Here is a 62,052-nt window from a genome sequence, read left to right as displayed (position 1 = left end):
CTTAAAACATTGTCTGGAATGACTGAACTTCTTTCTGAAATAGGTAGTATGACTCAAACAATGTTTTCTTTTTCTTTTCAGGAAACCGACATTGTTTGCTTTGACACTGGACACGATAAGTTGACAGTTATGACATTGATTCACTGTTAGGTTCCTCTTTATTGTTAACAGACAAGGAGGATTCTGTGCAAGTAACCACAGAGACTTTGTACCTAAACAAAAGTGCTGAGAGCACCACGGTGGAAGTGGATGAGCCTCCACCTGAAGTGACACTGTTAGAAAATGATGAGATTGATAGGGATGTACCTGAGGACATTGATAAGGTTGTAGAGGTTCCAGATAATGATGATCTGAGACATTTTGAGGCTTTAGAGTCCTCTCTGCCTCAGCCTGAAACTCTTGACACAAAGGGTGTGGAATCTAACACTGTACTTGAGACCACAGCTGAGAGGATCAAAGATTACCTTCAGAAAGATCAGCAGAGGACAGAGGACTCTGTGCCGTACAGTGTTGTTGAACCAGAGGAAGGTGAGATCAAAGAAACCCCCTCAGAACCTGATTCCAAAGATGATCCTGCGTTAGAAAATGCACCTGATGGTTTTTCAGAAGGCAGACCTATTCCTGATTTAAAAATCATACTTGGAATAACTTTTGATGCTGTCACTTCCAATAATGAGGACACTTGGAAGGTGACTCCATATGACGAGGAAAGTGACAAGACTGAATATCAGCAGGATGAGGAAAGTGATTATCATCTCAGGGAAACTCCATTGCTGGCTTTTTCTGAAGAAAGTTCTAATTTGGAACACGAGAACATTCCGGAATCTGATCAGACAGATGAGGAAGACAGTCTATCAGAGGTACCTCATACACAGAAACAGGACTCCAAGGACAATAACCTGTGGTCTGCATTTGGTGATACCGTTTTTAACATTGTCAGTGGTGGGAAAGAATAGCTTATGTTGCCGGTTCAGAGGAAGATGACGAGGAGGATGATGATGAAGGTGAGATTACACCAGAGGAGCCTCCCAAAATTGAAGAACCCAAGGAGTCATTTGGCTGTTCTACTTCTCTGAGCTAATCTTTGAGGAACCTGGGCACTCTAATTTCAGTGAGGATGCTGTCAAAGTACCTGATGAGGATTCTCAGACGTTGCAGTTTGAGGATGAATCTGAAGAAGGTGACATCGAACCTTCAACACCTCCTGCTGATGAGGCGAGTCCCTTTGAACACACTGAGGCTTTAGCAGAGAATCTCACAGAAGATGGACAGCCCAGTCCCTAAAACAGCTCTCACAGACAGACATGCTCTCAGACTTTGATAGTAAAAATGAACAAATCAGAGCAGAAACAAGCTGTTGAAGAACTCCCCATACAAAAAGAGGAGTCAATAGATTTCTCACAAGTAGAATACATTTAAACAGGGTGGTACAGAGCTTTTCAGACTATTTCAAGAACCATACCAGAAGGTCCCAGATCCAAGTAGAAACACAATGGTGAAAGAGAGCCATCAAGAACTCCCCATAGAGGAGGAGGATTCAATACACCTAGAGGGGGAAGAGATTGAGGAAGAGTTGCTAGAGGATGAAAATGCAGTATTATCTTCATCCAAAACTGAGCACACTGATGAAAATGACACAGAAAATCTATCTGAATTTGGGTCAGAGCAACCCAATAATTATACACAAACCGATGTTGTATCCAGTGATGTGTTGGATGTGGTCCAACACGACGAGGCTATTGACATAGAACCTGAGGTGCATGAGACTGAAAATGATGCTGAAAGCCACACACCCTCACTTAAAGATAAAGTTCTGGATCCCCTTCCAAACAAAGAGACGGAATACAGTGACAATGTGTTGAGGCTGACACTATTGCGAGACCGCTGCAAGGAGGAGGATATGGAGCGCCTCCAAAAGATTCTAGGTCCCGTGAACCTCTTTAGGTTGGAGTTCCTGTTTTTTGACCTGGAGCTGAAGGCTGCCCGGCTGTCCCAGACAAACGCCCGTGAGGACATTGAAAAGGTGCTGGAAGCCATTTTGGAAGCCTCTGAAACCCCAATCCTGGATGAGATTGAGAGGATGCTGGATGCCCATGAGAACGCTGACCAGCAGCAGGAGGCTGGTGAGTTTCTTGAGGAAGCTTCCATCTTGGACGACTTCCAGAAATTGGTGTTCACCCTGCGTCAGAAGTACTCAACGGCCAGAAACAGTGCTCCCATGGCAGTGGGCAGTCAACTACACCCTGACACAGGTAATAATGCTTTTTTTCAGTTTATGTTCATGTCAGAGTATAGGAGGATTAAAACCTTTTGTTAAATAAATATTTGGAAAGTCTCATACATTGCTAATGACATGATAATAATGCCTGGAGATTTGGTTTGCAGAATAAGCTGTTTAAGAAATGCCCAAGAAGTACAACAAAGTAAATAGTAATCTGTTGACAGAACAAATACACTTCCTGACAATGCCAGTTAGATTGCAATGCATGAACATTTACTCACTGTTTGAACCTCTCTGAACTGTTTCAAAAGATGGGGATATGTCTGAAAATACCTTGGACATGGGACTTAGCGTAGACATGGATCACCCTCCCTCAGGTAGGTGTTCATTATACTTCCCTACTTTTGAAATTGTGGTGAGATGTAAACTGTATGCATTAACCTAATTTGCTTGTGCTGTATTTCCAGGATCTCTGGAGTCACCTGCTGTCACTGATTTCCATGAAGATGAGCAGAGTGGTTCATCATTCGTATCAGTGCTAATTTTATCTGGTCGTCTCGTCACCCTGTTTTATGAGTATCTTGGAATATATGGTGTTATGGTAAGTTACTTCATGTATTTCTCTCTTGTGAATGGGCTTTCCTTCCTATTGTAATTGACTAATTGCCTGCATGTAGTGCTTAGGACTCAAGTATTCATACTTATTATATTATTGCTGGGACAATGCATGTATTATTTTTATTTGGGGGGCGGCATTTGCCATGCTGACAGCGTTACCCAACCCTTCCCCTTTTTTCAACTGGTAGTTGAGTACAGCACCGTTTCCGTTAAATTAAACGTTCCAGAACGTAAAAACGTACTGAATGCAGCCCAGGTTCAGTGATCCTTTCCCATTTTTTTGTTGACTTGTTCTAGTGAAGTGTAGACTGAAGTTAAGTGTCCACAGCCAGTGTTTTGCTTATTGAGTGGGATATAAATGATACCCCGCTCGTTTTACCAGGCTTTGTGCGTTTTGCTTAGAAAGTAATCACGTTCAGAACTCTAAAAGGAGGCTAGTAGACATGTTGTTGGCGAAGCAGAGCCAGCATTGGCAAGCTAACCTTCAAGCTTAGGTTATAGTAGCTAGAAAGATAGGTACATATTGTCCTCTCCTGGGTAAAGAGAACCACGATGAAGGATCCTCTCCAGTAGTCGACTACGTTGATCAGTTGGTGAAATGAGGATTTTCGGGTTTACGCAAACGAGTTGCATTGCAAGTCACAAGCCAAACTAACTAGATAGCCAGCTCAACTGTCAAAGTAACGTACAGTAGCGATGGATTCGGAAGAAACAACCCCTTTACCCACTTTGCCCCTGATGACAGAATCTGATCAACTGCCTGTCTTGTACTGTCTTGTACTTCGATATGTAAGTAGTTGGCTACAATGTAGCTAGCTGGCTAGTCAAGTCTTAGGCCGCCACATTTCTGGCTGGCTAGCTACATTGAAACTGAATCTTGTTGGCAACTTCATTTGCCTGTCCTCTTCCTCATTTAAAAAATGGCTCACTTTCCAGACTAGCAGTATCCGTTCTTCCTATATCTGGGTCTCAGATCGAGAGGTGCCTTCAAGTTGTTGAATTTTGCTTTGACAGCTTCCCCTTACATAACTATCACTTGAGGTTACATGCCATTAAAATCTACATGTGGCTCATGTCTAGTGATATGTTATGTAATCATCTGTTTTGTATATTGGCCATTTTACAGGGATGAAAGGCTACATGATGCAATCTTTTGCACTCTAAATCCACATAGGCCTAAGGCTTGTTAGTTAGATCCACTCTGTGGTGATTAATTTAGCCAATCCCTGAATTTCACTGAGCGACTGCGATGGAAGTTCTGTATTGTGCAAAGGTCACCATGGTTGGACAGTGGTAGGGCCCCAGTCCAATCCAATCCCCATTAATTACATAAGGTCAAGGCAAATCCTCTCTCTATTGATTTTGATCAACAACTAGGTTATAGGCTACATCTATTTCTAAACCCACCTTGATTTGATCTGAAGATATGCCTCTGCATTGACTGAGAGGGTGCTCAGTGGGATAACCATTAGCCATGCTTGTAAACAGAACACTGGAATGCCTGATGGTTTAGTTCAATGTTTTTAACATCACTTATTTTCTTCTGTCATCTCAGCCCAGCTATTACCCAACTTATTTGCTAAGCCTGACATGGTGCTGTAGTAACACTGATTGGACCTGTCTCTTCCCCAGATTGGTCACCAGCCTGCCAGAGCACTGGAAGCCAGGTCCAGACTTCTACGGCGTGTCCTGTGAACCCGTGCTGGATCACTGCAGGTGCCGGGGTCATCGGCTTCCTCTTCTGGAGGAGCATTCTATCTGTAAGTCGTTGTTGCACAGTTACTGCTTTCATAATTTCATCATCTGATTGCTTTATGTTATTCTATGATGTATTGTATGCTACCGTTGAGGAGGCTGTTTGCTGCCACTTTTCTTTTCCTTCTCACAGGTCAAAAGCAAGTCATATCTAAGTAAGTTCTTCTCTCTGGCTATTTAGGGTGCATAGTGAATCCTCATTCATATTGCTTACAGGCTGGTGTTCTTGTCATGTGTAAACCATGTCTGATTTCATACTCTTGTCATGGTTTTTATTCGCTACTGAAAAAGAAATGGTGGACAGGATGAAAAAGCTTGAACAAGAGAAGAAGGAGATACTCCAAAAGGTCGCTGAACTGCAGCAACAGGTAAGTTGCAGAGACTTTTCACTGACTAAGATCCAGACTTTTGAGTTCAATGTGAATTAAGGTACATAATGTTTTGACAGTATATTTCTACTGGGTTCCCCTCAGGGCGAAGAACTTAAAGAAAAGCAAAAGCTGTCTGAAAAATCTGCCACTTTATCTCTGGAAAAGATCCAGGAATTGGAGGTGAGTCTCTAAGAAATATTATCTTGATCACATGTCATTGTCATGCTGACAATTATTAGATCTTTTATTATTTTTTTCTTCTCCATAGTGTTTAAATTGACTACGCATTTTCTTTTTCTGTCCAATAGAATATTGTGCAAGAGATGGAGAGACAAAATGAGCGCCTGGACGAGGAAAATAACTTACACGCCATATCCTTTGACAAAGAGCGGGCCAATACTGCGAAACATGAAGATATGGTGAGTAGTATTGAGCGATTTAGCTGTAATTAAAATGTTTCAGAACAACCAATTCTCTGACGTCGGTTCAATTATTTGAATTCCATTAAGTTAGTTTATTATGTGAGCTCAATGTGCCGTTTCTCTAGAGAGAAATCAAATCAAGCACATACTTCGGGACGTTGTAGTTTTCAACAGGAAAATAAATATTCCACATAGTTTAGTGCAGAAAATGTGGTAATTGACTAAAATGACCACAATCCATTGCACCTACAGCTGCATGGACTTGCGCGGGCAGACAGAGAGAAAGGGACAGCCTGCAAATGAGAGAGAGACACCCTAGAGAGCAGTTGCTTTCGTGATGTAGACAGCATAGGCAGCTACTATTAGCCAGCTACTATCCTAAATAGGATGGCTCGTTGATGAGGACAGAGAAAGATGGTTGTCATTATGCTTATCATTATCTTTGCCCATAGATGTCCGAAATGGACAAAACCATTGAGAAGTTGAAGCGCAGCAAGAAGAAGACCCAGGATGCACTGTCGAAGGTATAGGTCATATAAGTGAACAGGCCCAATGAAAATATGTCAAATATATTAACATTGCAACAATCAAATGTAAAGTGTTTATTTCCTTTTCATTATCCTTATCATTGAATCTGTAGTCTACCATTCTGATGGATGAAGCCAAGCTCCAGCGAAGATGCCCGGATTGTCCAGGTCCAGGTTCTGGAGAAGGATATTGCCACCCTGAAGGAGGAGAACCTCTCGGTGAGTACCAATATGGAACAACGATTCACACTTTAAGCCTCATGACATTGTGTAGGACTCATTGGCCATGCAGGGCCTGCATTGCACCGTCCTGATGACCTAATTTCCTTGTTACAGCTGCACCATGCTGCCAAGTTGTGGGAGGAGAAGCACAGGGAGACAAGCGAGCAGATCAAAGTCTACCAGAAGTCCCAGAAAGACCTGGAGGATTCCCTCCTTCAGAAGGACCACAACTGTTGAGTTTTTTTTACACGTTACGATATTGTTACACACATCAATTCCTGTTCACACCTTCTCAAATGCACCCTGATGACAAAGAAACATGTCACCTGTATTATGTTCCAAAAAAATACTTCTTGACTGATTCCATGGGAAAAGTGTAATGTATCAATTGGTGGTTCTCAACCTCTCTGGCAGGTTCTATCTGACCTGCTAGGAGACCTGGAGGCCTGCGATGACCTGAAAGGTGGAGTTGTTGCTAACGGGGTAGCCTCTAACGGTAAGTCACCTGACACGGTGTCCTAATCAGAGGAGGCTGGTGGGAGGAGCTATAGGAGGACGGGCTCCTTGTAATGGCTGGAATGGAACCAAATACATGGAAACAGTGTGCTTGACGCCGTTCCATTTATGCCTTTATAGTGAGCCAGTCCTTCTATAGCTCCTCCCACCAGCCTTCTCTGATTAGGATACTGTCATGTGATTTGGTCTTATGTAGCAAAATTTGAAATTGTGTTTTTTTACATTGGATTAAAGTAGAGACTCGGAGCATCAAAATGGTATATCATACACTACAGTTGAGGAACAATGGGAAAGTAATTCTGCTTTGAAAGTTGATAAACTTGTAACCCATACTGGAGAGCTCTTCTTTGTCTATACCCATTCAGCATTGTTCACACATATTGTTAGCTAGCTAACAATATGCTTTATTTTGCAATGAGAAAACTGACTTTCTGACAAAATTAGAAACTTATATCTGAAAATGGTTTCCCTTAGTTTGAAGATGTATTCATGGAGACAGGTGTTTTATACAACAGCCTTCTATGTGTTCTATTTTTGACTGCCTCTGCATATTTGCAATCAAACCACAGAATTTTCTCCATCTCCTTAGCTATCATACTCTGCTTCCACCAGGACAGTCCACTGATTTCAAAACTTGGGTCTCCTAAAAGTGGAGAGCATCTTTCAAAAAAGCTGCGTTAGAAAGGGTTACTTACACATACTGAGAAGCTCATGTTATAGACAGAAGCGTGCTACATGGCAGACCAATCCGAACTCGTTTCATGGCGCGTCCAGCTCATCCATTATCTCAGCCAATCATGGCTAGAGGGAAGGTTCCTTCCTTTTTCCGTGGCTAAACTAACTCTGCTCATAGTTTACCATTTTTATTCGTATTTACGGATGGCATACAAGTTTGTTATTAAGGCACATGGAAGTTCACGTACCAGAAGGCATTTTGCCCCCAAAAACGCATTTTGATAGTTATACATTCAAATGCCTCTCCTGTGAAGTATTGACGCGCGACATACGCCTACTTTCCTGAAACGTGTCACTGTGTTTACAATTATTTGTTTCAGACAAGCAGACCATCATCCAAAACCGCCATAAGCAAATGATGGATGTCTCTCGGGTAAGACTGAGTTCTTTCTTGAACGGACCCAGATTTCTGTGTACCTGAAGGCAGGTAAAACTTGTGCTCAGAACCAAGAAGTGTGTCAACTCTTCCACTAACTGTTGGAAGAACTTTCCACAGGTCCAGACCACTCTGTCTGTTGTGGAGGAAGAGCGCGATCGCTTCATGACCAAGCTGCTGAACGAAGAGAAGTCCAGGAAAGAGCTGGAAGGTATGTCCCAGCAACTAGAATTTGATATGCATCACTGCCTTTTCTCTCTCAACACTATCAACTTGTTTTCACCACAGAGCAATTTCAGAAGCTGGAGCATGACATCTTGTTGGTGAAAAGTGACAAGAACCACCTGGAGAACCAGTACAAGACCCTGCAGCAGAAGAATGACATCATGACAGAGATGTACCAGCAGAAGGAGAACGCTTTGCAGCAGTAAGTGGAATCAGAAGCAGTGCAGTTCATGTGTTAATACCATAGTAGGGTTTGTTCTCCATGGTTCCACAGCATGTAAAAAAAAAACATTTCCTTGTCTTTTACTGTATTCTTTTACTGTGAGGTTTGAGGTTTTCAAATGGTCTTTAAATAGTTTGATTTAATTTGTGTGTCGCCTTACAGGAAGCTGACCAAGGAGGAGTTTGAGCGCCCCAACAAGGAAGACCGGCTGACGGAGATGGATGGCAAGGCCCTAGAGGAGGAGGTCAAGGTGTGTAGGCAGCGCGTTAAGGAGATCCAGGACGAGCTGAAATGGACCGAGAAGTTCTACAAAGCTCAGATCATTGAGCAGGAGCAGAAATCTCACGAGAACTGGGTTTGTACAATACAGACTTTATTAGTCCATTTGTTAAAGAAACAACAAATGTCTCATTTCTCAACCCCCATCGATGGCACATACATTAGGATCAGGACATTTTTTTAAAGTCTTCTGTTTGGCCAGTCATTTGTAAGGTGAGTTTAGTCCAAAACAGGAGATTTTAAATGTCTCTTCTTTCTCTCTAGGTGATTGCACGCGCCGCAGAGCGAGCTCTAATCGACGAGAAGAAGGAAACAACTAACATTCGTAACTTGTGAGTGCAACACTAATACAACAGACTCAATTGGGCTATACCAAAGCAGGGCTCACCTATTGCTCACTCAAAATGGAGACAGGCAGATCCTTTCATTTGGTTTATTTTTGGTCAATCTCACATTTACTTTTTGAATTAGTCATAATAGTAAAGTAAAAAGAGGCACATTGTGAACCAAAGGTTGCACTGCCAAGTCGAAGGGCCACAAATGCAAGTGTTTTGGTCACAGTTTTGCAATGCAGTAAGCTGTATTAGTCTAGATTTGGAGGTACAGTATTGAGAATCTAAATGCCTGTTCTCTTTTTCACCCTAGACTGACTGACATGTCCAGCAAGCTGAAGGAGCTCTGTAGGCCTCTGTTCAAGCCCACCCCTGGGATGGCTCCCATGCCTCTCCTGACGAGGTAAGAACCAATCCTCAGTTCACGTTATTTAGTACTGGCACGTCTGGGGTGCATTCAGTAAGGCAAAATTGTCAGAACATAACTTGCAGGTAGAAATGAAATGAATAGGGCTGATATGACTCTATTCTTGAGGACAGAGAATCATATTTCTATCTGAACGTTCTGTAACGTTCCTGACCATTTCTATTGTCTTGTCGGTTGGATATCATCTGTGACTGCGTTTCAAATTAGATCTTGGACTTTTTGACTGTCTGATACCTCATCTGCTGTTTGACGTCCACCCTCTGAAATGCATGTTTTCCTGGGGTTTTGATTTGAATTCCTTGTAGCTGGTCCAATGTGGAGAGACTGAGAGTGGTATTTGGCTGAGTGTTTTGTTGTTAAATGGTTTTGCTAAACAGGTGATTCGTACAGGCCCTGTAAGAATTTCACTGGTGCCCTCCCCCTGTGGGGCGAAGGAACAAGCCCTACCGTGAGTCTCCTGAACCCACGCCCCGGACAGCCTTGGCCCTGATTGGCCGAGCAGTACCATCCCTCAGCCAATCAACCATCCCCCCCTTGTTCACCCTTGTTAGCCCTGACTCCCCGCTTCTTTTTCACCTCTCCTTTTTCCCTGTCTTTACCTCCGCTGTGGTGTTTCAATAATTTCCCTTATTTTTCTTCCTACTGCTCTCATCCTGCTCCTAGTTGGTACCCATTTGACCTTTTCCTCTTCCTAATGTTTGTCTTCTAATTACGTCCTCTCTGATTTTCGAAGACATTCTTTCCTGTCTCTTTCACTGCCATCTTTTCTCCCTCTACTGCCATACCTATCTTTCTCACCTGTGCTTGCGTGTCCAGACGATCCAGAATGTTCCCATGCCTTCGTTTGCTTTCACAATTTGGAATAACCGCTCTTGCATCCCTCTTGCTCTTTCAGTACTATGGTGGTGTTTTTGTTGTGTTCAGCTGTTGTGAGATCATATGTGTGTGGCAACTCGTTAGGTTACTAAAGCTTCAGCCTTTGCTTTCCCTTGTGGGATTACTGCATTCCATACATTTGTATATATATATATATTTAAAATATACACTACCGTTCAAAAGTTTGGGGTCACTTAGAAATGTCCTTTATTTTTCAAATTGATCAGAAATACAGTGTATACATTAATGTTGTAAATGACTATTGTAGCTGGAAACGGCTTTTATTTTTTTAATGGAATATCTCCATGGGCGTACAGAGGCCCATTATCAGCAACCATCACTCCTGTGTTCCAATGGCACGTTGTTAGCTAATCCAAGTTTATCATTTTAAAAGGCTAATTGATCTTTAGAAAACCCTTTTGCAAGTATGTTAGCACAGCTGAAAACTGTCCTGATTTAAAGAAGCAATAAAATTGGCCTCCTTTTAGACTAGTTGAGTATATGGAGTATCAGCATTTGTGGGTTCGATTACAGGCTCAAAATGGCCAGAAACAAAGCACTTTCTTCTGAATCTCGTCAGTCTATTCTTGTTCTGAGAAATGAAGGCTATTCCTTGTGAGAAATTGCCAAGACACTGAATATCTCGCACAACGCTGTGTACTACTCTCTTCACAAAACAGCGCAAACTGGCTCTAACCAGAATAGAAAGAGGAGTGGGAGGCCCCGGTTCACAACTGAGCAAGAGGACAAGTACATTAGTGTCTAGTTTGAGAAACAGATGCCTCACACGTTGAGGAACTGGCAACTTCATTAAATAGTACCCGCAAAACACCAGTCTCAACGTCAACAGTGAAGAGGCGACTCCGGGATGCTGGCCTTTCAGAAGGAAAGTCTTTGTTTCTGGCCATTTTGAGCCTGTAATCGAACCACGCAGCCGTTATACTGCTCAGAAAGGAGACGCGTTCTGTCTCCTAGAGATGAACGTAATCCTAACCGACTTGCCAAAACTATAGTTTGTAAACAATACATTTGTGGAGTGGTTGAAAAACGAGTTTTAATGACTCCAACCTAACTGTATGTAAACTTCCAACTTCAACTGTATATACACATACACACAGTACCAGTCAGAAGTTTGGACACACCTACTCATTCTAGGGTTTTTCTTTATATTTACTATTTTCTACATTGTAGAATCATAGTGAAGACATCAAAACTATGAAACAACACATATTGAATCATGTAATAACCAAAAGTGTTAAAAAATCTAAATATATTTGAGATTCTTTAAAGTAGCCTCCCTTTGACTTGATGACAGCTTTGCACACTCTTGGCATTCTCTCAACCAGCTTCACCTGAAATGCTTTTCCAACAGTCTTGAAGGAGTTCCCACATGCTGTGCTCTTGTTTGCTGCTTTTCCTACACTCTGGGGTCCAACTCATCCCAAACCATCTCAATTGGGTTGAGGTCGGGTGATTGTGGAGGCCAGGCCATCTGATGCAGCACTCATCACTCTCCTTGGTCAAATAACCCTCACACAGCCTGGATGTGTGTTGGGTCATTGTCCTGTTGAAAAACAAATGATAGTCCCACTAAGCGCAAACCAGATGGGATGGCGTATCACTGCAGAATGCTGTGGTAGCCATGCTGGTTAAGTGTCCCTTGAATTCTAAATAAATCACAGACAGTGTCACCAGCAAAGCACCATCACACCACACCACCTCCATGCTCCACGGTGGGAACCACACATATGGAGATCATTCATTCACCTACTCTGCGTCTCAGAAAGACACGAAGGTTGGAACCAAAACTCTCAAATTTGTACTCTTCAGACCAAAGGACAGATTTCCGTCAGTCTCATCTCCATTGCTCTTGTTTATTGGCCCAAGCAAGTCTCTTCTTATGGGGGTCCTTTTAGTAGTGGTTTCTTTGCAGCAATTCAACCATGAAGGCCTGATTCACGTGGTCTCCTCTGAACAGTTGATGTTGAGATGTGTCTGTTACTTGAACTCTGAAGCATTTATTTGGGCTGGTAACTCTAATGAACTTATCCTCTGCAGCAGAGGTAACTCTTGGTCTTTCCTGTGGCGTTTCTCATGAGAGCCAGTTTTATCATAGAGCTTGATGGTTTTTGCGACTGCACTTAAAGAAACTTTAAAAGTTCTTGAAATTTTCCAGATTGACTGATCTTCATGTCATAAAGTAATGGACTGTCGTTTCTTTTTGCTTCTTTGAGCTGTTCTTGCCATAATATGGACTTAGCCCTATTTGGTAAAATACCATCTTCTTTATACCACCCCTACCTTGTCACAACACAACTGATTGGCTCAAACGCATTAAGAAGCAAAGAAATTCCACAAATTTAACTTTTAACAAGGCACACCTGTTAATTGAAAAGCATTCCAGGTCACTACCTCATGAAGCTGGTTGAGAGAATGCCAAAAGTGTGCAAAGCTGTCATCAAGGCAAAGGGTGGCTTCTTTGAAGAATCTCAAATATTCTGATACTGGTACTTCTAGTTCTGGAAGAATAATATCCTACCATGACATGACCAAACATTTTCCTCGGACTGCAAATAGACCAGACTTTGCTATAAATAGATGGTAGCATGAACCAGTAACGTGGTCTAGAGTCAGGTGCCTAATGACAACCAGGAGAGCCAAGGTTAGCATTCTAGAAGATTTGAGAATATTGCAGTGTTTTACGTTGATGTATCACCGTGTATTTATTGTCCGACAGGACCACGACCTCACTCTGACCCTCACGGCCGCCGTTACTCTCCGTACCACAAACACCCAGTGGCTGCTAGACCTGGTAGGGATTGTATTTTTTGTCAATGAGGGTTGATGTGGTATTATTCCCTAATCGAGCCCTTATCCTATATCTCCTCTAATCATTCTTCCCTTTGTTCCTCCACAGACACCATGGCCCCACGTACATCCTCACCAAGCAATCTGTGCAGCTCGGTAAGTTTCAGTCAATTTGAGACAATGTGCATCTCTCCCCCCTGTTCCTCCATCATGTGGGTGTGTTTGCACTAAACAGACCGCTCCACTAGAGTCACAGGCTGAGGCCCAGGCCTCCACAGAGAACCCAGAGGCAGTGAGTATTATGTTCGAGGCAGCGGTGGCAGGGATGCGGGTGTGTGTGTGAGCATGCTTACCCCAGCCGTGGATCAGTGGCTGGAGTGGCAGTCAGCTGGGTAGTGGCGTCACAGGGTTGTCAGACTTAACATTGCTGGCTGGATTCTGACATGCGTGGTTGCTTGTTTTAAGGCGCTTACAGACGGGCTGCGGTAAACTGAACATTTCTGCCTACCGTGTGTAGATGCCAGCGGTCCCGGTTTTTGTCAGCTCGGCGGTTGTGATTAAAACATTGGTTGGTTGGTTGGTTGGCGAGAAGAACTCTGCTCATTGGTCAACCATGCATATTTTGAAGCCTTGAGCGTAGAGCCAGCGTCGCCGCTCACTGGAGTGAGTACCACGAACGGCGCCACTTGCGAAACTGCTTGCGTTTTGCCGCCCTACTCCCATTGAAGTCTGAAGACCTTTGCCGCTTCCCGTGGTCCGTCTGTAAGCTCCTTTTATATTTTCCCTATATTACAACACCCTCCCTCTGACCCCCATTGAATGAATTGGTGACACTGTTCCACAAAGCCATAACTTCAGCACAACTACCTGATGGATATCTCAAATGTGTTATCATTTAAAGCTGTGTGTGTTTGAGGTTAATGCTTTGTGGAAACGGTCCTGATTCTGAATCAGTGTGTGGAACTTGGTCGTGTGATTCTTGTGGGACTGTGTAACTTGACTTATTATTGTGGGATATTGTTGTCTTTCTCACCAGTGCATAATTGTTTGTTTTGTTCTAACCTAACGAAACTGTTTGAATCAGATGAAAGGGTCTCTCATTGTTGGTGCCAGCAGCAGGGCTACAAGCACAATGGACCTATTGCTATTCTTTGTTTTAATATTTTTTGGTGTTCCTCCAGAACCCTCGACCTCAGGGTCCTGGCTCCCTGCTGGTCTCTCCCATCAGCTCCCCCCTCGACTCAAGCCTCAGACCAGTCATCAGCCATCCCTCCGGACTCTGCCACCGTCCTCTTCCCGGACCCCACCACATCCCTCCTCCCCCACCCTTCATGCCTCCCGTGTACCGACCAGACAACGGACACTCAGGCATGATGCCTCCTGGACCCCCACCGCCTAACGGACACCCGCCTGGTCCAATGATACCACCCGGACATCGACCTCAACCTCCTGGTGCTTACGGTCCCTCTTCCCCACACAACCGGTACCTTCCTCCACCTTCTCACTATGGACCGGTGCCTCCTCCATTCGGTAGGTGGTGAATTCTGGCCGCCAGCTTTTATCTCAAGTTGAGTCTTTGGTATTAGTATTTCAGTTGTGATTAGCAATGCTATTGTTATGTTGGTACTACAGTGTTATATTTGTATGTTCATTTTTCCTTCTACCCTCCTATGGCCCGACCCATAGGACCCCCACATACCTACGTGCACTATGGACCACTTGATCACTTCATCCCACTCCGACACCTGCCCCCTGGGGTGGCCCCATTCCCTCCTCATGTCGGCCCCAAAGACTTCCCTGTGCAGCCACAGGTCCCACATGTCCATGACTCTTCAGTGGGCCCCCAGCCCGGCGCTGAACCCCAGGGCCAGGGGCAAGACTACAGCTCCCAGCAGGCAACAGCTGCCCCCCATGACTCAGTCAGCTCTGCCATGGCAGAGCCTTAGACACCTGCCAACCGTTAACGACCTGGCTACATTTAATCAACCACGATTCATCTCTTTATTTTTTCCTTTTTGTTTTTAATAGGCTGAAAATAAATATCATATGATATACTTGCAAACAACAGAAGTATCTAAAAAGTTAGTGTTCCTATTAAAGCATCAGAAAATCAATGTCTTATGTTTCGTGTCTGAAATGTAATAACGACTTGAAGAGGAGTAGAACTGAGGCTTGTTACTCTGCAAGTCCTATTGTGCAATAACATTTCTATTGTATGACTGAGGATTTTAAGTTTTTGAAAGGGTATTATGTTGATTTTGTATTCATTTCACAATGTTATCATGGTTTCCTGTGGAAATTATTGAAAATAAATGGACCCCAAGCTTTTGGGTTGCTTGATCGATCATTTCAGAAGTACCATATTATCTTAACTCTTCCCCAAACTCTCTTCAGAATGAACTGAAAAGGAAAGTTGTGTAAGTTGAAAGTCAAAGATGTATTTGCTGTTCTTTGGATATTTTATTAATAAAACTGGTAAAAGGTACTGCAGTTGTCTATTGTTCATATGAAGCATATGACAACTTTTGTGATCCATTTTAGTTTGAAAGGAAATGTCTGACAGTGCATTTTGTTTTGTATGGGTAGTTGTATTACATGTGAAAAGCCAGTAATCACCCACTAACTGAACACCTGTCATATGACCTTCACATTTGTTTCTTTTTTTGTTCTTATGTTACATCAGGGATGCATCACATTTATCTATTTATTTTCAATAAAAAGAAAATAACAACAAAAAATTGCACGTGACTAAAGACTATTTGCATTAAATGTATATCATTGCATGCTTTGGTTAGAAATGTTTTACTCTCTGTAGGTCCCAGAACGTTTCTTTGTACCCACCGACAATATTTAGCGCTACCAAAACACTTGAGTGATTATTGGCATATCTGTAATGTTATGATGTACACTGTTATCGAGGCTGTCAAATGACTGTGTAGTGGGGCTCTGCTCTGCCTGTCACCAACATACTGTACACTGAAAGTGGTGCTGAGTGAATGACACAGGGAAAAGTAAGGGCATACAAGGGATTGATGAGTCTTATGCTATAGTCCAGGATTTCCCAAACTCAGTCCTTTTGCCCTAGCACTACAGTTGATTCTATTAATCAACTCATCAAGTTTAGATTATTTGAATCAGCTGTGTTGTGCTAGGGCAAAAACCAAAATGTGCACCAGGAGGGGGGGGGGGGGGGGGGGCACGACCGAGTTTGCGAAACCCTGCTCTAGTCTACAGTAACAGTGCAGGTAGAAGGAACAGGGTTTGTCATCACGTTTTTCACATTGTTCCAGGTCTGAATTGACATTGTACATTTCTACAGTATGTGACACCATAAATGGAGTTACTGAAGGTTAATCATGATGACTAAGTGGATTTTCTGTCGACACCCAACACTTGAATTTGCTCTCTTTGTACATGCTAACAATAACTGCTACAGTAATACCCATCTGTTTATTCCTGATTTAAGTGGGTAATTCTGGTAATTACTATGGGCACTCCTGCAAAGCCTTCACTAGTCTTACGCGGCAGTGGCTATGTTAGTGAGAATCAAATATGTGATTCATTATGACTAACTGATCTACGAATAATGAGTCGTTTATTTTATGATGCAAGGTCATTTGTATATCAGTCAGCAGTCACCTGCAATGTCAAACAAGCCCAGTGAAAAAAAAAAAATGAAAGCAGTGTAAATTGTCACTGATTAGTGTCTCTTAATGCCGTGAGCAAAACATCTGGGAACTCAGAAATCGCCGACTTCAGTGTGTTCAAGACAACTGGGAACTCTGAAAAAAACAAGCTCCGACTGGGAGAAATCTTTTGAGTCATCCAACTCGGAATTCCACGTCGGGAACTCTGGCACTTTCTAGAGCTCTGACATTCCAACCCGATGATCACTGACGTCATGATTTGACCAAATTTTTTTCAGAGTTCCCGGTTCTCTTGAAAGCACCATAAGTGTATTCAGTTAGTGCCATTACAAAAAAAAAATATTAATAAAATGGAGACAATGTTTTAATAGTGGTTAGCCAGTGTGGCCTTGATGGGAACAGCATTCAAAACAAAGGTCAAAGTCAACTTCAGTTACATGCAGCATCCTTTTCAACTCCCTTTATAACAGGATGACATCATAGCATCTCAGAATCCTTTCTGAATGCTAAAAAAATGCATCCTTCCTCCCATCCTTGAAGTAATCACACATCTAATGTGATAGATTAAAGCAAATATCCCAATATATTACTTTTACCTATTAAATAACGCCAGATCAGGGATAAGGATGTAAGTAAATGAACAGGGCAGTTATATATTTTCACTGTGGCAGTGTCAAATGGGCACAATGAGATCTTTTGAAATTGGCACCAGGATATGACATCATCAATAGATCGCTTGAGCACCTATGACCATGTTGATCCTCTTTCATCCCCAAAGGGAAAGGCAGAGGAAGACTAAAGACGAGGCTGGTTGTTTGACATACAGTACCAATTGCTAACTCAACTCTTCTTTTCCATTGAGCGTCATGCAGAGAGGAGAAAAAAAGTGATCGCTAATTGGCACCAGAGGGGTCAAATACTGCATTTTGTAGCTTTAAGTTTATGGTTTAGGCAGCTTGTTGGCCATTAGCCAAATTATCTTTTCTCAACAAGTTCAAATCACGTGAATGCATCCAACTGGTATTTACGACTTCACAACTGGTAAATTCCCACCTCCCACTTGGTTACGAAGCAGCATTATACAGTAGTGTGTTGTCACCGCTGTAGTTAATATGTGTCATCCAGGGCCGTCCTATCACAGAGTTGAGGTTGTGGCATTTGGGCCTGCTGGGTTTAGTATTGTTGATGTGAGTGGAGGCGGATAGGGAGGCGGTACACCAAACTTTGCTGGATGTCTGATGACTACAGTGGAATTCTGTGGCGCTTCTGCTTTCTTGATGTGCTCTACTCTGTGACCTCGGTTATTAATCTTTGTGCAACGTCTGGTGGAGGTGGAGATAGAGTGGCTTCTTGGTCAGGAGCTGGAGCTTCTTCCTCTTGAAGTCAGTAGGCTTCTTGTACCTGACATCCGATAGCATAAATAAGTGATTCATTCAAACGGTATATTCAAAGGGCAGACTGAACCAGAACCACCCCCCCCCACCCCCCAGAAAAATAGCTAAAATCTGAGATTCTCAAAATAAATAGTTATCAAATGTAATTTATTTTCATCTTAAAATAAAATAGTGAGTACATTTAAAGAAAGTTAATCTGGAAAACACAAAATGTGTCACTCACAACTCGATCACAATGGGACCAGGTTTGATCTCATCCATTTCCATGAAGGCAAAACATTTTGTGCTGGTAAACCCCTTCTTGGGCTTATAGTGCTTGAACTCAAAGAAAATAGCTGCCCCCGGAACATGAACACAATTCAGGATTAACGATTGTCTGCCCAATCCCTCTGCAAGGATTTGAACATAAACTGACACTGTATTAGCTTAATATTACATGATACTGGCTAAATAGAGGCCCCACTACTAATTCAGTAGAAATAGAACGTTTGACTACCTTTTGGTAGTCTCTCGATATGTCTCTGGATCTCAATGTCTACGCTGAAGTGAATGTATGTGTCCTCCTTTCGGGTTGCCACAGGTGTGTCTTGCACTGGGTTCAAATCAATGCCACTCAAATCTGTTGGGAAACAAAACGTTCAGATTCACTTGGGCTATTCTGCAGGAATAAATTATATTTATAAAAATGTACTGTCAAGTGTCAACTCAACAGAGATAATTATTTTAACATTTTTCTAGATTATCACTGTTTCAGACCTTACCATTTCAGATGTGAATGTAAGCAACTCATCTCAGCAATGTAAACAATGTAGCCTACATTTAGTACCTTTCACACTAACTGTCATGTAGGGATCAATGCATTGCCCAGCATCTTTCAGCCCAATCTTGTCAATCTTTATTGTGAGCAGCGACATCCTGGGCTCTGAGGGTAACCGTGGCAACAATGTACCTGTTGGAGACATGAAAGCTGTAACTTTCTAAAGATACAATAATTGCAGAAAATATTCCCACGTTCCCAGAACTAATGCAGCTGAAATCAAGATAATGGTAACGTCCCAAATGGAACCCTACTCCCTATATTATTATACCTTGATTTCAACAAGGAACACAGACTGAGACCAAGGTCTCTTTTACAGCTGGGCCCTGCGTATACATGTTTACACATACAGTTTATGTACAATGATTAAGAAACTACACAAAACAAAAAAATACAGCAGCAGATTGTTACATTTAAACATAGGTTATTCCCCTAACAGCACAAGAACTTGCATTACCCGAAGCAGTTACAATAAGAATAAAAGTTTAAAATGGGCAAGGGGGACAAGTTCACTACTATAGTGCACTACTTTTGACCAGGGCCCATATTGCACTGCATAGGGAATCGGGTGTCATTTGGGACGTAACCAGTGTCTATACTTACAGATCCTTGTTCAAGTCATTACTGTCAGCAGTATTTTACTTATATAATAATAGGCAGCAGAAGAAGTTGTAGACTGACTAACAGATAAGGCTAAGATGACATACACGTTTTGGTGAATGCTTATAAAAAAAATACATTGTAAAGTAGATTCAACAACTAAAGCTATCTAGTAGTAGTAGGATAGGGTTTTTGATAATAACAAACTGTCCATTAGTAGGCAATCATATTCATGCTACGACAAAACTATAAAAAGACAGACCCATTCAAACCCATGCCAGCCCCTTACTTCTCAACCAAACCATACCTTGCAAAACTGTGAATGGAGCAGGCAGTGAGGACAGAGTGACGAAGCCATGCAGAGAGACAGGGAACAGAGGAGACAGCAATCACAAAGGCACTCAAAACAGGGCCACAAAGCCAAAAAAATAACAATGGCAAAATTACACAGTCAACAGATTCAGAATAAAGACCAATGATTATGAATGCTCTATATACACCATAGATTACAAATAAAACACAGTATTTGTTGAGTTCTTACCTGGTACTCTGTTGGGAAAGGACTCTGGGGAGCCTGCTCCTGTAGCAGCATCCTCCTCTTCTTCCACCTCCAAGTTCTCCTCCTCCCCTGGGGCAAGGATTCTCCTGAATGTAAGATTTCATTCATTAGATTACTTGTTGAATATTTACAGGCTCAGCATGATGTTAGGAGATTAGGTCATTCAGATGGGGAAGCCATTGTTGAATTTTTAGTAATACCGTTTGCTTTACTCCATAATTTGCTCTGATTTGTTCTGATTATTGTGTACTTAAACAAAAAACTCTGTATTTACATTGGGTACGACAATAAGTGGCCTGCATTGTGATGGTTCATCGATCTTCATTTACCTCAAGGGCACTGGCTGCACATCAAAAGCAAAATCTCTGTTATACGTCAAAATACTGTTGATAACTGTTGAGAGAAAAGCACAATTAACACATTACATTGCCAAAACATTCAACTAATGATGAATAAAGCATTCAGATGTTGACGATATCATATTCTTCCTAGTATACATACTGATTTCCAGTTTCTTCAGATCTTCCAACTTGAACTCCTCCTGAGATTGTGTGCACTAAAGGATCAAAAGAAGATGGAAAATATTGAAATGTTCAAGAATTTGCTGAAGACATGAATAGATTTGAGCCAATTGTCACAGCCTTGGAACATCTGACAACTCTGACAAAATCTTCCTGTGATTCACTGACACGGTTGTGTTACAGAGTTAAATGCATATCATAGAAGATTAAGAATTAGAAATCATAAAAAAACAGAATGAGTGTAACATCATACGTTAGTCATAACACAGACACTGGATTTTCATCAATATGATAATTGGCTGGCGAGCCGGAACATGTTCACATACACATTTAATTAGATGAATACTCAAGACAAAGGAGATGAATGTGGACTACAGGAAAAGGAGGACCGAACACACCCCCATTCTCATCGACGGGGCTGTAGTGGTGCAGGTTGAGAGCTTCAAGCTCCTTGGTGTCCACATCACCAACAAACTAACATGGTCCAAGCACACCAAGATAGTCGCGAAGAGGGCACGACAAAACCTACCCCCCCTCAGGAGACTGAAAAGATTTGGCATGGGTCCTCAGATCCTGAAAAGTTTTGACAGCTGCACCATCGAGAGCATCCTGACTGGTTGCATCACTGCCTTGTAAGGCAACAGCTCGTCCTCAGACCGCAAGGCACTCCAGAGGGTAGTGCATAAGTTGCCACAAAGTTGCGTAAGTCCAAGCTTTCCTCCAGATGAAAGCTGCTTGTTCAACAGGCTGACGGGTGGGTCATTCTGGGGTACCTTTCTCTTCTTTCTTATAGAGCCGTCCAGACGTACAAACTTGAAAGCCTCCTCCCCAGAGACCAACCAGACAGACACAGAGAGGGAGATATTTACAGACACAGAGGAAGAGCGAGAGAGAGCTAGGGAGAAAAAAAAGTTGAGAGATGTCCATATACAATATTATAAATGTGTGTGTTATGTGTATGTTACCTGAGTGGGACGTGCAGAAGGGCATGAGACGAAGGAATGTGGAGTATTGGGGAAAGTAGTGGAATGTGTTAATTGTGCGGGTGCCCATGGAGCTGGGGATCAGAATTGTCCCATGCAGGAGAGGTAGGTTGAGGTTTCCAGGGTAGTGCAGATGTTGTCATATGTTGAGGCAGTGAAGAAAGGAGAGGAAGATGGGTTAAGGGGAGGAGTGGTGAAAGTAGTAGAGACATACCAGTACAGAGGGATAGGCCAAAAAGTGATATAAGTTTCAGTAAGATTGGATTTTTAGCATTTATAGCAATAGTTATCAATTGTACTACAGGGATGGATCAGGAGTCCAGTTCCTTGTGGTCTTGTGAAAGCCAGTCTCACGGGGTGTCTCTAATGAAACAACAGACATTGCTACTGGTAAATAAGAGCATCCCATGTATAGATGAAAACAATAAATCGGGCATTAACACACACTACATGGCCAAAGGTATGTGGACACCTGCTGGTCAAACATCTCATCAAAATCATGGGCATTAATAAGGAGTTGTACCCCCCTTTGCTGACATAACAGCCTCCATTTTTCTGGGAAGGCTTTCCACTTGATGTTGAAACATTGCTGCGGGGACTTGCTTCCATTCAGCCACAAGAGCATTCGTGAGGTCGGGCACTGATGTTGGGCAATTAGGCCTGGCTGGCAGTCGGCGGTCCAATTCATCCCGATGGGGTTGAGGTCAGGGCTCTGTGCTAGCCAGTCAAGTTCGTCCACATCGATCTCAACAAACCATTTCTGTATGGACTTTGTGCACAGGGGCATTGACATGCTGAAACAGGAAAGAGCCTTCCCCCAAAACTGTTGCCACAAAGTTGCAAGCACAGAATCGTCTAGAACGTCATTGTATGCTGTAAGGCTAAGATCTCTTCACTGGAACTAAGGGGCCTACCCCAAACCATGAAAAACAGCCCCAGACCATTATTCCGCCTCCACTTTACAGTTGACACTATGCATTCGGGCAGGTAGTGTTCTCCTGGCATTCGCCAAACCCAGATTCGTTCGTCGGACTGCTAAATGGTTAAAGCGTGATTCATCACTCCCGAGAATGCGTTTCCACTGCTCCAGAGTTCAATGACAGCGAGCTTTACACTACTCCAGCCGACGCTTGGAACCGCGCTCGGGGATCTTAGGCTTGTGTGTGGCTGCTCAGCCATGGAAACCCATTTCATGAAGCTTCCGACGAACAGTTCTTGTGCTGTTTGGAACTCGGTAGTGAGGGTTGCAACTGAGGATGCTTTCTACGAGCTATGCGCTTCAGCACTCGGCAGTTGTCTGGGAGCTTGTGGGCTACCACTTCGCAGCTGAGCCGTTGTTGCTCCAATATGTTTCCACTTCACAATAACAGCACTTACAGTTGGCAGCTCTAGCAGGGCAGAAACTTGACAAACTGACTTGTTGGAAAGGTGGCATCCTATGGTGGTGCCACGTTGAAAGTCACTGAGCTCTTCAGTAAGGCCATTCTACTGCCAATGGTTGTCTATGGAGATTGCATGGCTGTGTACTCGATTTTATACACTTGTCATCAACAGGTGTGGCTGAAATAGCCGAATCTACTAATTTGAAGGGGTGTCAACATACTTTTGTGTATATATAGTGTATGTAGTACTTGTCAGTAAACAGCAGCTTGAACTAGCTAACTAGCTGGTTTAGCTTACTCAAGGGTTCACATATTCTTCTACACACTCCATTTTATAAATGACCTTTAAATAAAGGAGGCGCCAGGGGAAGGTTTGGCTTCTTGATTCGTTTTCTGTTGATTGATTCATCGTCATCTGAAGACTCATTTTCACCCTGTTCTTCTCCAGGCACCCTCAGTTCTGACTCCAGATCATCCATGACTCACAGTTCTTCATATTTAAGTAATATTTGCATTCAGTTTGGGGGTCAACACATGTTCCAAGGTCAAATAAATGCCTCCAATGCAATACACTGTATATGAAATACATATTGGTTTATAGGGAGAAAACTATTCTAGGTGCCAAAGTAAAAGTGGTGTTGGGATTACTCACTAGGGTCTGTAGAATCTATATATGGTGTTATTTTATGGGGGACTGAGGTCTATGGCAACACTTTCTACTCCACCCAGTCCATAGCCCCCAGTACAATACACTATAGAGTACCACAATATGAGTCATACCCATAAAATAAATTGTTCCAATCGTTTTTTCCCTTACTGGATTATAGAAACACTTAAAATAAGGTCTGTGTTTCGTGTAAGCTTACTTTTGAGTGACGTTTTGCTAACCGTGTAAATCTCTCTAGGTCCAGGACAAGCTGACTTATCAATATATTCGCTTGTATTTACCTCTAAAAATTAAATGCTAATTAGCTGCTAATGTGGCTATCATAAAGACCTAAAAATGCCATGAATGATCTGGATGAGACTGCCGAATCGAGACAAAGGAAAGAATCTCTTGATTAACTATATCTAATGTTAGCAAAATGTAGTAATGAATACATTTCTTTAAATTGACAATTCTGTGAACTGTTTTGTGCAAGTTTTAAATTGACACAATATACCTGTTTGCAAAGGTCAGCTAGAGATGACGTGCAGGAGCTTGCAGGGATTTGTAGTCTTGCGTGTCTACTTTGATGCTAATTAGCATTTTAGAATCTGAGAGTAAATAGACCCGAATATATTTTTGAAAGTCACCTTGTCCAAGAGTGATTTAAATGGTTATCAAAACGTAATGCCAGGGTAAGCCTATACAAAACACAGCCCTTAAGTGTTTCTAAAATTCCTTAAGGGGAAAAATAAATGGTGGAAAAACGATTAGAACCATTTCCCTGTTCGGGTATTATGACACCGCCACTTTGGGGCTCTATAGCTGGGATAGGCAACTCTGTTCCTGGAGCGCAGCAGGTACTACAGGATTTTGTTCCAACTAGGCACCACACCTGACCAACTGAGCTAATTGATCAGTTCAGTGATTGCCTAAATTCAACACACCCGCTGTTCCAGGTTGGTAAATCAAAAACATGAAGGGTCTGCGGCACTCCAGGCCCATGGTTGCCTAGCCCTGCACTATAGGCCTATAAATTACATATTGGCTTAAATAGAAACAACTATTCTAGATGCTAAAATAAAGTGGGGTTGGGATTACTCACTAGGGTCTTCATTTTAATTTGTCTTTATAACAAGAGGGCTTTGTGTTCGAGCCTATTTAAGAAATAAGAGGTAGGCCTACCTGTTTCACAGACAATTATAGGCTATACTATCCATAGATCTAACCTATATAATAATGATTTAACAACAATATACTGGAATAAAATATAATAAATTAGGGAAGGGATTTGTTGCAGAGATCTGGTGTTGGTGGAAGAACTGGTAAAGGGTGGACCTAGTGCTAAAGTAGGAGTTGACTGTACTGATAGTGACACTGTTGTCTGGGGTGATAAGCGTTAACTGTGGAGTTGACCGTACTGATAAATGCATAGATAAGAATAATTTGACACAACAGATGATAAATTAAAATAAGGCTCTTGAACCACCAAATCTGAAGCATTAATTGTATGGGGGTGGCATGGATGTTGTGAACGATCAGAAAGTTAAGACTCAAATGTTGTGTGGGGGGGGGGGGGGGGGGGGGACGACAAAAATGCATTTTGGGATTGTCATCATATTTCAAGGGCAATACATTCCATTATGCAGCATAATGAAAAATGTGATTTCCAATTTTGTGAGGAAGTTGACAAAACCTTGCAATGGCCAATTGGAAAACCAATTGTCACTAAACATAGTGTCAAAAATCTTAGGAATATGTGGGACAAGAATGGAGGTTTTGTTAATCAGCCTCAGCCTCAGTTTAGCCTCAGTTTTGTTAATCAGATTGAGGAATAGGTTGAGTTGACCAATCCGTTGGGCCGTCACCCATATGTAATGAAATAGGAGATGAGGATGACAGCACAAATGTATGTCGGTGCAACAGTCAGACTAAACTAACTGATACAAAAACACCAAACACAGAGGGGGGAGGAGAAATGCAGTGAAAGGTAAATATGGTGAAGAATGTGTCACACAGCACAAGAAACCCCAAACACTTTTGTTTTTGTAAATCACCAAACTGTAAACAAGCACTGATTGTATTGGCATATCTCCAGATAGTCAAAAGGATGTTGAATCTGCTACTTTTCTATGCAACTCAATCATGTTGAGTTCAAATACAGCCATTGTAAAATGGATTTAGTTTTAAAGGGGACTGTGACACAGCTATACAATCTATTGCTAGTGACAACAAAGATCATAAACGATGTCCTCGGGCACCCCGTAGTGCCGGAAGACGTGGGTGAACAGAGCTTCCGCAGTCGGTAGGGCCGTAGGGAGACCGGGCAACGAGATAAGACGGCAGGACTTAGGGAACCGATCCACAACGACCAGGATCGCCGTGTTTCCCTGAGACGGGGGAAGATCAGTGGGGAAATCCACCGATAGATGAGACCACGGCCGTTGTGGAACGGGGAGGGGTAGTAACTTCCCTCTAGGCAAGTGCCTAGGAGCCTTGCTCTGGGCACACACCGAACAGGAGGAAACAGACTCGCACGTCCTTAACTAAGGTGGGCCACCAGTACTTCCCCTTAAGACCCCGCACTGTCCTCAGAATCCCCGGGTGACCCGACGAGGGTAGACTATGAGCCCACCGAATCAATTGATCACGGACAGCAAGCGGCACGTACCTACGACCCTCCGGGCAATGTGGAGGCGCAGTTCCCCCCTTAGTGCCCGCTCGTTGTCCGCGTCCACCTCCCATACTACCGGTGCCACCAGCCTAGCAGCCGGAATGATGGGAATAGGATTGATGGACCGATCCTCAGTGTCGTAAAGACGGGACAGCGCGTCAGCCTTTGTGTTAAGGGAACCTGGTCTATACGAGATCGTGAATCTGAATCTGGTGAAAAACATGGCCCACCTTGCCTGACGAGGATTCAGTCTCCTAGCTGCTCGGATATACTCCAGGTTACGGTGGTCAGTCCAGATGAGGAAAGGGTGCTTAGCCCCCTCGAGCCAGTGTCTCCACACCTTCAGGGCTTTAACCACAGCCAACAGCTCCCTGTCCCCCACATCATAGTTTTACTCCGCCGGCCCGAGCTTCTTCGAAAAAAAAGCACAGGGGCGGAGCTTCGGTGGCGTACCCGAGCGCTGTGAGAGCACGGCTCCAACCCGAGCCTCGGATGCGTCCACCTCCACTATGAACGCCAAAGAGGGTCAAAGATGTGCCAACACCGGAGCATCGGTGAACAGCGCCTTCAAACGGAGGAAAGCTCTGTCCGCCTCTGCCGACCACTGCAAACGCACCGGCCCCCCCTTCAGCAGTGAGGTAATGGGAGCCGCCACCTGACCAAAACCCCGGATAAACCTCCGGTAGTAATTGGCAAACCCTAAGAACCGCTGCACCTCCTTTACCGTGGTCGGAGTCTGCCAATTACGCACGGCTGAAATGTGGTCACTCTCCATCTCCACCCCTGAGGTGGAAATGCGGTACCCTAGGAAGGATACAGACTGTTGGAAGAACAGGCATTTCTCAGCCTTGACGTACAGGTCATGCTCCAACAGTCGACCAAGCAGCCTGCGCACCAGGGACACATGCTCCGCGCGTGCAGCGGAGTATATCAGAATGTCATCAATATACACCACTATACCTGCCCGTGCAGGTCCCTGAAAATATTGTCTACAAAGGCTTGGAAGACTGATGGAGCATTCATCAACCCGTACGGCATGACGAGGTACTCATAATGCCCTGAGGTAGTACTGAACGCCGTCTTCCACTCGTCTCCCTCCCGGAAACGCACCAGGTTGTAAGCGCTCCTGAGATCTAGTTTGGTGAAGAAGCGCGCCCCGTGCATTGACTCAATCGCTGTGGCTATGAGAGGTAGCGGGTAACTGTACTTCACAGTGATCTGGTTTAGGGCTCGATAGGCAATACACGGGCGCAGACGTCCCGCCTTCTTCTTCACAAAAAAAAAAACTTGAGGAGGCGGGTCAAGTGGAGGACCGAATGTACCCCTGATGCAGATATTCGGAGACAAATGTTTCCATAGCCGCCATCTCCGCCTGTGACAGGGGATACACGTGACTCCTGGGAAGTGCAGCGTCTACCAGGAGATTTATCGCACAATCCCTACGACGATGGGGTGGTAATTGAGTCATTGAGCCAAATCGGAATATTCGGGGGGAATGCGCACGGTGGAGACCTGGTCTGGAGTTTCCACTGTAGTAGCACCAACGGAAACCCCTAGACACCTCCCCGAGTACTCTCGCGACCACCCCGTGAGAGCCCTCCGTTGCCATGAAACAGTGGGGTCATGACAGGCTAACCAGGGTAGATCTAGTACCACGGGAAACGCAAGAGAGTCAATGAGGAAGAGACTGAGCGGAAACGGTGGCCTCCCTAATCAACCCTGACCATAATGGTCGACTAAGGCGTGAACTGGGAAGGGCATAGTGTAAGAAATTGTATTAGATATTGGTAACTTGTTTTAACAACTTCTCAACATTAGCTATAGTTGACACAATATGCCCACACCCCCTCTTTCTCTTGGACATATGCTGGACTCATTAGACATATACACGACACCCACAACTCCCCTCCCCCATGACAATCACACAGACACACACAACTCAGGGTTGGAGCTCAAGACAAAGAACTATCTCAGGAACCAATGGAACGTGGACACCAGGCCTGTTCAGGACTACCCAAGACCCAGATCGACCAATCGGAAGGCCAGACTTCCAGATCAACCTACTTTGCTTGTTGTCTATATAAAACTGTACAACTGTTGAAACTACGCTCTTTTCCGGACGGTTCCATAAGAATCAGACAGAAAGAGCCTTGCTGCAAGATTTTACTAAGATATCTTTACATGTGATTAAACGGCCTTATTATAAAATTATCCACCTCGTCCTATTGTCTCCTCTTGTTCTCCTGTCAACAGTAAACGATTTATCAACAATAGCCACTGGAACAATGGGGATCCCTAAACTATGGGCAAATTATCTGTCCATAAAATTCCCAGCCGCGCCTGAATCGACGAGCGCTTTATGCTGGGAATGCGGGGAAAACTCAGGAAAAGTAACATACAAAAACATGTGTGCAACAGAGGGCTCTGGGTGAGAATGGTGCCGGCTCACCTGGGGTGACGCCAGAGTGCCCTGCCTGCTGCCTCGACCCCCAGAGGAACAAACCTGGCACTGACCGGCAGTGTGACCTCTGCGGCCACAGATGGTCGCAGAGGTCTGGACGTCTTTGGGTAGCCAGCAGGTTATCCAGCCGAATGGACAGGTCCACCAGCTGGTCGAAGGTGAGGGTGGTGTCCCGCTGTTTAAAAAAAACAACTAAAAATGGCATATCAGTTTGGATACTGTAATATCCATATGTGTAAACATACTGAATTATAATTGGATGCATTTTACCGCCATATTATACTGTGCTATGATTGGTTAAGACCACCCAAATGGTTAGGTCATGGTCAGTTTGATGCTGGTTGGCGATACGTGAACATGCCAGTTATAGCTAGCTAATAAAGAGCTACGTTAAGAAATATCCTGTAGTACTGCATTTTATTATTTTGTACAAAGCGTGCAAAACAAGACAGATACTAGGCTGCAACTGGGACAACATTTCGTTTTTGCAGGGGGGTGTTGTAAGGGGCTTAATACAGTTGTATTCCAGCCACTAGGGGGTACTCTGGTGAAGCCCATGGGAAATAAAGAAATATAGTTTAATTGAATTGGGAAGAGTAAGAATGAAAAACTAAAGAAAGACTGTAAACGGCTGTTACCTGTGCTAACATGATTAAAAGTGAAGTAAACCATACTTTTTGCGTTGTAGTTTATATGATAAGCTCATTGGAAGGGTAACATACACAGGATGTACATAAATGGGCATAAACACGTGACACAGAAAATAAAATATTGACATTTAGGAATTCAAAATGCATCTAAATATATTTCTTTCTGTCTATGGAATACATAAAAAAATGTAGTTAAAAAAAATATATATGTATAAAATATACTTGTCTGTACAGTAAGTAAATGTAGGAAATCCAAAATGCACAAAAATATGTTTTTGTAATGTCTATGTGTATAATATATACTTGTCTGTAAAATAATGCAGAAGCAATAAGCATTGTAAAGGATGATAGAACACATCAAATTAATGTGAACATGAGGACACAAAGGAGAGATTTAATTAAAAGATCATCTTTTAATACTTTTTTATGCTGAAGATTTTTAATGCTGAAAAATTCTATGTATGGCAAATCCACTCTGGGCAAATGGCCTGTTGAACAAAAATAAAAAAATAGTTAACATCCTTGCTATTTTAGCCACTTGCTATGTTAAAGAAAAATCTCAGTTAATGATGAATGGATACAATTTGGAAGGATTTTCCAGAGTCATACCTCAGTAGGGTAGAGTGTCAGGTGGCACAACCATTGGTGCCATGAGGTCAACGTGTGAAGGAGGGAGCAAGCCAGAGAGCTGTCTAGGAAGCAGTCCAGGCCCATGGCTTGGAGGCTTTGAGTTGGTCCCATCATTGTAATGTATTGTAGGGTATTTGCTGCCCCATAGACCTGCTGGTAGTGGGAAAGCTGTTAGCAGGAGACCACCAGGGACATCTATGATCGGCTGACACAGTCTTGGTTAAACCACATGAATTCTAAAGCAATATTCACCTGCTTTCATAGAGTAAGGATTCACTCCTTTGGGGCCAGTGTTCCCCTGATATCCATATGTCCCCATCGGTGGAGGTGGTGGTACACACTTGTTCTGTAAAACACATCAACACATTTTCCAAATTGTTAGTAATATTATCACAGTTGAAATACAATGGTTGTTCACTGTTTTTAATTTCATTGAATTTAAGTGTGTACCTCAGCCTTGGGCTCAGTTTTGTTAACCCATCTGTGCAGAGTTGGATCCCAGACAATCTGAGGAAGAAGATGTTAGCAATGTGAAGCAAGCCACAATAAAAAAAATTATCCACTCAATTGTCTCTACATAGAATATAGTGTTAAGAACCAGTTCCTTACAGATCTGTCTTTGTCCTCAGGTAGATGAACCTCCTTCTTATTAAATCTTCCACTCCCAAAAACCCAGCTGAGCCAGCCTCCACTGTTATTGTGAACAGCAGGGGTCTCGGGCTCAGCCATCGGCCGGCTGCCAGTCTGGCACTGAGAAGTGGCCTCGGAGTGTTCCGGCTTGGTGATGGACATCATAGCAGGATGCTCAACATATCTAAGTCGGACATCTGTAATAAGTGGGAGAAGTCAGGCCACTCTGCTCATGTCACCATACAGAACAATTACTAGCTGACAGGTAGAAACGTCTGGCTCTGATACTCTGTTACAACCCAATCTTAACCTACACGCAGGGAGGTTACTCCAGGACTCTGCGATCGCATTGTTTTGGTTGCAAAATCAACAATTCCCTGCATATTATGCGAGGGCTTACAAATTTGACCAATCGCCAAACTATTTCTGCATAAAATAGTCACATCATCACAATATTATCGCATAGAACTGACCCATTACCACAGTACAAAAAGAGGGCTCGCAATTTCAACCAATCACCGCACATTTACTGCATAATATGGTTCAATCAAGCCACACATCAACACAGTTTTTTCCCTTGTCAGCGCATTTTTGCAACAAATTGGACAAAAATATTGCATATTGCTATGCAAAATGTCATAATTGTTGCTGCAAAATCTAGCATATTTATCCGCAAATATCAAAAAAATCCATGAGAAATTATGGAGAGATTCACTGGAGTATGAAAATGTATACACTCACTACTGTAAGTCGCTCTGGATAAGAGCGTCTGCTAAATGACTAAAATGTCAAAGTAAAATGGAGCTAAACCTGTTTTATGTAGAAAATGCATGAAAGTATTACAGATATACACTCACATGAGCCATACATTTAACCTATCACAACTTATTATCAAGCTATCACAATGGTAATTTCTTTACTAATTAGGTAAGTTTAAGTGACCTCTTCTCTTGGAATAGAAATCCACAGGTGGAGTACACGCTCCACCATCCCATTTCCACAGTGGTGCCACCATGGGGATGATGGGAGGTGGTTGTGGATGATTGTGTCCATTCTTCACAGGGACACTGGTTGTGAGGAAGATATCCTCCCTCTCTGCAGGGACACTAGCCTTTGGGACGATCCACTCCCTGTGCGCAGGGACGCTGGCCTTCAGGAGGATCAACTCCCTCTGTGCAGGGACACTTGATGTTTGGAGGATCCTCTCCCTCTGTGCAGGGATGAGGCCTGATGCTCGGAGGATCTCCTCCCTCTGCACAGTGATGCTAGCTGCTGGCAGAACCCCCTCCCTCTGTGCAGGGACACTGGCTGTTTGGAGGATCCCACTCCTCTCAGCAGAGACACTAGCCTTTGGGACAATCCCCTCCCTGTGCGCAGGGACGCTGGCCATTGGGACGATTCCCTTCCTCTGCGCAGTGACACTGGCCATCAGGAGGATCAACTCCTTTTGTGCAGGGATGAGGCCTGATGCTCTGAGGATCTTCTTCTTCTGCGCAGTGATAGAAGATGCTGGAAGAATCCCTTCCCTCTGTGACGGGATGAGGCCTGATGCTCGGAGGATCTCCTCCCTCTGTGCAGTGATGCTAGCTGCTGAGAGAATCCCCTCCCTCTGTACAGGGACACTGGCTGTTTGGAGGATCCCCTCCCTCTGTGCAGGGACACTGGCTGTTTGGAGGATACCCTCCCTCTGTGACGGGACACTGGTTGTTTGGAGGATACCCTCCCTCTGTGACGGGATGAGACCTGATGCTCGGAGGATCTCCTCCCTCTGTGCAGTGATGCTAGCTGCTGAGAGAATCCCCTCCCTCTGTGCAGGGACACTGACTGTTTGGAGGATACCCTCCCTCTGTGACGGGATGAGGCCTGATGCTCGGGGGATCTCCTCCCTCTGCACAGCAACTTCGGCTGCTGTGATGATCTGCAGGTATAATATAGAGAATATAGTCATTCCCTAAAAAATCAACCACTTGGAATCTATAACATCATTGACACATACACTGAGTGTATTAAACATTAAGAACACCTTCTCTTTCCGTGACATAGACTAATCAGGTGAAAGCTATAATCCCTTATTGATGTTAATTGTTAAATCTTCTTCAGTGTAGATGAAGGGGAGGAGGCAGGTTAAAGATTGATTTTTAGACAATTGAGACATGGATTGTGTATGTGTGTCATTCAGAGGGTGAATGGGCAAGACCAAAGATTTAAGTCCCTTTGAACAGAGTATGGTAGTAGGTGCCAGGCGCACCGGTTTGTCTCAAGAACTGCCATGCTGTTGGGTTTTTCCCGCTCAACAGTTTTCCCTGAGTATCAACAATGGTCCACCACCAAGGGGGAGGGCAGCTCAATAGGAAGGTGTTCTTAATGTTTTGTTCACTCAGTGTAGATCAATCCCTAGCATATACTTTCATTTGTATGTGTACGATACTGTAAATACACAAATTATATTAATGTTATCTACAATATATTATAATACCGTAAGAGTCCCTGCTGCAGGGGCATTTCCTCCTATATTTTTTAACTGATTTTCTTCACTTTAGCAATATTTTGTATCTTTGTTATATTTCACATTTATTGTGTTTGGAATGGCACTGTTACTACAGGATACGATGCTATCATAAAGTATTTGATGTAAGTATGTAGGATAATTACCCATAATGCTCACTGACTGGACATTCAAAATTACCATGGCAATTATTGACGCATTAACATGCCATCGGAAACTTGGAACCTCAGAGTTAAAATGAATGTAAGTTATCAGTGTAGATCTTCCTACTGGTTGATTCTGATACTTCACGTGGGAAACTTGAAATCATCATTCCATAACGAGTTAGCGAGTCAGAAATGTCAGAATTTCCTAGTTCCGACTTGAAGGGCCTTCTATAATGTAGGGCCGGTCAGTAACCAAATAATTTTACTGTGCCCAATCGCACACAGACTTTTATGGTCACACAAGTTGCCACCGGTGGATTCAAAATGAGTAGCCTAACAATTATTTACATGGCCCCAGGTACATTTGAAACCAAATTATTTTTCTGTGAGAAATCAATAATAGTTGCACACATAGGGTAACAGTGAGCAATGAGCAAGATAAGCATAGACGGGAAGTTGACAATAGCTTATTATTAGTGTAAATAAATTGTATTTCTATGGTTGCAGTCCTCAAAGATTGAATTGCATTGAATTGAATTAATCAGATCCAATGATTTACTGCCCGTAGGGTGGGGTACCGCTAGTCATCATTATTATAATCACCATCTCAATCATTATCACCATACCATCATAGACTTATTCTTCTGTATCTGAGACTCATCTGACACTACCTTAGACATGGCAGTCTGCAACTCAATACACTGCCCCTGCATGGTGTTTAGCGTCCCCTGCATGTGGTTAATCGAATGCTTAACATCTTTCAGCAGGATCTGAATCTCAAGCCTGCAAGAAATCAGGTGGTTCAACATACTGAGATGACGAGAGGCTTCAGACCATGCCCATTGGACCATCTTTAGGATTCTTTCTCACTTAACACCAATCTTATTAGGAATGTAACTTTGTGCAGAAGATGTTACTATAGTGTTATTTAGAAGAAAAAAAGTGTACTTTGTCAGGTGCCAAAAGGATGACGGGATGTCTCCCTGCTCCAGTGAGCTCTGCTGGCAGGTCTTGCTCACTGTTGGAGGAACGGGAGCCAAATTAGAGGAAACATATCTATGGTTGTTCAGCAATGAAACATTCATGGCATAATGGGGATTGTCCTTCCCTGTGAAAAGAATAACAGCTGGGGTTTACTTTCTCACTTTTAGATAATGTAATACAATCTTTAAACCCATCAGAAGTGTAGTGCTCACCTCCATTAAAATATTGGTCCATGTTATTCATGGCTGCATTGTCCCAATGTTGACCACTAGTTCCAACTTGTGATGAGAGGGTCTTGATGAAACGATCAAGTCAACATTTTGTTAGACATTTCAGAGATAGCATTAACAATTGTACATGAGACAGTGCTTCCAGATATTGAGGTATCTTCCTTCTGAGATATGTAAAAAAAAATATGGTGTGTGTACTCACATGAAAGGTATCCATGATTCTAGATGCATGTACGTGATTACCATCCTATGGGTCAGCAATGGAATGATTGTTACACAGCTTTCAGGCAACTTTATGTCTTGAGCCTGGATGAATCATTGAAATGCAAGTAATGTTGTGAATTTGTGATTCATAATTGCCATTATAATTTTGAATATTCCATCAAAGTTATTTGTTTTGACAGTCAAAACAACTCAATTTTACGATTAATCACTTGAATTGAGTAACTTGAGTTGACGGAAGTAGCAACTTTATATTCTGACCTAAACACTGACTTGTGCAATGCCTAATGCATAATCTATGTATGTTATTGGCCATTGGACTGCTCAGTCAAAACAACAAACTTTTACGATGAATCACTTGACTGGAGTAATTTAAGTTCGGAACTAAAACATTAAAAGTAGGCTATAGCTTGACGCATATCCTTACCTTGGACAAGCGTATCCAAAAGGCCTATCCAGTCGTGCGTGAAGATACCTTTAGGTAGATAAAAGCGCGGTACGGGTTGAGACACGCTCGGTATTGTGAATCTGTAACACTGCTATAAAAGCACGTTTTCATTTATAATTTACACTGTAGAATGACCTGCAAGCCAATCAGAATCGAGTTTTAAACAATACCGTGGTTTCATGGAACGTCACAAACATATTAGGCCACTTGCGTCACAGATTAGTCACTGAACATGGGTTTAATAGCTATATTGGCTATATGTACAGTATATGCACATCGTATTGAATTGAGATTACATTTACTGCACCACTGTAATTATGTAGCCTAATCCTATGAGGATCATATGTAAAATGTCAGAATCATGGCACATGAAAACATAATTAAATTGACTGCAGATTATAAAATTCACTGTGACACAATATCAATGTAATTCCAATTAAATTACGTTGAACCAACGTGGAATAAACATTGAATTTATGTATGTACCCAGTGGGAAGTGATCAATTCGAAATGATTGAATACATACAGTACTACAAAGAAAGATATACAAAAATTGCTTCGAAAAGCTCGAAAAACTCTAATTTCCCTGGGCCAACCAAACGTAAAATGTATGTACGGATTACTGTACATCGTTTTGGATGAAAGCGTCTGCTTTCAAATCTCTGACTCACATATATGTACAATCTCGCAATGTTTATTTCTGACGCTTTCACGTTTGCGGGATTTTGTGAAGTAAATGATGAGCAGGAGAGCTCCATGAAATCAGTGATATGATAAAGATTGCGACATGAGAGGGTGTAACATTTCTAGCTGAGGAACAATTTTGGGGTTTTCTCACAAAGTTTATAGTTTTAGACTGCAGTTGCAATTTGTTTTTTACACAAAAAATGATATCTAACCATACTATGAATAATTTTGTAATTAATCAAACCTTTGACATATATTTTTGACTATTTCCAACGAACAAGCTAGCTATCGAAAAGTGTCAGCGTGTGTAGTTAAATTAGCCTGCTAACGTCTTCATAGCTAGTAGCATGTAATCAGGACATGACCAAACTGTTGCTGAGATAATGGATGTTGAAACTTCCAAGGAGAAAAGAGGCATTGTTGAAACTCACTCATATGCTTGCGGTGTAAAAAAGGGGGGTGAATGCGATTCATACCCGAATACCCCAACCAAGGAGCAGCTTCCATTTGACAAAGAAGCTCTGAATCGTCTGTGGCCGATAATTGAGAGAGCAAGGAAGGAAGGGAAAAGGGCATACTTTGCGGGAGCTAAGGCTTTTGGTAATGGAAGGGAAATTCACGCTGACGCCTAGTTTGTTGACTGCTGGACTTGTCAAGTGAGTTGTGCAGGACTGAGTTTTATTTGCTAATTTGATAAAACTAGATATTTATTGAGGAAAGAGCATTGTTTGTGTGAGCCAAACTTTTTTAATATATATATTTTTTTTTTATGGCAGGGAAATTCGCACTGACACTTAATGTTAGCTTAATGGCTATTCGTTTTTACCAATCTATGGTACAATGTTATTTGCAATTGTATAAATATATATAATTTAGATCAACCACTTACGTGGTGCAAAGGTATGTTTCTATTTGCAACTAGTAAGACCTTTTCTTTTTATGAGAACCCGATTCATGTGAACGTATACAAGTTTAATATTCTTCATATAGTCACTTTGATAGTAAATGTCCATTTCTGTTTTTTTCTATTAATGCCAGGGGAATCTGTCATTTTTTGAAAAGGAGATCTTTATTTTTGTATTGTAAGGGTAAGAGTGCCGACTCATTTCATTCAAGAAACTCATGCCTGTTGCACAGATACTGCGTTTTGGAAGTGTCAATGGTGATGATATGAATGACATTTGGTTTTCATTTGGTACTAATCGGTCAGCAGGTGTCCCTATTTTAAAAGGCAACTTTAAGGCTCATATATTGAGTCATGAAGCAGATAATACATGGAGATGGATTATACTATTGGTAGATGTTAACCATGTTCAATTAATTGTTGTAAATACTTAAGCTTCCAATAACAAGTCAAGTAACTGTATTTTATTTAGAGACATTGAGAGGAAAATAAGTAAAATGATGTCTAAATTTCAATTGGTCAAAGTAATATGGGGTGGAGATTTTAATACAGTATTACATGATAATCTAGATAGATGGCCTCCTATGGATAGCAATTCTGTTTGTGAGATAAGGAATATATGTCTAAGGTTAGGTGTTCTAGATATTTGGAGACATAAGAACCCTCATAAGATTATGTTTACATGGAGTACCAAAGATTTATCTATACAATCCCGTATTGATTTCTGGCTGATATCTGAAGATATTGCTGACAAGGTTGATACAGTCTCGATTGAACCATTGATTTTAACAGACCACAACGGGATCTCAATAAAGATAAATATGCATGGTTTGTCAACCAAAAAAAGTTAAAGGTTACTGGAAAATGAACAAGACTTTACTAGAGAATTAAGTATTTAAGAAGGAAGTAGCAGGAATTAATGATAAATACAGGAATTGTGCCTGTGTTATGAATATGTTTGGAAGTTACTGGGAGCTAAGGAAATTTGATTAAGGCTTTTGGCTATTTCAATGGGAAAAGAAATTGCTCGTGCCAAGAGAGAGAAAGAATATGACATCATAAAGGGAATAATGGATTAAACTAAAAAAAGGGAACTAACTAATCAGGAATTACTGGACCTATCATCATTGCAAATGCAGTTAGATTGTTTCTACGAGGAAAAGGCCCGGGGAGCGTTTGTAAGAGCAAGATGATTAAAGATATTTCTTTAATTTAGAAAAAAGGGCAGGCGAAAAGACTTCCTTCCATATGTCAATTAATGATTAATAATACTCCCAATAAAAATCCAAAAGAAATCTCTCAGCATGTTTCCCAGTTTTATCAGAATCTGTATACATCAGCCCAGCCAACTTCCAATATGGATCTTTTCTTAGACAATGTAGCAAAGAAGTAGCTAAGAAGATAATGATTTCAGGGATTTTTGTGATGAGTTATCTGAAATTGAGATAAGACTGTATTAAAAGCCACACCACAAACCTCAGTGGTGCCTTATTGCTATTAGAACACCTACTCATTCAAGGGTTTTTCTTTATTTTTACTATTTATTTAACCTGTATTTAACCAGGAAGGGCTCATTGAGATTTAAAATCTCCTTTTCAAGAGCGTCCTGGCCAAGATAGGCAGCACCAAGTCATTACAAAAATACAAACAAACAACATGAAAAACTACAAGTAATCTAGTAGAAACCATTGAATTCACAAGAGTATAACAAAAATCAAAAACAGCAAATTAAAAACATTGACAGGTCAGGGAATCAGTCTCAAGATCATTCATCAGTGATTTAAAAATACCAATCGGGACAAGTTCTTCCAGTTTAAAAGTATTTTGTAAGGCGTTCCAAGACGATGGCGCAGAGTACATAAAAGCCCTTTTACCAAATTCAGTTCGGACATTTGGAACAGTTAGCAGGATAAAGTCCAGCGAACAAAGAGAGTACCCACCACATTTCTGAACAATAAAAATGCCCAAATAAAAAGGTAGTAAACCCAAAATGGCTTAATAAATCAAAGTATACCAGTGACTGAGCCTACGGGTGACTAGAGAAGGCCAGCCAACCCTGGTATACAAAGTGCAGTGGTGCGTAAGGGTTTTGCAGTTTAAAAAAAATCTCAAAGTACCATGGTAAAGGGTGTCAATTGATCTCAAACACTGAGCGGAAGCATTCATAAATAAAATATCCCCATAGTCTAGTAAAGGCATAAATGTAGCTGATACTAGCCTCCTTCTGGCTTCAAAAGAAAAACAGGCCTTATTCCTAAAATAAAATCCCAATTTCAGCTTCAATTGTTTTGTAAGTTGTTGAATATGCAATTTAAAAGAGAGGCCGTCATCAATTAAAATTCCAAGATATTTATATGAGGTTACAACCTCAATCTCCTTGCCCTGACAGGTAGTAATAGGTGAACGGTTCAGAGGTCTATTTCTTGCTTTAGAAAACACCATTAGTTTAGTTTTGTCAGTATTGAGGATAAGCTTCAATTGACACAAGGTATGTTGAACAGTATAAAAAGCCGTTTGCAAGTTCTGGAAAGCTTTTGTAAGAGACGAGGCACAACAGTAAATAACAGTATCATCAGCATAAAAATGAAGTTGCGCATTTTGGACATTTTTGTCTAAATCATTTAAATAAATAGTGAATAAGCGAGGACCAAGTACAGAGCCTTGGGGCACACCATTAAAGACAGACAATTTAACAGACATAAGCCCATCAAATTGAGTGCACTGAGTTATATCAGACAGCTAGTTAGCAAACCATGCAACTGCATGCTCTGAAAGACCTACACTCGACAATCTCTGCCTTAGTATAGCATGATAAACTGTATCAAAAGCCGTAGAGAGATCAATAAAAAGTGAGACACAGTGTTGTTTTTTGTCAAGGGCTTCAGTGATATAATTTAAAACCTTCATGGCTGCTGTAATTGTGCTATACTTCTTCCTGAAGCCCGATTGGTACATTGATAAAATAGAGTTAGTAATTAAAAGGCTGGCTACTTTGAAGAATCTAAAATATATTTGGATTTGTTTAACACTTTTTTGGTTACTACATGATTCCATATGTGTTATTTCATCGTTGTGATGTCTGTTTTTCAATGTAGAAAATAGTAAAAATAAAGAAAAACCCTTGAATGAGTAGGTGTTCTAAAACTTTTGACCGGTAGTGTAGAGCCTTCAGTGCTTTTTCCCTTGGGCTGTGGCCCCCTTGTCTGAATTTGGTCAATATGTCCTCCAAAAGACTTTATAGCCCACTGTGGCAAAGACTATACTTTCAGGAGTTAAACAACACAATAAAAACAATCACCTTGTTTGTCTCATTCTTCCAATCTAGCTAGTGACTTTATAAAACACAATATTTGGTATTTGTATTTTATATTATACCAACGATATAGGAAAGCATCTGGTGGCAAAGTAGCCAAAAACATAAAATTATTAATTCATTCAAGGTTTACAAATATGCCCAATCAATAGAACATTATCTCAGAAAACAATAGTCTAAACCCAATGTCTCTATCAAATATGGTTGAAAAGTTACCGATGATTTACTCTGAGATATTTAACCTCACAACACCAAATATGGAACACATACAACCAAGTGCGGTGCAGTCTAAACTAGTAATGGTCACAGCAAATGATCGTTATTATTTCATCAACACTGTCAAGTACAAGTATATGAATGTTATAATATTGTAGAGAACAAGCTACTGATTAATTCTATGTAATTTCTAATGACATAAGGCAAAGAAAACAACGTTTGGACATGAATTTCGTTGCTCCCTCCTGAATTGACCCTTTTTCTCTCTACATTGTATAGCAAGTAAGTGAATATATAAAAAGAATATGTCATTCATCAGACGCTTTTATCCAAAGCGACTTACAATAAAACCTGCTGTCGTTTATGTATGGGTGGTGACGGGAATCGAACCCACTACCCTGGCGTTGCAAGCGTCATGCTCTATCATGGTCATGGGTGCACCTCAGCCACGCTCAAGGTCCTAAACGATATCATAACCGCCATCTATAAGAAACAATACTGTGCAGCCGTATTCATTGACCTGGCCAAGGCTTTCGACTCTGTCAATCACCACATCCTTATCGACAGACTCAACAGCCTTGGTTTCTCAAATGGTTGCCTCGCCTGGTTCATCAACTACTTCTCCGATAGAGTTCAGTGTGTAAAATCGGCTTCCTGTAGTCCGGGCCTCTGGCAGTCTCTATGGGGGTGCCACAGGGTTCAATTCTTGGTCCGACTCTCTTCTATATATACTTCAATGATGTCGCTGTAACGATTGTCATCTGGAGAAGGAGAAGAGGACCAAGTAGCAGCGTGGCAAGTATTCATTATACCTTTTAATCAATAAAAACACTTATACAAAAAACAACAAAGCGACAAACGAACAGTTCTGCAAGGTGACATACACTAAACAGAAAACAACCACCCACAAACAAAATTGGGAAAACAGGCTACCTATGTATGGCTCTCAATCAGAGACACCGATAGACAGCTGCCTCTGATTGGGAACCATACCAGGCCAAACACATAGAAATAGAAAACCTAGACCTACAACATAGAATACCCACCCACATCACACCCTGACCAAACTAAAAATAGAAACATACAAAACAATCTACGGTCAGGGCGTGACAGTAACCCCCCCCCCCCCCCAAAGGTGCGGAGTCCAGCCGCAAAACCTGAACCAATAGGGGAGGGTCTGGGTGGGCATTACACCGCGGTGGCGGCTCTGGTGCGGGACGTAGACCCCACTCCACTTTAGTCTTGGCCCCCTTATGTAGCGCCTCTGGAGTGGCGACCCTTGCCGCCGACCCCGGACTGGGGACCCTTACAACGGACCCCGAATAGGAGGGAAACTCTGGCAGCGCCGGACAGGCGGGAGGCTCTGGCAGCGCCGGACAGGCGGGAGGCTCTGGCAGCGCCGGACAGGCGGGAGGCTCTGGCAGCGCCGGACAGGCGGGAGGCTCTGGCAGCGCCGGACAGGCGGGAGGCTCTGGCAGCGCCGGACAGGCGGGAGGCTCTGGCAGCGCCGGACAGGCGGGAGACTCTGGCAGCGCCGGACAGGCGGGAGACTCTGGCTGCTCCGGACAGGAGGGAGACTCTGGCTGCTCCGGACAGGAGGGAGACTCTGGCTGCTCCGGACAGGAGGGAGACTCTGGCTGCTCCGGACAGGAGGGAGACTCTGGCTGCTACGGACAGGAGGGAGACTCTGGCTGCTACGGACAGGAGGGAGACTCTGGCTGCTACGGACAGGAGGGAGACTCTGGCTGCTACGGACAGGAGGGAGACTCTGGCTGCTCCGGACAGGAGGGCGTCGCTGGAGGCTGAAGATACCCCTCTAGTGGTGTGGGGGCTGTGCTTTGGCAAAGTGGCTGGGGTTATATCCTGCCTGTTTGGCCCTGTCCGGGGGTATCATCGGATGGGGCCACAATGTCTCCTGACCCCTCCTGTCTCAGCCTCCAGTATTTATGCTGTACTAGTTTATGTGTCTGGAGTACTTCTCCTGTCTTATCCGGTGTCCTGTGTGAATTTAAGTATGCTCTCTCTAATTCTCTCTTTCTTTCTCTCGGAGGACCTGAGCACTAGGACCATGCCTCAGGACTACCTGGCATGATGACTCCTTGCTGTCCCCAGTCCACCTGGCTTTGCTGCTGCTCCAGTTTCAACTGTTCTGCCTGCGGCTATGGAACCCTGACCTGTTCACCGGACGTGCTACCTGTCCCAGACCTGCTGTTTTCAACTCTCTAGAGACAGCAGGAGCGGTAGAGATACTCTGAATGATCGGCTATGAAAAGCCAACTGACATTTACTCCTGAGGTGCTGACTTGTTGCACCCTCGACAACTACTGTGATTATAATTTTTTGACCATGCTGGTCATTTATGAACATTAGAACATCTTGGCAATGTTGTTATAATCTCCACCCGGCACAGCCAGAAGAGGACTGGCCACCCCTCATAGCCTGGTTCCTCTCTAGGTTTCTTCCTAGGTTCTGGCCTTTCTAGGGAGTTTTTCCTAGCCACCGTGCTTCTACACCTGCATTGCTTGCTGTTTGGGGTTTTAGGCTGGGTTTCTGTACAGCACTTTGAGATATCAGCTGATGTAAGAAGGGCTATATAAATACATTTGATTTGTCACCCTCCTGACCAAGGCCCTTCTCCCCCGATTGCTCAGTTTGGCCAGGCAGCCAGCTCTAGGAAGAGTCTTGGTGGTTCCAAACTTCTTCCATTTAAGAATGATGGATGCCACTGTGTTCTTGGAGACCTTCAATGCTGCAGAAATGTTTTGGTACCCTTCCCCAGATCTGTGCCTTGACACTATCCTAACTCGGAGCTCTACAAACAATTCCTTTGTCCTCATGGCTTGTTTTTTTGCTCTGACATGCACTATCAACTCTGGGACCTTATATAGACAGGTGTGTGCCTTTCCAAATCATGTCCAATCAACTGAATTTACCATAGTTAGAAACACCTCAAGGGTGATCGATGTACCTGAGTTCAATTTCGAGTCTCATAGCAAAAGGTCTGAATATTTACATTAATAAGGTATCTGTTTTTTTTTTATATATAAATGTGCAATAATGTCTAAACCTATTCTCGCTTTGTCATTATGGGGTATTGTGTGTAGATTAATAAGGGAAAAAACGTATTTAATCTATTTTAGAATAAGACTAACAAAACGTGGTAAAAGTCAAGGGGTCTGAATACTTTCCGAATGCACTGTATATGCATATTAGAGCTTATGATTACGCATTGGCCTATATATGAGCCCAAGCCCCCAAAAAATCCTGAATTATAATGATTGTGCCATTTTACAAAATATAGCCTACCGCATATTACACATGGCAGAAAAACATACAAATAAATACTGATTTAAGATATCTTTGGTACATAATTGGTCTAGCCTAAATTAAATAAATGCAGCGTTACCCTACAATTATAGAGAATTTGTATTTGATTTTGAATAAGCTAGTAATATATTTAAAAAAATGTTTTCATAATTAATAGGCATTACATTACCATTCGCTACAGAATCTCACCACCGTGCGTTTATCTCCTCCCCTCTCTCCTTCATTCCTTTCTCCAGCATGCAGAGGGGCTGTCAACCGTTTAATTAAATAAGTTGCATTGTGAAAACATGTCACTATCGATGTTCCCGAACAGTTTTCACTTGGTTTCCCAAATTAAGCATACTGTAGCTGCAGGAACAGGGTTGGAGAGGCCATGACATACAGAGTTTGGGCGGAATATCACCTGTCAAGGCAAAATAACCGGAGTAGCCTACCTGACATGAGTGAAATGAACCAGCGGAAAAGTGGCAAGCTTTTTTTGTGACTTTCTCAAATGATCAATAGCCTATAGTCACATGCAGCCCATATATCTTTTGATTTCTAAGACATTCTATGGTTTATATCATTCACAACTAAAGTTGCCAAATAACTCTAAATCTAGTGTATAGGACCTGTTCAAATGATCACTTTTATGCTCAACATAGCCATAGCATCCTATGACGGTGCCACATTGAAAGTGACTGAGCTCTTCAGAAAGGCCGTTCTACTGACAATATTTGTCTATGGAGATTGCATGGCTATGTGCTCCATTTCACACAACTGTCAGCAAAGGGTGTGGCTGAAATAGCCAAATCCACTCATTCATCGGGTGTCCACATACACTATATATACAAAAGTATCTTGTCTGCTAAATGAACAAACCTACAGCCTATGGCATGGCTCACAGCCAGATAACATACAGTAGGCTAACTCATGTTCTGTTCTTCTGAAATACATTTTCTTCATATCATCATGTTTCTTTAGACCTGCCTAGAACAAATCATGGACTTACTGTGATGGTGTATATTGAATTGATTTATTATACTTTTTTAAAATGTAGATGTTCCAAAGGTGTGCATCAGCGTCATGTTTGCATGGATACCTGGAAATGTTAAACGTGTTGATGTTAATTAACAGTAAATTACCGTGAGACAGGCAGCTTTTGCATGACAACCAGCTGACAAGATTTTATGACCACCACAGCCCTAGATGTGGTACAAATCACATTATTGTGGGAGCACCTCAACACATAGGCTTGGTCGCTAACTCTACATATAACACCTACTGATTATAGCCATGTATTAATACACTGCTCCAAAACATAAAGGGAACACTTAAACACAATGTAACTCCAAGTCAATCACACTTCTGTGAAATCAAACTGTCCACTTAGGAAGCAACACTGATTGACAATAAATTTCACATGCTGTTGTGCAAATGGAATAGACAAAAGGTGGAAATTATAGGCAATTAGCAAGACACCCCCAAAAAATGAGTGGTTCTGCAGGTGGTGACCACAGACCACTTCTCAGTTCCTATGCTTCCTGGCTGATGTTTTGGTCACTTTTGAATGCTGGCGGTGCTTTCACTCTAGTGGTAGCATGAGACGGAGTCTACAACCCACACAAGTGGCTCAGGTAGTGCAGCTCATCCAGGATGGCACATCAATGCGAGCTGTGGCAAGAAGGTTTGCTGTGTCTGTCAGCGTAGTGTCCAGAGCATGGAGGCGCTACCAGGAGACAGGCCAGTACATCAGGAGACGTGGAGGAGGCCAAAAAACATTTGTGAAAAACTGAACAGAGAGACAACACAGACTGAAAATCTGCCAAAGAGCTGGACTCGTGTTTGTGTGAGTGAGTTATACTACATTATGCCAAATGTAGACTTAATAACATAGACATTTCGATTTTATAAAAGTGGCCTTTTGTAATTCTCACCTTCACTGTAAGAAAAATGGCAGAAAAGGAAATTGGAATGGAATGCTGGGAAATTCACGTAGTCGGTTACGACAGAAACGCATAATCAAAACATGTATTTATTTGTATCTAACTATTTAACTGTCACTTTATTACATTCTCATGCGTTTCACACAACATAATAATCAAAGTAGATAAGAATTTGTCATTTTTTGAAAACAATAATCAAATGTTGTGCGTTACCAGGGTAACCGGGGTAAACTACCAAGTGTGCTGCTAGACAAGCTAAACTATGCTCTAGTTAAACTACTGGCCTTTTATTGTGCATAAATATAGCTAGTAAACTTCAACACGTTCCGTGAAGACACGTAAGAAATATACCTAGCTACGAATCTGTTGATTGTGTTATTGAGCATTTTGCCCAGGATATTTTCTAACACAAAAATGGCACAGTTAGAAAACGGTATCGTTAGTAGCTAGCTAGATAGGCGATGTTGTAAATTGCTTGGCTAATTTCGCTCGAATTCAGTGTTCACAGACCATCAGGATGTCGGTTCCTTTGTCTGGGGTAGAGCTGCTCAGCGTGTGTACAGTGCTCCAGGACTGTGAGGCACAGCTGGCAGTGCTGGGTCACATCATGCCCGACACCTACAGGGGTCGTCCAGAAGCTGATAAGGTATTATCTGATTATCCTCAGCTAACATTATACGCGGAGCTAATGTCAATTGGCTTTTTCAAGCGATGATGCGTCTTTAGCAAATTAATGGTATGCTTGCTATCTAAGCTGTAATTTTCTCCTATTCAGCCCGTATTCATATGTTTTTGTGGAAGTTTGTGTCAGCCGACATTGGACAGGTCCTTGAACAGCAGAAAGGGGCAGAGCAGAACCTGAAAGCAGCCCGTCAGTTTGAGAGAGAGTCTGGGAGACTGTCAGATGCCACCCGTGAGCTGCACAGATCCCAGAAGGAACTGAACCGCACGCTAGAGGAGGACCCACTGTCCCCTGACAACCTGGCCAAGGTGCAGAGAGACAGGTGGGTTCCAGATAGCTCTTGTTCGGGGCTTTAGTGCACGTTCCGACTTGGACCAGAGCTAGGTTCCAGACAATTTAATAAAATAGAAGCCCACAACTCTGTGCTTCAAACAGAGATGTATTATGATTTATTATGCACACGAGACAACTTTTCATTGGGATCTTTTTCAGGTTAACCACTGAACTAAACACATTGCCATTGTTTACATTTGTCAAACATTTCCAAGGTGCAGAGCAGACTGTATTAACTGTGAATCCAAAAAGTACCCTGTATGCCATCTACCTCATACATAACGATCATGCTCTCTCTCTCTCTCTCTGTCTTCCTGGCATACAGTCAGTTTGTGGGTCACGTGATTGCTGATGTGTTGGCAGAGCTGCAAGAGAAAGGGACCTTTCACAGCTTGCTTTTCGCTGTGGAAGAAGAGAAAAGAAGGAAGGCCAACCTCCAGGACATAATAATCAGGTCAGGTTATGGTCAATATGAATATGTAGGCTAATAATTCATTGTCTGTGCAGGCAATAGTCAAATTCTTTCAAATCCCACACAAAGAGGAGGCTGCTGAGGGGAGGGTGGCTTGTAATAATATCTGGAATGTTGTAAATGGAATGGTATCAAATGCATGGATGTGTATGATACCGTTCCAGCCATTTCTATGAGCCTGTTTTATTTTGATTGAAAACAGAGCTATAATTTGTCTTTGCTTATTATAGGACTTGCATACAGTGTCTGCCTTAAAATTCAATCTAAAAAGGGATTACATTTGATGTTTTTTCCGATAGATCTACACAACCTACTCCACATTTTCAAAGTGAAAGAAAGTTATAGAACATTTTCCCAAAAAATAAATATGTAGTGAGGGCCAGCCAGCGAGAGCATAGCAAACATGTCGCAGTGGTGGGTAGTATATGGGGCTTTGGTGACAAAACGGATGGCACTGTGATAGACTACATCCAGTTTGCTGAGTAGAGTGTTGGAGGCTATTTTGTAAATGACATTGCCGAAGTCAAGGATTGGTAGGATAGTTAGTTTTACGAGGGTATGTTTGGCAGCATAAGTGAAGGAGACTTTGTTGCGAAATAGGAAGCCTATTCCAGATTTAATTTTGGATTGGAGATGCTTAATGTGAGTCTGGAAGGAGAGTTTACAGTCTAACCAGACACCTGGTATTTGTAATTGTCCACATATTCTAGGTCAGAACCGTCCAGAGTAGTGATGCTAGTCGGGCGGGAGGGTGCGGGCAGAAATCGGTTCAAGAGCATGCATTTAGTTTTACTAGCATTTAAAAGCAGTTGGAGGCCACGGAAGGAGTGTTGTATGGCTTTGAAGCTCGTTTGGAGGTTTGTTAGCACAATGTCCAAAGAAGGGCCAGATGTATACAAAATGGTGTCGTCTGCGTAGAGGTGGATCAGAGAATCACCAGCAGCAAGAGCGACGTCATTGATATATACAGAGAAAAGAGTAGGCCCGAGAATTGAACCCTGTGCCACCCCCATAGAGACTGCCAGAGGTCTGGACAACAGGCCCTCCAATTTGACACACTGAACTCTATCAGAGAAATAGTTGGTGAACCAAGCGAGGCAGTCATTTGAGAAACCAAGTCTATTGAGTCTGCCGATAAGAATGCGGTGATTGACAGAGTCGACAGCCTTGGCCAGGTCAATGAAGACGGCTGCACAGTACTGTCTTTTTTCGATGGCGGTTATGATATCTTTTAGGACCTTGAGCGTGGCTGAGGTGCACCCATGACCAGCTCGGAAACCAGATTGCATAGTGGAGAAGGTATGGTGGGATTTGAAATGGTCAGTGATCTGTTTATTAACTTGGCTTTTGAAGATTTTAGAAAGGCAGGGCAGGATGGATATAGGTCTATAACAGTTTGGGTCTAGAGTGTCTCCCCCTTTGAAGAGTGGGATGACCGTGGCAGCTTTCCAATCTTTGGGGATCTCAGACGATACGAGAGGTTGAATAGGCTAGTAATAGGAGTTGCAACAATTTCGGCAGATCATTTTAGAAAGAGAGGGTGCAGATTGTCTAGCCCAGCTGATTTGTAGGGATCCAGATTTTGCAGCTCTTACAGAACATCAGCTGTCTGTATTTGGGTGGGGGAGGCGGCGAGGGGGGGGGGGGGGGGGGCTTGGGCAAGTTGCTGCAGGGGGTGCTGAGATGTTGGCCGGAGTAGGGGTAGCCAGGTGGAAAGCATGGCCAGCAGTAGAAAAATCCTTATTGAAACTATCGATTATCGGAGATTTAACGGTGGTGACAGTGTTTCCTATCCTCAGTGAAGTGGGCAGCTGGGAGGAGGTGCTCTTATTCTCAATGGACTTAAGTGTCCCAAAACTTTTTGGAATTAGTGCTACAGGATGCACATTTCTGGTCAAGGGCAGTCAAGTCTGGGGTGAACCAAGGGCTATATCTGTTTTTAGTTCTACATTTTTTGAATGGGGCATGCATATTTAAGATGGTGAGTAAAGAACTTTTGAAGAGCAACCAGGCATCCTCTACTGACAGGATGAGGTCAATATCCTTCCAGGATACGCGGGCCAGGTTGATTAGAAAGGCCTGCTCGCTGAAGTGTTTTAGGGAGCGTTTGACAGTGATGAGGGGTGGTCGTTTGACCGTGGACCCATTACGCACGCAGGCAATGAGGCAGTGATCACTGAGATCCTGGTTGAAGACAGCAGAGGTATTTAGAGGGTAAGTTGGTCAGGATGATATCTAAGAGGTTGGTTACGGATTTAGTGTTGTATCTGGTAGGTTCCTTGATAATTTGTGTGAGATTGAGGGCATCTAGCTTAGATTGTAGGACGGCCGGGGTGTTAAGCATGTCCCAGTTTAGGTCACCTAACAGTACGAACTCTGAAGATAGATGGGGGCGATTAATTCACATATGGTGTCCAGGGCACAGCTGGGGGCTGAAGGGGTCTATAACAAGCGGTAACGGTGAGAGACTTGTTTCTGGAAAGGTGGATTTTCAAAAGTATAAGCTCGAATTGTTTAGGCACAGACCTGGATAGTATGACAGAACTCTGCAGGCTCTCTCTGCAGTAGATTGCAACTCCGCCACCTTTGGCACTTCTACCTTGTCGGAAACTGTTATAGTTAGGGATGGAAATTTCAGGATTTTTGGTGGCCTTCCTAAGCTAGGATTATGACACAGCTAGGGCATCCGGGTTGGCGGAGTGTGCTAAAGCAGTGAATAAAACAAACTTAGGGAGGATGTTTCTAATGTTAACATGCATGAAACCAAGTCAACAAATGAGAGCGCATGGGGATTGGGAGTGATGCTGGGGGCTGCAGGGCCTGGGTTAACTTCTACATCACCAGAGGAACAGAGGAGGAGTAGGATAAGTGTACGCCTAAAGGCTAAAAGAACTGGTCGTCTAGTGTGTTTGGAACAGAGAGTAAAAGGAGCAGATTTCTGGCCGCGGAAGAATAGATTCAATGCATAATGTACAGACAAGGGTATGGTAGGATGTGAGTACAGTGGAGGTACACCTAGGCATTGAGTGACGATCAGAGAGGTTTTGTTCTTAGAGGCACCATTTAAGCCAGGTGAGGTCACCGCATGTGTGAGGGGTGGAACAAAAGGGCTAGCTAAGGCATATTGAGCAGAGCTGGAGGCTCTACAGTGAAATAAGACAATAATCACTAACCAACATAATGACATTAGGGAGAGGCATGTGTAGCCGAGTGATCATAGGGTCCATTGAGTAAGTTGGCGAGCTGAAGACACGGCAATTCAGACAGCTAGCAGGCCGGGGCTAGCAGGCTAGCAGATGGGCCTCAGGGGGACGTCGCAACGGAAGAGCCTGTAGAAACCCCCTCGGACGGTTACGTCGGCAGACCAGTTGTAATGGATCAGCGTGGATCCGTGTCGGCAGTAAAGGGGTCCAGGCCAAATTGCAAAAGAGGTATTGTAGCCCAGGAATTGACTGATGGATCTCTGCGGCTAGCCAGGTGATGGGCCTAGCTCGAGGCTAGCTCCAGGCTAACTGGTGCTTGCTTCGGGACATAAACGTTAGCCAGTTTTAAGCCACTCGGATAGCAGCTAGCTAGCTGCGATGATCCGGTGTAAAGTTTCAGAGCTTGCGGTAGGAATCCGGAGATATCGTGGAGAAAAATCAGTCCGATATGCTCTGGGTTGATATCGCGCTGTGCAGACTGGCAGGATTTGATCGGGCTGAGGCCGACGTAAATCTTAAATACTTGGTGGAAGCACCTTTGGCAGACATTACAGCTGTGAATTCTACCAACTTTGCACAACTCTTAGGGCAAAATATATCCATTGTTTTTGTCAAAATTGCGAAAGTTCATTACATTTGGTTGGGGATCATTGACGGAAAGCGATATTTAAACCTCGTCTCTGATTTTTTTTAAGCAGATTTAAGTCAGGACTGAGACTAGACCACTCAGGAACAGTCAACACCTCTTGGAAAGCCCTTCTGGTGTCTTTTGCATAAAAATGTGTGTAGTTGTTCACAGAAGACTGAGGTGGGTTTCTCTGTAACTTTTTAACTGGGCTTTTCTTCTTTCATATTTATTTTGATCCTAACAAACTCCTCAGTTCCTGCCGGTGACAAGCATACCCATAACATGATCCCAATACTTGGAAATACAAAGAGATCAACAACATTGCATTCACTCCATATTCCTGGCCTGTATGACAAAGTGAAAAGAAATAGCCGGTGTTAAAAAAAAATCCACTAGATGGGAACGGAGGTAAGATGGCAGACTCTACACAGCGGTGCAGATTGCCTCAAGATAGAATCATAATATTCAATATCTGTAAGACTAAATATTAGAACTTTACATACTCGTGGGTAATAACCTTCAATCTGGATAACACAAAACAACTCATCAGGCTTAAGAAATGTATCGACAAATATTACAACAACAAGCAACACCAAACATGACAGAGTAAACAAGGAGAACCAATCTCCAAAAGAAAATGAGACTGACGGACACAGACGATTTATGCTTTTCACTACCGGGAATGGTTACGGTGGAAACCAATCTTTTAAAATCGATCGATGACAAACTGCATACCGTAATTTCCGGACTATAAGCCGCTACTTTTTTCCCACGCTATGAACCTTGCGCTTTATACAATGACGCGGCTAATTTATGGATTTTTCCCGCTTTCACAAATTCATGCCGCCAAAAAACTGAGCACCGTCACATAATGTGACGTAAATCGAGCGCGCTCAAACTTTCCATCATTCTGATTACGGTAGTCATTTTGTCACCCTCATCATGGCAAAGACACGGAGAAATGCATATGATGCAGCTTTCAATTTGAAGGCGATCGATCTGGCTGTTGGAAAAGGAAATAGAGCTGCTGCACGGGAGCTTGGCCTTAATGAGTCGATGATAAGACGTTGGAAACAGCAGCGTGAGAAACTGACTTAGTGCAAAAAGACAACAAAAGCTTTCAGAGGAAAGAAAAGCAGATGGCCCGAACTAGAAAATGAGGCTTGGATGACAAGTGGGGAGAAATCCTTCACTAAAACGGGCCGCATGCGAAGAGCGACTTATGGTCAAGTCTGCCAGTGGGTCCTGACAGCGTGGAGCTGCTGCGTATTGAAGAGGGCAGCATGAGCTCAGCGGGGAATTTGCCTCCGGATGAAAGTGAGGAGAGCGACAATGAAAACGATCCAACATCGGATGAAGCAATTCTGAGGCTATTCAACTCCGACACCAAAGGAGATGACTTCAGTGGTTTCAGTGCACAGGAGGAAGATAGTGACCAAGGACTTTCTTGGTAGGCTACTGTTTACTGCTATTTAAAAAAAAAAAAAAAAATGTTACAAGCCTGTTTCGTTAAAGCCTATTTATTTTTGTTACAAGCCGTGTTTCGTTAAAGCCTATTTATTTTTGTTACAACCCGTGTTTCGTTTAAAGGCTGTGTAAAGTTCATTTGTTTCAATGTACCGGTAGGCACCTGCGGCTTATAGACACGTGCGGCTTATTTATGTACAAAATACTTTTTTTTTTTTTATTCAGTGGGTGCGGCTTATATTCAGGTGCGCTTAATAGTCCAGCAATTACGGTACTTGAATTAGTTAGGAAATATATAAAGGAGTTGAAGGCGAGCCTCGAGACGAGTGACGAAAAAGCTGCGACAATGGAGAAAGAAACAAACAAGCTTAAAGGGACAGTCAATAAGATTGAAATGGACGTTAAATGAACTTAAAGGAGAACATCTTTCTGAGAGAAGCCTTACTTGACATACAGAATAGATCTATGAGAGAAAATATGGTACTTACTGCTATCCAAGAAAAAGGAGAAGTTCCTGAAAATGTGGTGAAGGAATTCCTTCTTACAGCGCTTCAGAACCCACGCGAAGCTGTTGACAAAATCCAACTTGAACGTGTACACTGTTTCGGACAGAGAGGACCCGAGATATGAGCGCCCAATCTTTGCCAAATTTGCTTTCTTTAAAGATAAAATAATGGTTGAAAGCCTGGGTAAAAGACTCACTGGCATGAAAATAGACATGAATGATAAGTTCCGAAGGAAATTGCAGAACGGCGCAAAGCTCTGTACCCAATCTTCAAGGAGAAGATATTAAAAAGGAAAAGTGTAGCTCTCGTAGTCTATAAACTGTATATTGATAACCAAATGTTCCGAGACACAGACTACTCCGTGGCTATTCTAAATATTACAAAGTTCCCATAGAGGTTTCTAATAATGAAACACTCAATATTAGCCATGGTTGGGATTGTAATTTAAAAAAATATCTAGAAAAGCAATAAAATACAACAATTTAAATAAATATACTACAACTACACTATACCATTCTAGGTAGGGAATGTTGGAAAAATAATTAGTATTAGACTTTCCATTTATTGTATTTTATGAATTGATAAGATAGCATTGAAGAAAGGATAATTAACTAAATTGTACATCTTAAAATACAAGGAACTGGAACACAAAAGTACTGAATCAACATGGAAGAGATAAAACACAGAGGACACAGTATGTGGGTATGTGCAGGAGTATTGTGATGGAAGGTGGGGTGTGTGTTTTTGTGTTTGAAAAAGTGTGGAGTTGAGTCAGTGAAAAAGGATAGTGGTTGCAAATCCCAGAGCCCATGTGTGCTTGTGAGCAGGGGTTATGAGAGCTTTCAATTTTGTGCAGATGTGGGATATACATTTTAAAATATATCATACATGTAGTTGATTTATTTATTGGCCTATCCCCAACCCTATACCTGAGCGACCCATACGCTAAGGAGAAGTCCTTATCTGTTTTATGGACCTACCGTAAGTAGCCTATACGCAGCCAAATCAGAAAGATGAATGTGGTCTGAGACCTACTAAAGCAGCACCACACACTCAAGATTCTGAGCCTGCCTGGCAGGGTTGGTCCTACAAAGCCAAATCCCCCTGATGGGAGAGCATAATATACAAGGAAATTCTCAAAGCTGCTAATGAGAACCTTGAAGACCTTGTACCTAACTGGTGGAGATTCCAGTGGGGTGTCCCCACCCAGGCAGTGGCAGTGCTGGCAACACTAGCTGCAGTAACCAATGGGGAGGGGGTCACACTCGGACAATCAGAGAGGGGGCATATTATTGTGGCCCTGGTGGCAAAGGTCTGACAACACAGAGATGCTTGGGAATATGGTCACAACGGGGGACCGTTGGGGTGTAGCTGAGTTTCATCAGCTAGGACGTGACAATGGTTAATCAAATCTCCCTATTATTGCTACGTTTTGCATGCCTTCTCAAACAGCTTCAACTGTATATCAAGTTCTTTCTTGAGTTGGGCTCAGTGATGGAACAACTGAATAGTGGGGAACAATTGGAGGTTTACTTAGTAGCAATGCAAATATCATGGTATAGCTATATGGACACTCAATCACTATGGTACTTTTAAATGGTGAGTTTACAAACATATATTATGATAAATAGATTTGAAACTTGTATCTCAATATGGTAAATGGTGAAATAAGTATAGCCAGTTATAATGAATGGCTTAGCAGATAATAAGAAAAGACGATCAGTATTTACCTGGCTAAAAGAGAAGAAGTTTAATATATATTGTTTACAGGAAACTCATTCAACTATTTTAGATGAAGTTGTGTGGAAAAAGGACTAGGGAGGCGAAATATATTTCTCCCATGGGCAAAGAAACTCGAAAGGGGTAATGATATTAATTAACAGTAATTTTGATCCGAATGTGCAAATTGTCCAAACAGATCATCAAGGTAGATGGGTGAATGTAAATACACTGCTCAAAAAAATAAAGGGAACACTAAAATAACACATCCTAGATCTGAATGAATGAAATATTCTTATTAAATACTTTTTTCTTTACATAGTTGAATGTGCTGACAACAAAATCACACAAAAATGATCAATGGAAATCAAATGTATCAACCCATGGAGGTCTGGATTTGGAGTCACACTCAAAATTAAAGTGGAAAACCACACTACAGGCTGATCCAACTTTGATGTAATGTCCTTAAAACAAGTCAAAATGAGGCTCAGTAGTGTGTGTGGCCTCCACGTGCCTGTATGACCTCCCTACAACGCCTGGGCATGCTCCTGATGAGGTGGCGGATGGTCTCCTGAGGGATCTCCTCCCAGACCTGGACTAAAGCATCCGCCAACTCCTGGACAGTCTGTGGTGCAACGTGGCGTTGGTGGATGGAGCGAGACATGATGTCCCAGATGTGCTCAATTGGATTCAGGTCTGGGGAACGGGCGGGCCAGTCCATAGCATCAATGCCTTCCTCTTGCAATAACTGCTGACACACTCCAGCCACATGAGGTCTAGCATTGTCTTGCATTAGGAGGAACCCAGGGCCAACCGCACCAGCATATGGTCTCACAAGGGGTCTGAGGATCTCATCTCGGTACCTAATGGCAATCAGGCTACCTCTGGCGAGCACATGGAGGGCTGTGCGGCCCCCAAAGAAATGCCACCCCACACCATGACTGACCCACCGCCAAATCGGTCATGCTGGAGGATGTTGCAGGCAGCAGAACGTTCTCCACGGCGTCTCCAGACTCTGTCACGTCTGTCACGTGCTCAGTGTGAACCTGCTTTCATCTGTGAAGAGCACAGGGCACCAGTGGTGAATTTGCCAATCCTGGTGTTCTCTGGCAAATGCCAAACGTCCTGCACGGTGTTGGGCTGTAAGCAAAACCCCCACCTGTGGACGTCGGGCCCTCATACCACCCTCATGGAGTCTGTTTCTGACCGTTTGAGCAGACACATGCACATTTGTGGCCTGCTGGAGGTCATTTTGCAGGGCTCTGGCAGTGCTCCACCTGCTCCTCCTTGCACAAAGGCGGAGGTAGCGGTCCTGCTGCTGGGTTGTTGCCCTCCTACGGCCTCCTCCACGTCTCCTGATGTACTGGCCTGTCTCCTGGTAGCGCCTCCATGCTCTGGACACTACGCTGACAGACACAGCAAACCTTCTTGCCACAGCTCGCATTAATGTGCCATCCTGGATGAGCTGCACTACCTGAGCCACTTGTGTGGGTTGTAGACTCCGTCTCATGCTACCACTAGAGTGAAAGCACCGCCAGCATTCAAAAGTGACCAAAACATCAGCCAGGAAGCATAGGAACTGAGAAGTGGTCTGTGGTCACCACCTGCAGAACCACTCCTTTATTGGGGGTGTCTTGCTAATTGCCTATAATTTCCACCTTTTGTCTATTCCATTTGCACAACAGCATGTGAAATTTATTGTCAATCAGTGTTGCTTCCTAAGTGGACAGTTTGATTTCACAGAAGTGTGATTGACTTGGAGTTACATTGTGTTGTTTAAGTGTTCCCTTTATTTTTTGGAGCAGTGTATGTTATTGGACCATAAACAGATATGGCTCATTAACCTTTACGGACCAAATTATGATGATCCACGCTTCTTTGAAAATATATATAATAGTTTATCAACCATACAAGCTATACAAGACTGTATTATCATGGTGGGGAGATTATATTACGGTTTTAAATACCGCTATGGACCGTAAAGGAAATGACACTACAAACTATCCCCTTCATACACTTAAGGAAATCCCGAATATCATGGATATATTGGAACTAGTGGATATATGGAGGCTTAAATATCCTGACCTAGTGAGATATACATGGCAGAGGCTCAATCAATTTAGTCGTCTTGACTACTTTCTCTCTGGCACCAAAAGTTAGTGTTGATAGGGGACAGATTGCAGTCGGAGCATCAAATAATTGGCATATATATTACTCTTACAGAATTTCCACGTGGGCTAGGATATTGAAAATGTAGTTAAAGCCTAATGGATGACAACTTGTTTTTAACTAGGACAGAAGTATTTATAACTGACTATTTCCGACAAAACATACAGTGGGGCAAAAAAGTATTTAGTCAGCCACCAATTGTGCAAGTTCTCCCACTTAAAAAGATGAGAGAGGCCTGTAATTTTCATCATAGGTACACTTCAACTATGACAGACAAAATGAGAAAAAAAATCCAGAAAATCACATTGTAGGATTTTTAATGAATTTATTTGCAAATTATGGTGGAAAATAAGTATTTGGTCAATAACAAAATCTCAATACTTTGTTATATACCCTTTGTTGGCAATGACAGAGGTCAAACGTTTTCTGTAAGTCTTCACAAGGTTTTCACACACTGTTGCTGGTATTTTGGCCCATTCCTCCATGCAGATCTCCTCTAGAGCAGTGATGTTTTGGGGCTGTTGCTGGGCAACACGGACTTTCAACTCCCTCCAAAGAATTTCTATGGGGTTGAGATCTGGAGACTGGCTAGGCCACTCCAGGACCTTGAAATGCTTCTTACGAAGCCACTCCTTCGTTGCCCGGGCGGTGTGTTTGGGATCATTGTCATGCTGAAAGACCCAGCCACGTTTCATCTTCAATTCCCTTGCTGATGGAAGGAGGTTTTCACTCAAAATCTCACGATACATGGCCCCATTCATTCTTTCCTTTACACGGATCAGTCGTCCTGGTCCCTTTGCAGAAAAACAGCCCCAAAGCATGATGTTTCCACCCCCATGCTTCACAGTAGGTATGGTGTTCTTTGGATGCAACTCAGCATTCTTTGTCCTCCAAACACGACGAGTTGAGTTTTTACCAAAAAGTTATATTTTGGTTTCATCTGACCATATGACATTCTCCCAATCTTCTTCTGGATCATCCAAATGCTCTCTAGCAAACTTCAGACGGGCCTGGACATGTACTGGCTTAAGCAGGGGGACACGTCTGGCACTGCAGGATTTGAGTCCCTGGCGGCGTAGTGTGTTACTGATGGTAGGCTTTGTTACTTTGGTCCCAGCTCTCTGCAGGTCATTCACTAGGTCCCCCCGTGTGGTTCTGGATTTTTGCTCACCGTTCTTGTGATCATTTTGACCCCACGGGGTGAGATCTTGCGTGGAGCCCCAGATCGAGGGAGATTATCAGTGGTCTTGTATGTCTTCCATTTCCTAATAATTGCTCCCACAGTTGATTTCTTCAAACCAAGCTGCTTACCTATTGCAGATTCAGTCTTCCCAGCCTGGTGCAGGTCTACAATTTTGTTTCTGGTGTCCTTTGACAGCTCTTTGGTCTTGGCCATAGTGGGGTTTGGAGTGTGACTGTTTGAGGTTGTGGACAGGTGTCTTTAATACTGATAACAAGTTCAAACAGGTGCCATTAATACAGATAACGAGTGGAGGACAGAGGAGCCTCCTAAAGAAGAAGTTACAGGTCTGTGAGAGCCAGAAATCTTGCTTGTTTGTAGGTGACCAAATACTTATTTTCCACCATAATTTGCAAATAAATTCATTAAAAATCCTACAATGTGATTTTCTGGATTTTTTTTCTCCAAATTTTGTCTGTCATAGTTGAAGTGTACCTATGATGAAAATTACAGGCCTCTCTCATCTTTTTAAGTGGGAGAACTTGCACAGTTGGTGGCTGACTAAATACTTTTTTGCCCCACTGTAGGTATTAGAGGTCGACCGATTATGATTTTTCAACGCCGATACCGATTATTGGAGGACCAAAAAAAGCTGATACCGATTAAATCGGCCGATTTTTTTATATATATGTGTATGTAATAATGACAATTACAACAATACTAAATTAACACTTTTATTTTAACTTAATATAATACATAACTAAAATCTATGTAGTCTCAAATAAATAATGAAACATGCTCAATTTGGTTTAAATAATGCAAAAACACAGTGTTGGGAACAAAGTAAAAGTGCAATATGTGTCATGTAAAAAAGCTAACGTTTATGTTCCTTGCTCTGAACATATGAAAACTGGTGGTTCAATATTCCCAGTTAAGAAGTTTTAGGTTGTAGTTATTATAGGAATTATGACGCGTCGACTATTTCTCTCTATACCATTTGTATTTAATGTACCTTAGACTATTTGATGCTCTTATAGGCACTTTAGTATTCCCATCCCAATCTCGGTAGTTGATAGGCTTGAAGTCATAAACAGCACAGTGCTTCAAGCATTGCTAAGAGCTGCTGGAAAATGCAGGAAAGTGCTGTTTGAATGAATGCTTACGAGCATGCTGCTGATTACCGATTGTTATGAAAACATGAAATCGGCCCTAGTTAATCAGACGACCTCTAATAGGTATAGAAGATCCCCTTATTGTATGGGACAATTTTAAATCCAATTCAGTACTCATCTCTAAAACAAAAGCAATTTAGGTCAAAATAATACATATATTTTTAATTGAACCTTTATTTAACTAGGCAAGTCAGTTAAGAACAAATTCTTATTTACAATTACAGCCTAGGAACAGTGGGTTAACTGCCTTGTTCAGGAGGAGAACGACAGATTTTTACCTTGTCAGCTCGGGGATTCGATCTTGCAACCTTTCAGTTACTAGTCCAACGCTCTAACCACTAGGCTACCTGCCACCCGGGCTTAGTGGGACTATCATTTGTTTTTCAACAGGACAATGACCCAACACACCTCCAGGCTGTGTAAGGGCTATTTGACCAAGAAGGAGAGTGATGGAATGCTGCATCAGATGACCTGGCCCGCCACAATCCCCCGACCTCAACTAAATTGAGATGGTTTAGGATGAGTCGGACCACAGAGTGAAAAGCAGCCAACAAGTGCTCAGCATATGTGGGAACTCCTTTAAGACTTTTGGAAAAGCATTCCAGATGAAGCTGGTTGAGAGAAAGCCAAGTGTGCGCAAATCTGTCATCAAGGCAAAGGGTGGCTATTTGAAGAATCTCAAATGATTTGTTTAACACTTTTTTGGTTACTACATAATTCCATATGTGTTATTTCATAGTTTTGATGTCTTCAAAATGATTCTACAATGTAGAAAATAGTAAAAACAAAGAAAAACCCTTGAATGAGTAGGTGTAATTTTAAATACATTTGCCAACATTTCCTAAAAAATAAAAAAAAAGGGTTATTGTGTGTACATCGTGAGCATTTTTATTTATTTAATACATTTTGAATTCAGGCAGTAACAGAATAAAATGTAGAATAAGCACTGTGCAAGGCATTTGGAAAATATTCAGACCCCTTGATTTTCCCACATTTTGTTACGTTAGACTTATTCAAAATTTTAAAAATCCTCAATCTACACGCAATACCCCATAATGACGTGAACAATTTTTTATAAAAAATAAAAAAACATGCCTTATTTACATAAGTATTCAGACCCTTTGACATGAGACTCGCAATTGAGCTCAGGTGCACCCTGTTATCATTGATCATCCTTGAGATGTTTCTACATCTTCATTGGAGTCCACCTGTGGTAAATTCATTTGATTGGACATGATTTGGAAAGTCACACACCTGTCTATATAAAGTCCCGCAGTTGACAGTGCATGTCAGAGCAAAAACAAGCCATGAGGTCAAAGGAATTGTCCGTTGAGCTCCGAGACAGGATTGTGTCAAGGCACAGATCTGGGGAAGGGTACCAAAGAAAATTCTGCAGCATTGAAGGTCCCCAAGAACACAGTGGCCTCCATTCTTAAATGGAATAAGTTTAGATCCACCAACAATCTTCTTAGAGTTGGCCGCCCGGCCAAACTGAGCAATCGGGGGAGAAGGGCCTTGGTCAGGGAGGTGACCAAGAACCCGATGGTCACTCTGACAGAGCTCCAGGGTTTCCTCTGTGGAGATGGGAGAACCTTCCAGAAGGACGACCATCTCTGCAGCACTCCACCAATCAGGCCTTTATGGTAGTGGCCAGACGGAAGCCACTCCTCCGTAAAAGGCACATGATAGCCCGTTTGCCAAAAAGCACCTAAAGGACTCTGAGCATGGAGATACGAGATTCTCTGCTCTGATGAAACCAAATTGAACTCTTTGGCCTGAATGCCAAGTGCCATGTCTGGAAGAAACCTGGCACCATCCCTACAGTGAAGCATGGTGGTGGCAGCATCATGCTGTGGGAATCGCTGCCAAAGGTACTTCAACAATGTACTGAGTAAAGAGTCTGAATACTTACAGTACCAGTCAAAAGTTTGGACACACCTACTCATTCAAGGGTTTCTTTATTTTTACTATTTTCTACATTGTAGAATAATAGTGAATACATCAAAACTATGAAATTACACATATGGAATCATGTAGTAATCACTGGGTTGAGATTGGGTGATTGTGGAGGCAGGTCAACTGATGCAGCATTTCATTACTCTCTTTCTTGGTCAAATAGCCCTTACCCAGCCTGGAAGTGTGTTGGGTCATTGTCCTGTTGAAAAACAAATGATAGTGGAACTAAGCGCAAACCAGATGGGATGGTGTTTCACTGCAGAATGCTGTGATAGCCATGCTGGTTAAGTGTGCCTTGAATTCTAAATAAATCACTGACAGTGTCACCAGCAAAGCACCATCACACCTCCTCCTCCATGCTTCACGATGGGAATCACACATGCAGGAGGTCATCCGTTCACCTACTCTGCGTCTCACAAAAGACACGGCGGTTGTAACCAAAAATCGCAAATTTGGACTCATCAGACCAAAAGGACTCATTTCCACCAGTCTAATGTCCATTGCTCGTGTTTCTTGGCCCAAGCAAGTCTCTTCTTATTATTTGTGTCCTTTAGTATTGGTTTCTTTGCAGCAATTCGACCATGAAGGCCTGATTCACACATTCTCCTCTGAACAGTTGATGTTGAGATGTGTCTGTTACTTGAACACTGAAGCATATATTTGGGCCTGCAATTTCTGAAGCTGGTAATTCTAATGAACTTATCCCCGCAGCAGAGGTAACTCTGGGTCTTCCTTTCCTGTGGCGGACCTCATGAGAGAGAGTTTCATCATAGCGCTTGATGGTTTTTGCGACTGCACTTGAAGAAACTTTCAAAGTTCTTGAAAATGTCCACATTGACTGACCTTCATGTCTTAATGATGGACTGTCGTTTCTCTTTGCTTATTTGAGCTGTTCTTGCCATAATATGGACTTGGTCTTTTACCAAATAGGGCTATCATCTGTATATCACCCCTGCCTTGAAACAACACAACTGATTGGCTCAAATGCAATAAGAAGGAAATAAATTCAACAATTTAACAAGGGACGCCTGTTAATTGAAATACATTCCAGGTGACTACCTCATGAAGCTGGTTGAGAGAATGCCAGGAGTCTACTCACACTTACACATTGAGCCTGATTGCTGTCTGTG

General features: G+C 42.6%; 4 protein-coding genes and 1 long non-coding RNA gene across 6 annotated transcripts; 3 read left to right on the top strand and 2 right to left on the bottom strand.

The window, feature by feature from the left end:
- The first annotated feature begins 6,374 nt into the window (after positions 1-6,374).
- On the top strand, positions 6,375-9,229 carry LOC120036379 (transport and Golgi organization protein 1 homolog). The gene is made up of 7 exons (XM_038982849.1): positions 6,375-6,632; positions 7,708-7,760; positions 7,884-7,974; positions 8,052-8,190; positions 8,374-8,566; positions 8,755-8,822; positions 9,136-9,229. The coding sequence occupies exons 2-7, from the start codon at positions 7,743-7,745 to the stop codon at positions 9,227-9,229; spliced, it is 603 nt and encodes a 200-aa protein (XP_038838777.1). The 5' UTR covers positions 6,375-6,632; positions 7,708-7,742.
- A 439-nt stretch (positions 9,230-9,668) lies between these two features.
- Positions 9,669-15,280, top strand: LOC120036382 (cleavage and polyadenylation specificity factor subunit 6-like). Its single transcript, XM_038982852.1, has 5 exons — positions 9,669-9,697; positions 12,863-12,937; positions 13,043-13,089; positions 14,115-14,463; positions 14,620-15,280. The coding sequence occupies exons 3-5, from the start codon at positions 13,048-13,050 to the stop codon at positions 14,877-14,879; spliced, it is 651 nt and encodes a 216-aa protein (XP_038838780.1). The 5' UTR covers positions 9,669-9,697; positions 12,863-12,937; positions 13,043-13,047; the 3' UTR covers positions 14,880-15,280.
- Positions 15,281-17,797: 2,517 nt separating this feature from the next.
- On the bottom strand, positions 17,798-23,315 carry LOC120036381 (axin interactor, dorsalization-associated protein-like). The gene is made up of 8 exons (XM_038982851.1): positions 23,289-23,315; positions 20,452-20,506; positions 20,280-20,343; positions 19,933-20,036; positions 18,801-18,923; positions 18,473-18,593; positions 18,198-18,317; positions 17,798-17,981 (listed from the first exon to the last, which is right to left on the bottom strand). The coding sequence occupies exons 1-8, from the start codon at positions 23,313-23,315 to the stop codon at positions 17,885-17,887; spliced, it is 711 nt and encodes a 236-aa protein (XP_038838779.1). The 3' UTR covers positions 17,798-17,884.
- A 6,868-nt stretch (positions 23,316-30,183) lies between these two features.
- On the bottom strand, positions 30,184-31,491 carry LOC120036380. 2 transcript variants are annotated; one of them, XR_005474480.1, is made up of 3 exons: positions 31,470-31,491; positions 30,348-30,404; positions 30,184-30,243 (listed from the first exon to the last, which is right to left on the bottom strand). It is a non-coding gene; the product is annotated as an uncharacterized LOC120036380 (long non-coding RNA). The 2 variants fall into 2 exon arrangements; XR_005474481.1 differs by lacking the exon at positions 31,470-31,491 and adding an exon at positions 30,507-30,541.
- Positions 31,492-45,945: 14,454 nt separating this feature from the next.
- LOC120036378 (dynein regulatory complex protein 9-like) lies at positions 45,946-46,973 on the top strand. Its single transcript, XM_038982848.1, has 3 exons — positions 45,946-46,081; positions 46,237-46,439; positions 46,776-46,973. The coding sequence occupies exons 1-3, from the start codon at positions 45,953-45,955 to the stop codon at positions 46,936-46,938; spliced, it is 495 nt and encodes a 164-aa protein (XP_038838776.1). The 5' UTR covers positions 45,946-45,952; the 3' UTR covers positions 46,939-46,973.
- The last annotated feature ends 15,079 nt before the right edge of the window (positions 46,974-62,052 follow it).

This window comes from Salvelinus namaycush, unplaced genomic scaffold, assembly GCF_016432855.1.
Source record: "Salvelinus namaycush isolate Seneca unplaced genomic scaffold, SaNama_1.0 Scaffold1320, whole genome shotgun sequence".
Classification (NCBI taxonomy): Eukaryota; Metazoa; Chordata; class Actinopteri; order Salmoniformes; family Salmonidae; genus Salvelinus; species Salvelinus namaycush.
This window is presented reverse-complemented; position numbering and strand designations above follow the sequence as displayed.

Excerpts from the sequence above, each read along its gene's own strand:
- LOC120036381 (XM_038982851.1), bottom strand. The coding sequence starts at position 23,315 with ATGGATGATCTGGAGTCAGAACTGAGG. Across the intron at positions 18,924-19,932 it reads CTTTCCCAACAGAGTACCAG|GTACATTGTTGCCACGGTTA; the intron begins GTAAGAACTCAA and ends TGTCTCCAACAG. Across the intron at positions 18,318-18,472 it reads CATATCGAGAGACTACCAAA|GGGGGCAGCTATTTTCTTTG; the intron begins AGGTAGTCAAAC and ends TGTTCATGTTCC.
- LOC120036379 (XM_038982849.1), top strand. Across the intron at positions 7,975-8,051 it reads GTCCAGGAAAGAGCTGGAAG|AGCAATTTCAGAAGCTGGAG; the intron begins GTATGTCCCAGC and ends TTTTCACCACAG. Across the intron at positions 8,191-8,373 it reads AAGGAGAACGCTTTGCAGCA|GAAGCTGACCAAGGAGGAGT; the intron begins GTAAGTGGAATC and ends GTCGCCTTACAG.
- LOC120036382 (XM_038982852.1), top strand. The coding sequence starts at position 13,048 with ATGGCCCCACGTACATCCTCACCAAGCAATCTGTGCAGCTCG. Across the intron at positions 13,090-14,114 it reads CAAGCAATCTGTGCAGCTCG|AACCCTCGACCTCAGGGTCC; the intron begins GTAAGTTTCAGT and ends GTGTTCCTCCAG. Across the intron at positions 14,464-14,619 it reads ACCGGTGCCTCCTCCATTCG|GACCCCCACATACCTACGTG; the intron begins GTAGGTGGTGAA and ends CCCGACCCATAG.
- LOC120036378 (XM_038982848.1), top strand. The coding sequence starts at position 45,953 with ATGTCGGTTCCTTTGTCTGGGGTAGAGCTGCTCAGCGTGTGTACAGTG. Across the intron at positions 46,082-46,236 it reads GTCGTCCAGAAGCTGATAAG|TTTGTGTCAGCCGACATTGG; the intron begins GTATTATCTGAT and ends TTTTTGTGGAAG. Across the intron at positions 46,440-46,775 it reads GCCAAGGTGCAGAGAGACAG|TCAGTTTGTGGGTCACGTGA; the intron begins GTGGGTTCCAGA and ends CCTGGCATACAG.